We start from the raw sequence: 72089 nt of genomic DNA, 5'->3' as shown, positions 1-72089 counted from the left end.
AGGGCCTGGCCTCTGGCAGAGGGATTCAGGATATGTCTAGAAAGCCTATGCTTTTGGACTAAATGCACAGGCCCACAGTAAGGCACAGGCCCTTGTCAGTGGGAATCGGGGTTTGCTCAGGAAAGAGAGTGCTTGAAGTTCAACTCTACAGGCCCTTTAACACCTGGACCAGAGGGAAGCCTGGCACACTGGGAGTTCTCAGAGAGGAGAAAGTATTGTGCTATCTGGAAAAGGATTCATTTTTACCCAGAGAAAGAGCCAGGTCCCTGCCAGTAGTACACAGGACTTGTGGGCAGAGGGCTGAGCTCCCAGAACAGTCTCACAAGAGCTCCCACACCTGAGCCCACAAAGACAGAGCTGAGTCACTGCTTCCAGAACTCACTGCTTGCCCACTAATAGCCGAATACTCAGAAGCAATTTTCTTCCTTAGCCCACAGGCCCTCAGATCCATAGAAGAGACAAGTGTCAGACATTGACAACAAGACCATGTATAACCACAGATAACAAGATGGCCAAAGGAAAATAAAAGAACTTAAACAATAAAAATGAAGACAACCTGGCAACATCAGAACCCAGTTTTCATACTACAGCAAGTAGTGGATTGTCAAAGACTCCAGAAAAAGAAGACTCAGACTTGAAATCATACTTCACGAGGATGATAGAAATGTTTGAGAAGAGTTTGAATATCTCTGTTAAACAAGTATAGGAGGAAACTCATAAACAAATAGAAGCTTTTAAAGAGGAAACACAAAAATCACTCAAAGAACTATAGGAAAACACAACCAAACAGGTGAAGGAATTGAAAATGGAAATAGAAACAATTAAAAAAAACACACACACACAAAAAGAGACAACCCTGGAGATGGAAAACCTAAAATAGAAATCAGGAATCACAGATGCAAGTATCACCAATAGACTACAAGAGATTGGAAGTGAGAATCTCAGGAGCCAAAGACAACATAGAAAACATAGATAAAACAGTCAGAGAAGATGCAAAAACCAAAAAATTCCTAACCCAAAATGTCTAGGAGATCCAGAACACAATATGAAGAGCAAACCTTAGGCTAATAGGAATAAAAGAGGGCAAAGAATAGCAACTAAAAGGCACAGTAAATATCTTCAACAAAAGCATAAAAGAAAACTTCCCTACCCTTAAAAATGAGATGACTATGAGCAAAAAAAAAAAAAAAAAAACAAAACAAAAAAAAAAAAAACAAAACAAAAAAAAAAAAAAAAACCTACAGAACCCCAAACAGATTAGACCAGAAAAGAAACTCTTCCTAACACATAATAATCAAAACAACAAGGGTTCAAAACAAAGAAAGAAAGCAGTAAGAAGAGAAAGAGGACATGTAACATATAAAGGCAGACCAATCAGAATTATACCTGACTTTTTATGAAAGCTAGAAGATCCTGGACAGAAATCATACAGATACTAAGAGAAAATTAATGTCAGCCCAGGTTACTATATCTAGCAAAACTCTCAATCACCATAGATGAAGAGAGCAAGATATTCTAGGACAAAACTAAATTTACACAACATCTGAACACAAATCCAGCTCTACAAAGAATACCCAAAATAAGGTGGGAAACTACATCCTAAAAAAAAAAAAAAAAAACTAAGCAAGAAAACCACACAGACATAATTCAACTTCTAAAAGCAAAATAAGTAGAAAACAACAATCACTATTTCTGAATATCTGTTAACATAATTGGACTCAATTCCCCAATAAAGAGAAATAGACTGTCAGACTGGTTACAAAAAAAAAAAAAAAAAAAAAAAAAAAACCAGCATTTTGCTGCATACAGGAAACACATCTCAGAGACAAAGACAGACACCATCTCAGAGTAAAAGGCTTGGACAAAACCTTCCAAAAAAACGGCCACAAGAATCAAGCTGGAGTAGCAATTCTAATATCGAATAAAGTAGATTTTCAACCAAAAGTTATCAAAAAAGATAATAAAAGAAAATTTTTACTCATTACAGGAAAATTTATCAGGATAAATTATCAATCCTTAACATATATGGTCCAAATACAAGAGGATCCATATTCATAAAAAAAGACCTACTAAAGGACAAAACATATATTGCACCACACACAATAATAGTGGGAAACTACAACACACCACTCTCATCAATGAACATGTCACGGAAGCAGAAATTGAACAAGGATGCAGTGAAACTAGCAGAGATTATGAACCAATTGGAATTAACAGACAAATACATAACATTACATCCTAAAACAAAAGAATACACCTTCTTCTCAGCACCTCACAGCACCTTTTCCAAAATTTACTATATAGTCGGTCACAAAACAAGCTTCAATAGATATAAGAAGAATGAAATACTTTCATGCATCCTATCAGATCAACATGGATTAAGGCTGGTCTTTAATAACAAAACAGACAACAAAAATCCCACATACACAAGGAAGCTGAACAATGCCATACTAAATGATAGCATTATCAAACAAGAAATAAAGAAATTAAGGATTTTTTAGAATTTAATGAAAATGAAAGCACAACTTGCCCAAACCTATGGCATGCAATGAAAACAGCACTGAGAGGTAAACTAATAGCTCTGAGTGCCTGAAAAATAAACTGGGGAGAGCATACACTAGCAACTTGACAACACAGTTGAAAGCTCTAGAACACATAGAAACAGATACACCCAAGAGGAGTAAACAGCAAGAAATAATCAAACTTAGGGCAGAAATTAACCAAATAGAAAGAAAAGAACCATTCAAAGAATCAACAAAACCAAGAGCTGGTACTTTGAGAAAATTAACAAGATTGATAAACACTTAACCAGACTAACTAGAGGGCAAAGACAGAGTATCGAAATTAACAAAATCAGAAATAAAAGTGGAGACATAACAACTGAAACTGAGGAAATTCAAGAAATCATCAGATCCCACTACAAAAGCCTATACTCAACAAAACTGAAAAATATGGAGAAAATGGATGAATTCCTAGACAGATACAAGATACCAAATTTAAACCAGGACCAGATAAACCATCTAAATAATCCCATAAAACCTAAAGAAAAAGAGGCAGTCATCAAAAGCCTCCCAACTAAAAAATAATAAGCCCAGGACAAGACGAGTTCAGTGCAGAATTTTATCAGACATTTATTGATGACCTAATACAAATACTCTCCAAAATATTCGACAAAATAGAGTCAGATGGCACAATACCCAACTTACTCTTTGAAGCCATAATAACTCTCATTCCTAAACCACACAAAGACCCTACAAAGAAAGAGAACTTTAGATCAATTTCCCCTTTGAACACTGATGCAAAAATATTCAACAAAATTCTTGCAAACCAAATTGAAGAACACATCATAATGATCATTCACCATGATCAAGTAGACTTCATCCCTGGGATGCAGGGATTGTTTACAATATGGAAATCCATCAATGTAATCCTCCATATAAACAATCAAAAGAAAAAAACCACATGGTCCTCTCACTAGATGCTGAGAAATCATCTGACAAAATTCAACATTTCTTCATGTTAAAAGTCTTGGAAAAAACAGGCATCTAAGGCCCATACCTAAACATATTAAAAGGAATATACAACAAACCAATAGCCAACATCAAATTAAATTGTGATAAGCATGAAGCAGTCCCACCAAAATCAAGGACTAGACATGGCTGCCCACTCTCACCTGATCTATTCAACATAGTACTGGAAGTCCTGGCTTGAGCAATTAGACATCAAAGGGAAATCAAAGGAATACAAATTGGAAAGGAAGAAGTCAAAATATCACTATTTCCAGATGACACAATAGTATACTTAATTGACCCAAAAAATTCCACCAGAGAACTTTGACAGCTGATAAACAACTTGAGCAAAGTGGCTGGATATAAAATTAACTCAAACAAATCAGTAGCCTTCCTCTACTCAAAGGACAAACATGAGGAGAAAGAAATTAGGGAAAAGATACCCTTCACAATAATCACAAGCAATATGAAATACCTGGGTGTGACTCTAACTAAGTAAGTGAAGGACCTGTATGACAAGAACTTCAAATCTCTGAAGAAGGAAATTGAAGAGGATCTCAGAAGATGGAAAGATCTCCCGTGCTTATGGATTAGATGAATCAACATTGTAAAAATGCCCATCTTATGAAAAGCAATGTACAGATTCAATACAATCCCCATCAAAATTCCAACTCAATTCTTCATAGAGTTGTAAAGAGCAATTTGAAAATTCATCTGGAATAACAAAAAACCTAGAATATCGAAATCTATCCTCAGCAACAATAAAACATCTGCGGGAATCACCATCCCTGACCTCAAACTATATTACAGGGCAATTGTGTTAAAAACTGCATGGTACTGGTACAGAGATAGGCAAGTAGATCAATGAAACAAATAAAAGATCGAGAAATGAACTCTCACATATATGGTCACTTGATATTTTTATAAAGGAGCTGAAAACATTCATAGAAAAAGGACAGCCTCTTAAACAAATGATGTTGGGTCAACTGGCAGTCAGCATGCAAAAGAATGAAAATAGACCCTTTTTTATCTCATTGTACAAAGTTCAAGTGCGAGTAGATCAACGATCTCCACATTAAACCAGGTACACTGAAACTATTAGAAGAGAATGTGGGGAAAACCTTAGAACACATAGGCACAGGGGAAAATTTTCTGAACAGAACACCAATGGCTTGTGCTCTAAGACCAAGGATTGAGAAATGGGACTTAATGAAATTGCAATGATTCTGTGAGGCTAAGGACACTGTCAAGAAAACAAAACAACAGCCAATAGATTGGGAAAAGATCTTTACCAATCCCACATCTGATAGATATCTAATGTCCAATATATACAAAGAACTCAACAAGTTAGACTCCATAAAATCAAACAATCCTATTTAAAAATGGGGTACAGAGCTAAACAAAGAATTCTCAATCGAGGAATATCAAATGGCTGAGAAGCATCTAAGGAAGTGCTTGACATCCCTCGTCATCAGGGAAATGCAAATCAAAAAACCCTGAGATACTACTTCACACCAGTCAGAATAGCTAAGATCAAAAACTCAGATGACAGCAGATGCTGGTGAGGTTGTAGAGAAAGAGGAACACTCTTCCACTGTTGTTGGGGTTGTAAGCTGGTACAACCACTCTGGAAATCAGTCTGGTGGTTTTTCAGAACATTGGATATAGAACTATCTGAAGACCCAATTATTCCACTTCTTGGCATATACCCCAAAGATGCTCCAACATACAATAAGGGCACATGCTCTACCATGTTTTTAGCAGCCTTATTTATAATAGCCAGAAACTGGAAAGAACCCAGATGCCCCTCAGTAGATGAATGGTACAAAAATTGTGGTATATTTACACAATGGAGTACTCAGTTATTAGAAACAATGACTTTATTAAATTCCTAGGAAAATAGATGTATTTAGTGGGTATCATCCTGAGTGAGGTAACCCAATCACAATAGAACAGACATAATATGCAGTCAGTGATAATTGGATACGAGCCTCAGAAAGCTCTGAGTACCCAAGAAACATGTCACAGATCATATGAAGCTCAAAAATAAAGGCCAAATTAGAAGCCTCAGTCCATAGGGGAAAAAGAATAAGTGTATTTCACCCACTCAGAGTGGGGTGCACCTAGACCTTAAATTATTAATAACTCAAGAGTTAAGAAGATAGCTTTGTGGCAATTTTGGTATTTAAAAATAATTATGTCTAATATATACACACCAAGAAAACTTTGACTATTTCCATTTTACATTTTGTTTTACATGTACTTTATGCTTATGGTAACTAGTGAGATTTCAACGCATACTATTAAACCTTTAAAAAAATCAAGTACTAACAAAAATATATTCATATAGTTTTATGCCTAAATGCTTTTAAAAATTTGTACATGTATCTATCTCTTTTTAAAATAAAGTTGTAAAAAAAAATTAAGGCATTGAACACAGTCACAAGCTAAAGTAACTCATGACCACCATGGTTTACCAGAACCTTCTAGATCTAGCAAAGGAATTTCTAAGAAGAAACTGTAGAATTGTATGTTTGCATTTAATGATAAGAGTAATATAGATTAAATAGTTTAATGATCTACTTCTAAACCATGAAAAATTAAAGTACAATGAGCACATAGGCAGGTGATACTAAATATTAAACAGAAGCTAGTGAGACAAAGGCTGGAAGAACAAGTCAACGGATCAATTAAAGCAGAGGCAGTTCTTTAGTAAAACCTTAGTCAAATTAACCAGAAGAAAAGAGAGGAGACCCAAATCAATCAAGTCAGACATGGAAAGGTGGTATTCCTATAGAGACCATTGAAACAGAGGGCATCATTCTCAAACATCTGAAAACCTAAAATCCATAAAGCTAGAAAACCAGGAAGGTCTGCATAAATCCCGTATGACACACAAAGTTTTGATCAGATGATATAAATCAAGCAAATGGATTTATAGGGAGTAACAAGATTGAAGTAGTCACAAGGATTCTTCCAAAAGAGAAAAGGCTGGGCTGGATGGATTCTACCAGATATAAGTTAATAAGTTATGATACAAATGTTCAGAAAACTAGTCTATTAAGTAGAAAAGTAAGGAGTGTACTTGTACTGGCTGGTTTTGTGTCAACTTAACACAAGCTGGAGTTATCACAGAGAAAGGAGCCTCAGCTGAGGAAATGCCTCCATGAGATCCAGCTATAAGTAATTTTCTCAAATAATGATCAATTGGGGAGAGCCCAGCCCATTAGGATGGTGCCATCCCTGGGCTGGTAGACCTGGGTTCTCTAAGAAAGCAGACTGAGCAGGTGAAGTGAACCAGTAAGTAACATCCCTCCATGTCCTCTTCATCAGCTCCTGCCTCCTGACCTGCTTGGGTTCCAGTCCTCACTTCCTTCCTCTGGTGATGAACAGCAATGTGGAAGTGTAAGCTGAATAAACCCTTTCCTCCCAAACTTGCTCTTTGGTCATGATGTTTGTGCAGGAGTAGAAGCCCTGAATAAGACAGTGTATTCTCATGATTATTCTTGTTCACAAACCAGGTAGCAGCATAATATGAGCAACAACAAAAGAAAACTTATAGACCCATTTCCGTGAATAGAGATGCCACAATCCTCAGTAATATATTTGCAAATCAAATTAGACAACATACTCCAAAGACCATATGCCAAGCTAAGAATGGTGAGGTGTCTGTCATTTCAGCACTTGAAAGGCTGAGGCAGGGGAATTACTGAGAATTCAAGGCCAGCATGGACAACACAGTGAGTTCAATATTAATTGAGATGATATGGAGTAAGACTATCCACAAAAGTTACCATGACCATGCTGCTTTGAGTAAGAAGGGCTTCTGTAAGCTCAGATAGTTAAATGTTCAGTCACCATGGAGTAGCACTATTTGAAAGGATTAGAAGGATTAGAAAATGTAGGCTTTTGGGGTGGAAGGGCATCACTAAGGGAGGGCTTTGCAGTTTCACCATCACATGCCAAGCCCAGACTCCTTTTCTCTCTATGGAGGAATTAGGAGTGTGTCTCTCAGCTACTGTTCCAGCACCTGCCAGCCTCCCACCATCCTCCCTGCTGTGATGATAATAGCCCAAACCTCTAAAGCTGTAAGTCAGCCCTAATTAAATATACAAACAGAAAAGGTGAGAAGTCAAAATATCCCTATTTACAGATAAACTGATCCTGTACTTAGAACCTAAGTTCATGTTCTACATTAAACTAAGCACCTAAAGACTCTACCAGCAAACACTGAGAAATTATAAAATAAAACAAAACAAAACAAAAACTTCAGCAAAGTAGCAGGATACAAAATCAACACAGAAAATCAGTAGCTTTTCTATATACTAACTCAGAAAAAAAAAAAAAAAAAAAAAAAAAAAAAAAAAAGGTCGAAGGAAAAGATAAATCCCATTTATAATAGCCTTACTATGAAAGAAAGAAAAAGAAAGGAAGGAAGCAAGCAAGGAAGGAAGGAAGGGCAGGGCAGGGCAGGGAAGGGAAGGCAAAGGAAAGGAAAGGATACCTTGGAATAAAGTTAACTAACAAGGGGGCAAATGTTAAAACAATGAAGACAGGAATTAAAGGCACCAGAAGATGAAAACCTTCCATGTCCAGGGACAGACAGGATCGATACTGTGAAAAATGCCTGTATTGCCTACAGTAACCTGTACACACAGCAAGTCTTTGGGTATACTGAATTACATGAGACTATATTAGTTGGCCTTAGAAAGGAGGTTATGACATTTGCCACAACATGAATGATCCTGGAAAACATTGTGCTGAGTCATTAAGCCAGCTGAAAAAAAAAATTAGTGCACAATCCACTTACAGACTAAGAATAAATAGATAATGGTTACTAGGTGCAAGGGTGAAGAGAGAAGGAATGGGGAGATGCAGAGCAAAGCAGCAAGTGCACTGTCCTAATTAGAGTTATCATTGCTCTGATGAAACACCATGACCAAAAGCAACTTGGGGAGGAAATGGTTTATTTCACTCAGGGTTATGTCAAAAGCAGCGAGGGCAGGAACTCAAGCAGGACAGGAACCCAAAAGCAGGAGCTGATACAGAGGCCATGAAGGGTGCTGCTTACTGGGTTGCTCCTCGTGGCTTACTCAGCCTGCTTTCTTATAGAACTTAGGACCACCTGCTCAGGGGATGGCTCCGCCCACAATGGGCTGGGCCCCGCCCCACCCCTCACGAAAATGCTTTATAGGCTTGTTTACGGCAAGATCTTACAAAGGCGGTTTTTAAATTGAGGTTTCTATCCTTTCAGATGATTTCAGCCTGTGCTGAATTGGCATAAAACTATCCAGCATGTGCATCGAGTCTGGTACAACATGAGAACACAATGTATTAAGTACAAAACATATTTTGTAAAGTAGATACTAGCTGCTCTTGTCATAACCACATAGCTGTGTGATTATAAATATACTAATTTTCTCCTCAGCATTAATTAATGTACTGTCTTTCAGAATCTCATAATATGTTGTAAATCTCAAATATGCACAGTGAAATGCATTTTAAATAATAATAGGAGGCCAGTAATGTGACTCAGCATGCAAAAGTGCTTATAGCCAAGCCTAGTGACCTGAGTTCAGTCTCAGAGATTGAACTCACAGCGGAAGGAGATAACTGACTTCTGAAAGGTATCCTCTGACTTACAGACACATGCACACACACACACACACACACACACACACACTCACTCACACTCACTCACACACACACTCACTCACACACACTCACACACACTCACACACACTCACTCACACACACTCACACACACTCACACACACCCACACACACACTCACATATACTCACACACACATACTCACACACACTCATACACACACATACACACACTCATACACACTCACACATACTCACACACACACTCACATATACTCACACACACATACTCACACACACTCATACACACACATACACACACTCACACACAGAGGGGGGTGTTGAGGGAGAGGAAGAGAGAGAACACGTTTTCAGGTGTGCTGTCAAGCTACTAGTATATGCTCTCTCTAGTTCCCACTCCCCAGGACTCAGAGTTGAGTTTTCCCCTTAGTACTATTTTCATTGCATCCCATAAGTTTGGGTATGTTGTGCCTTTGTTTTCATTAAATTCTAAAAAAATCCTTAATTACTTTATTTCTTCCTTGACCATGTTATCATTGAGTAGAGCATTGTTCAGCTTCCATGTGTATATGGGCTTTTTGTTGTCTTTGTTGTTATTAAAGACCAGCCTTAGTCCAAGGTGATCTGATAGGATGCATGGGAGTATTTCGATCTTTGTATTTCTATTGAGGCCTGTTTTGTGACTGACTATAGGGTCAGTTATTGAGAAGGTGCCCTGAAGTGCTAAGAAGAAGGTGTATTCTTTTGTTTTATGATGCAGTATCCCACTATTGTTGTGTGTGGTGCAATATATGCTTTGAGCTTAAGTAAAGTTTCTTTTATGAATGTGTGTGCCCTTACATTGGAGCATAAATGCTGAGGATTGAGAGTTCATCTTGATAGATTTTTCCTTTGTTGTGTAAAAAGTTTCCTTCCTTATCTTTTTTGAAAACTTTTGGTTGGAAATCTATTTTATTAGATATTAGAATGGCCACTCCAGCTTGTTTATTGGGACCATTTGCTTGGAAATTTTTTTCCCAGCCTTTTACTCTGAGGTAGTGTCTGTCTTTGTCTCTGAGATGAGTTTCCTGAATGCAGCAAAATCCTGGATCTTGTTTACGTTTTTTTTTTTTTTTTTTTTTTTTTTAAATCAGGCTGTGTACAGTCTATTTGTCCAAGTCTTTTTATTGGGGAAATGAGTCCATTGATGTTAATAGATATTAAGAATAGTGATTGTTGTTTCCTGTTATTTCTGTTGTTGGAGGTAGAATTATGTTTGTGTGTTTTTCTTCTTTTGGTTTTCTTGTAAGAAGATTATTTTCCTGCTTCCCTTAGGGTATAGTTTCCCTCTTTGTGTTTGAGTTTTCCATCTATTATATTTTGTAGGGTTGGATTAATGGTCAGATATTGTGTAAATTTAGTCTTGTTCTGGAATATCTTGGTTTCTCCATCTATATTAACTGAGAGGTTTGCTGGATACAGTAATATAGGTTGGCATTTGTGTTCTCTTAGAGTCTATATTACCTGTGTCCAGGATCTTCTAGCTTTCACAGTCTCCGTTGAAAATTCTGGTGTAATTCTGATCAGTCTTCCATTATATGTTACATGTACTTTTTCTCTTACTGCTTTTAGTATTATTTCTTTGTTTTGAACATTCAGTGTTTTGACAGTTATGTGTCAGGAAAAGTTTGTTTTTGGGTCCAATTTATTTGAACTTCTGTAGGCTTTTTGCATGTTCATAGTCATCTCATTTTTAAGGTTATGGAAGTTTTCTTCTATGATTTTGTTGAAGATATTTACTGGGCCTTTTAGTTGGAAGTCTTTGTTCTCTTCTACACCTATTATCCTTAGGTTTGGTCTTCTCATTTTGTCCTAGATACCTGAATGTTTTGGAGGAGCTTTTTGATTTTTGCATTTTCTCTGACTATTGTGCCAGTGTTTTTTATGTTATTTTCTGTCCCTGAGATCCTTTCTTAAATCTCTTTTAGTCTGTTGGTGATGCTTGCATCTACGACTCCTGATTTCTTTCCTAGGCTTTCTATCTTTAGGATTGTCTTCTTTTTTGATTTCTTTATTGTTTCTCTTTCCATTTTCATTTTTTTCACCTGTTTGGTTGTGTTTTTCTGTAGCTCTTTAAGTTATTTTTGTGTTTCCTCTTTAAGGGCTTTTATTTGTTTACGTGTGTTCTCCTGTAATTCTATAAGGGATTGTATTCATGTGTTTCTTGAGGCCCTCCATCATTGTCATGAAGTATGATTTAAAGTCCATTGGAAAATCTACTTGGTGTGGTGGGAGAGCTGTGTTCTGATGTTGCCAGGTTGTCTTGGTTTCCATTGCTTAGGTTCTTGTGCTTGCCTCTTGCCATCTTGCTATCTGTGATGTTAGGTGATCTTGTTGTCATTGACTGAAGCTTGTCTCTCCTGTGGGTCTGAGAGCCCATAGGCTCAGGAGGGAGATTGCTCCCTTGGTGTTCAGCTCTTTGCAGGCAGGCAGTGAGTTATGATGGAAGCAATTAGGTTCTCTCTCTCTCTCTCTCTCTCTCTCTCTCTCTCTCTCTCTCTCTCTCTCTCTCTCTGGGTTGGAACAGACCTGTTCCTTACAACATGATGTTCTTGACATGAAAAACATGCCATGTTCAAGAGAGCTACCTATTCAAAACGGCCACGATTTTATGAGATGATCTTTAAGGCCAAACTCTAGTTATTGTGTGCTCATTGATTCTGGATAAGTGGGGGTGGGAGGGTAATGTTTGGAGTGCATTTTCCTGCTCTGCATGAGTGCTGATGAAGAAACTTCTTTGAGGGGTAGGAGTTCTGGAGATCAAAACTTAGGCCATGTGCATGCTAAGCCAGCACCTTGCCTAGAAACCACATGCCATAATATTTTTTTTAATTAAGTATTCCTATTGTGTGGATGTTTTATCTTTGTACTTGGAATCAAAAATCACACTTATTCTATCAAATTACTTTGACGTTACAAAATGAAGGCAAACTTCTAAAGACATTTCACGAACAGAAAGGAATAAATAAATAAGCAAGCACTTCTAAGCAGAGAGTGACAAGCTCAACTTCGGAAAGGCTGGGTTCGAGTGCACAGCCCACAAAGGCTGCTACCATGTCAGCTCTCGACAGGAAGCGACCTTACCCTGTGTGCCTTGGCTTGTGCATCTGCAAGTGACATCCGCACAGAGCTTGTCCCAACTGTCAGACATGGTGCCAGGCACAGGGACATGTTTAGGATAAGGCTGGATTCATAAGTTACCTAAGACCCAAAACTGTCTTGAAGTTCTGAGATTAATAAAAATAACTAAAAAGTGAGTTCAAGTCAGATTACTAGGAAATTTTACGTGTCAAGTGCAGAGGGCTGCAGAGTTCTCCCAATGTCACACACCCTTAGCATGTCAGCAGAGCTTTCTCCACAGGGGCCAAGGTCCTCTGGGTTGCATTCTGTTTTCCCAGCACTGCCTGCTGGCTCCCAGGAAGAATGTACCATGGCTGCATGCTGCAGGACATCCACCCAATCCAACCCTGATATGCAGTTGGTGGGAGCTTAAGTCTTCTTCCAGGTTTAGAGAGTATAAAGGGTTAATCACCACTGCCCAATCGCAGCTGCCCTAGCTTGTCAGATCCTAGGACAATGCCTTGGCTATTATTTGGAACTAGGTACTTCTGACCCATTTCTAGTCATTTGTTGTGTGGGGACATCCAGGATTGGATGAGAAGTAAACACCAGATCCTGTGTGGTGCCCAGTGTCCCTAGTGTCTGTGACTTGGCAGATGCCCAATCCTGTTTGCCAGGAGAGTGAAGGACTAAAGAACCAGGCCTGCCCTTGCCCATTTTCTGGTTCTCAAGACAGTTTATTAGTTCTGTTCCAGATTGTGTGTTAACTTAGTGATTTCCTCCCTGGGTTGTATCTGTTTTGACTTTGTAGGGAAAATGATATATTTGTTCTGGTCTAAAAGACGTATCACCAAATAGTGTTGGGCTGACTGGGTTCCTGTGAAATCGTGTCCTGACATAAAGGCTCGTGTCAGAGTCCTTTTCTTCAGGAGGAGTGCACAAGTTGGGGAGTGGGGGGATGGAACCGCAGAAATGCAAAGCAGGGGAGAAGGCAGGGCTAATCAAAGTAGGTGCTGTCCAGTCTGTGGGTGATAGGTGCAGCTTGGGTATTACAAAAAGCAGCAGCCATAATTCTCAGTGAAGTCTTCACCAAAGAACATGAGGCTGATGCCACACGTCCCTCTTGTATTGGTCAGAATAAATACAAAATGGGCATCTGCCAGCATTCTACAAGGGGAGCTGCCAAAGAGGTAGGAAGGGGATACATAGGCGTGCAGTGGCATACACAGCTCACCTCTGAGAGGCAGCTGAGGGCCTCTAAGAAGGAAGGGGCTTTACATGGTCATGTTGTGATAGACAAGATGTACCTCCATTTGGTATGTTCCTGTTTGGTGTATTTCCTCAGGATATGACTTTACACGTGGCATCAGCAGGTCACATCTACTTCCTGAGTTATCACTGCTACGTTGTTGATCAGCTCCTGGGGGGTGGAAGGTATAGACCCTCTCCTGAATCCAATAAAAATGAGGGTGGATGCGGCTTTCAACTTGGAGAGGTTATTCTGCTCTAGCTTACTGTGATCACTGCCCTGCTGGAGCATAACCTCAGCAATTTTGTTATAATTAATAATTCACTCAGAATCTGTGCCTGAGAGTAAAGCTGGGTATGAATGGGTCCCTAAAAAATCCAGACATATCATTTGCCCAATTACGTCTAACTAGGAAGCTAACATGTGTAAGAATCCAATAAACATTTTACCACACAGGGGGATTAATTGAATAATTAAAAGCTTTTCCCACTTAGCATGAATAATTAAGAAATCTAAAGGAAATACAGGCTGAATTTTCAACAAACGTTTCAGAAGCCAACTGCGTTAAAAGCTGTATTTTGTGCATCAGGTTGTGGGAGATTCAGAGCCTAATGGACCTTTCTTTTGGATCTTGTTGTAACAAGTGTTGCCCCTGAAGAATAAACAATAAAAAGATTTTTCAACACTGTCAGGAAAGGTGCCCTCTTAGTATTTATTTCTTGGCCAAGTGGACAACGGGTGTGATCCACAAGTCAGTCAGTGGCATTATCAGTGTGGCGCTCTGCGGGAAGAGGAGTTAGAGTCCTTAGCTTAGCTTCAGAGATTGTCGCCCTGGTTTAAATGCAAATAGGGCGTTTTATGTGCAAGACAGACGGGGACCCATTTATAATGAACATCGTTCCCTATACAGACTCATTTCCCATGGCTTATCATCCAAAATTTGTTCCTACAGGAAGACTTGGCGGCTCTGAAGCTTTCTGCAGCTCTAACCCTCTGCACCCAGCCGATTTTCACTGGGGAGCCCCGCCCCCTCTCTGAAATCTCCCTATCAGAACTGCTGTTAACAGGCTTCTTGTAGACTGAATTATGAGGAGTGACTGGGCTGAATCGCAAATGAAAACCACGGTTTCTCCCCTGATCACGGGTTGGGATAATTAAAATAGGTCCTTGATTAAGGTGCAAAATTTCCTGCCTGTGCGCCTGCCTATAGCTCAAAATCAGAACGCTGTGTCTGAGATTTGACGTGAATATTTAAGGCCTCATTCTCTGAGGAGTCTTGCTGTCACCTCTCTGTCACTGGGGAGAAAAGTGTTCTAAAGCACAGAAGCCTAAGCCAGGGGTTAAGCAGGGCAGGAGTGTGCAGAAGGTGAGATTTCAAAGGACAATGTTGCAGGCAGAAGTGCTCAGCATCAGCCCTGCACGCTTCACCCTGCCTCCACCCACCCCACCCCTCCTCCCTTCCAGAGAGCGCTGTGGTTTCAGGTCCGGTAGACTCTTGCAAGGTTCTGTCAGCCGTTTGCCTCTTCTATGCCGTTCCCCTTTCCATCCTTCCTGGTCACTCTTATTGATCAGCTACGCAGCACTGGCAGAGCTACCAGACGGGTGTCTGGGCAGGATGATGAACATTGAAAGGCCAGAAGAAGTCACAGCTCATCTCTTTCCTGCACCTAGAGCTGCCTGGTTCACCAAACGCTCCACTTACACGACTGACTTGTAACCCTCTTCTCCAGTTGTTTATTAGTCTCTTCCATTCTCCCAAGTGAACTCCGGAGGCTTCAAGGCTTTCTCTGTTTTCGTCAGTTCTAGGCACCTGGTAGTCTCCACAAATATTGCCTGGATAAATCACCGCTCCAGTGAGGACCAATAACGAAACATAGCTTCTCATCCAACAGATGAGTGGCTAAACCGAATAACCGAATAACCACAGGTTGTAACAAGTGGTGAGTGAAGAGAAAACAGGTAATTAGGAGAGAGGATCCCCGGGTGGGAACGAAGTGGGGAGAGCGGAGCCCTGCGGGAAGAGCCTGAAAATCCCTGAGGCTGCTGGGAGAGGGAGGGAGGCAGTGAGCAGGAGACACTGACTTCTGAAAGAACAGAGAGAAATAAGAAAGTGAGAAAGATTTAGAAGGGCTCCTGGACAGCCCTGAAGTTTGCCCTGTAGGTGTAAAACGATAGAAATATCATTGAGGGACTGATTTATAAATATCCTGTAAACCGCAGGCTCTGAGACTTTCCTGCCACGCCTCCAGGGAAATGTGGCCACCTGAGACACCCTGGTCCAAGGTAGAATCGGGCACCCATCTCACTAATCCTCACGTATTACAATTCCCTCTTTCCTCCTTTATGGCTTCAAAAGGAAAAAGGCTTAGCAATACATCCCAGGCTTTCAACCACCCCCGGCTCTTGTATGGCTCTAGGCTCAGTGGTTCCATATTGAACACAGTCCTGGGCACCTCCCTTTCCTCTGACTTGGTGGGGGCAGAGGGAATGTTCCATTATTAAGATCTTCCCCTCTCTCCCTCCTCCCCCCACTCTCTCCCTCCCTCTTGCCTTCTCTGTCTGTCTGTCTGTCTGTCTGTCTGTCTCTCTCTCTCTTTGTCTCTGTCTCTCTCTTTCTGTCTCTGTCTCTCTCTCCCTCTCTCTCTCTCCTCTCTCCCCCTGATCTCCTTCTTTTAAATGACTAATTCCTACCTAGTCTGAAAATCAACACGACTTGCTCTGCACTTTCTGGACTTTCACTGTCCCAGAGGCAGCAGGTCATACTGTAGGACCCCCTTTCGGGGACCCCCACTCGAGTCTCAGGACACTTACCCAATGAAATGCGAGAGACCTTCTTGCTGCAAAAGCACGAGGTAGTTTAATGACGGAGCTCCGGACCGATACACATCTCACGCAGGAGACAGAGGTAACGACCCTGAACTCAATTAGGGGGACATATTTATAGGGAAAACTATATAAGCAGTTAGCAACAAGCACATAATAATTTCATTGGTTTATTCAAATTGGCATTCTCTGTCTGCTTTGGATATGATTCAACTCTAGACCACTCTGTTTTGGGGCACACTGACCTTCATACTAGTTTTTCTCAGGACTACAAGGCCAGCCCAGACCTTATCGAGTCTAGCCGGTCTGGGTTTGGGCCATTTCTTTAAACAAGTTATTTAGTTTTTAGCCTTGAAGCATACTTGTCCTCAAAGCAGGGTTAGTGGGGCCAACTTGAAATTTTAACTCTTTCTATACTTACAAAGACAGTCTGGACACTGAACACCATCTTGTCTCTTCGTAAAGAGAAGGTGCATTTCTGCCTTGTCCTCACTGTTTGGGACAGCCCACAAGCTGGCATTACAGAGACCCTCACCACCATCACCCCCCACACAGTGTTGGCCTCTTCTGTGAAACGGGCATAACTTATGGGCGACTAACTATATTATCCTTGCCTTGAGTTCTCTAAACAGACTCATGCAAGGCCTGGGCTTCATCCTACAGATGAAAGCACCCACGCTTCTTAGCAAGGATGTGCTGGGAAGGGTTCAGCCTCACCTCACCCTCACTGTGGAGCTGCGGTTCATCCTCACGAGTGTATCCTAGTGACAGAAGCTTGAACAGAAACTTCTAAATAGAAGCTGTCTGGCTAAAGACAGAAAGAAGAAGCTTCTGGAAGAAAGCAGGTTTTACGTCAACAAAGAACCAGCCAAGAAAGGGTGGCAAAGTCGTCTACCGTTCTATAAGCTTTTTTGGTCCAGTGCCCTGGAGATGAATGAAGAGTTCCCTCCCCTCCCCAGTGAGGATAACAATTATTATTATTATTATTATTATTATTATTATTATTATTATTATTATTATTATTATTATTATTATTAGGTGTGAGTAGAGGACAAATGAGCCGACTCTGCATGTGAACTCTAAGGCCATTTATATTATAGTGAGACTTCAAAGATTTGGAGGCCAATGGAATGCTGCGAGTCAGATGCCTTGTATGATTCCCGCTTTGGCCTGATGCTCAGCTGCGCCCTCCCCATACTTCTTCAGTCATCATCCGTCCTAGACTCTTGAATTTCTAACCTGTCTGCTTAAATATTAGGATTAAAAGATTATGCCACCAACGCAGCTTTCATTGCCTTAAAAAATTGTATGTGGGGGGGAGGGTCTATGAGGGGGGGAGCATGTCTCTGTGATCCTGTGGGATCCAGAAAAAGACATTTGATCCTGAGGCTGTGAAATTACAGGTGATTGTGATCCGTCTGCTGTAGGTGCTGAAAACAAATTAGGTCATCTGCAAGAGCAATATGCATGCTCTCTTCTGAGCCATCTCATCACCCTCGACCCGACCCCACCCTCACTGCCTCCCACCCCAGTTTGGCTTTTACAGAACACGTTCCACCTTCCAGCCCCAGATGCCTCTATCATACTATACAGCTGGAGCAATGGGAGCCAATCCCTGAGGTTGTTGTGGACTAAGTTGTCTCATGTGCTGCCCTGCAGAAAAAATTTTATTTGAGTCTAGGGGAATCACGTGTCCTGAGAAAGATTCAAAGAACAAGGTGCTGTTACATAGGACAAATGACAACTCTGAGACACGACATCAGTCAAACAGACATCTCTGACTACACTGAAATGTCCAGAGAACCAGTTCAGGAATTGCTAGCAATTTTAATAAGTACCTACTACGTGCCAGGCATGTTTAACTCAGAAGAGAAACATCTTCTCAGTCTTCACATATTTAGGTCACTGTCGACTCAACCTAAAAGTCTCCTTTATTAAAAAGAAGATAAGAAGACAAAGAATGAACATTTAGAGCCTTAACTTCCTTCCTTGTATCAAGCAACCAAATGGATGTCCCTGGTGCTGAAAGGGTTACTTGCCCAGGACCCTGAGGGAACACTCCAAGCTGAATGCCCACATTTTGGAACTATGAGGTCCTATGTGCTTAATGTTTGTGTAGGAGAAATTCCGCAGCAGAATAACCATGGGCTGTTGCCCTTCATCTCCCCGGAGGAATCAATAGAATGCCCTTAGTCTGAAGCCAACTTGCCCTCAGTAGACAGCCTTGGTACTAACTACCAAGTCCCTTGGGATAACTTCCCCTCTGATATCAATGTACACATCTTTAAAATGGGGATGGAAGGGATCACTTCTACTCTTTATAGAAATTAAGTCAATTGAATCAACTGAAGAAAAAAAATGTCACTTACACTTAGTAAGCACTCAAATACACACTCAGTGAGTGTTACTTGTGTTAGGGAGAAGCCAGCAATAAAGTAATTTCTGAAGACCAGCAATAAAGTAATTGATGGACTATGATAGACAGAAGCCATACATTTTAGACTCATCATGTCTTGAATTTGTTCTTGCCTTTGTTTATTCCTGAGATTGTAATTTAATTACATTTCCCTTGTAGGAAGAATGAGTCAGCAAACCCTGACCTGGCAGCTCACAATGGCCTACGCATGTGCAACAGTTGCTTCCATGCCTGCTAACCTCTAAAGCTTGCCTGACACCCGGACACAAATGACCACAAAACAACCAATCGGATGATGCCAGCTACATGGAGTGAGTAGTCATTGGCCAATGGGGCCCTGGTGGAGGGTATAAAGGCCTGCCCAGTTCCTGCTTTTGTCATTTGGCTGACTCTTGGAGTCTGTCTGTGCCATTGACTCTTACCCCAAGCATTCTTTTCCCTTGTCCCCAAGGGTCTTGGTTGGGGTCTCAAGCAACATTCTCCCTTCTCTTCCCATCCTTCAAACCTTTCCTCTCCACTCTCCTTCAAAATCATGGCTACTTGTTTCATTAATTGTTATTTCGTGTACATCTGTATTTGTATATGCATGTATATCTCTAATACAACCTGTTGAGTTTGTATGATGTTACATGTATGCATATTTTGGGGACTGACAGTTTAGCCCCCCAAAAAGGATAAGAATGCTCTGCGCTGGGAGGATCACCCCTCTTTCTCCCAGCATTAGTTGCCTACAGTTCTTTGGGTAGATTTTGGACCTGACGGGCTTTTCCCATCCAGTTGATGTTCATCGGTGCCATCCTTCTTCAGGCTCACATTTGGAAAGTCATGTTGCTGAGACTTCTGGCACTCCTAGGAGACACAACCTCATGGCAAATTCCCTGATCCTCTGCCTCATGCAATCTTTCCATCTTCTAATCCTCAACATTCCTCGGCATTCAGTTTTGTTTTGTGTCTTAAAATAACATCTAGCCTACTTTTTTCTGTACTTCCAGCTTTATATCTATAAAATGCAGATGATACCTTCTCTATCTGTATCACACACAGGTTTATTTTAATCTAAGAAACAAGATGAGAAAACTACAAAGTGCTACACAACTGTTATTCACAAGGATTTGATTTTGCTACCAAAAAGAGCTGTCTGCCCTATAGCAATTTAAATATAAAAGTTATCTTTCTTAGGTTAAAAAAAAAAATCTCCACATGAGCAGCTCAAAGGTATTTGGAAGGTAGGAATCTGAACATGCAGTACCTGGAGGCCAGAGGTTGAGTCCTGGGCCCTTACCTTCCTATGTGGGAAATATCACAGTGCCTTTATGCCATTCACAATGCGTGACTGGGCAATGCTGCTGTGGCAATGTGCCCAGCTAGAAATGGAGGCTCATTCACGATGAGAGGACGAGGAAGCGCCGTGAGAAGCCATCACAGCCCCCGTGGAGTTTGTACTGAGGGAAGGTTTTCAGACTCACTGTGATGTCCGTGCTCCTGCCCCGCTCCACCTCCCATCCTCTCTTAAAAGAAAAAACTAATTACATTACAGATGTAAGTTAGTTGGTTAATGTTTGGCTTATAACCAAATCTGCAATCTGTAATTGCAGCTGGACTCAAAATACTAAAAGAAATAGTTGCTTAATAGGTATGTGTTTAGAATGTAGTTCCGTAGTTGGCAGCCCTGACAGGAACCGGAGACACGGGGTCATGGAGTGAACTCTTTACTCTGAACACTTTTGAGAATTCACAAGAGCATATTTATTGGAGGTTTTGTTTTGTGATGTTTAAGCTAATTTTTTAATGAATTCTAGTGACCTTAGTATAACGTAACACAAGTATTTATAATGAGCTTTCTATCAAAATTTCATTGGAAAGTCTAAGAGATGGAGACAGTTTCAAACTGGATCATGCTCTTTGCCAGGTACACAATGAATGGATATTCAGCTTATTTCACAAACAGTTCTGCAGAAACTAGTTAATACTGATGCCTTGACAGGGCATGGCCTCCTTGGTGTGTGTGTGTGTGTGTGTGTGTGTGTGTGTGTGTGTGTGTGTGTGTGTACATACATACTTCAGTGTCAGATATAAAACCACCTTTGAAAAAATTAAACAATCAGTGACATAGAAAAATATCTTAGAAGGACATGAAAGAACTCTATGAGAATAGTTTAAAATTTGAGAGGTGATAGTAAACAGGACAATCAGTTTAAGCTCTGACTTTGATATATTTGGCAATATATTCAGGTCTCCTTGGAATGTCTTAGACATCTGATGCATTCCAGACACAGTCATACCAAATTTATTTTTTCTTTTGGTAATTATTTAAAATGATTCCAAAACAGACAACTAACAGCATACTCCTAAGAGAAGGAACAAGACATGAGTAAACAGGGTAGTGTGTGCACATAGACACCACTGAATGGAATAAAACACACCCAGAACCTGTGAGCAGGTGAGTTATGGCAGGGCTGACTTCGAAAGCCACTGTAAAAATAATGGCTTCCACAATGCATGGAGCAATGTCAAGTGATTACCCATATGGAAACAATGCGAATTGAATCATATTTCAATCAGACAAAAAAAAAAAAAGACCCTAATAAATTTAATCTTTAGTGTGAAAGGAAAAACCATAAATTCGTTGGAGGTAAAAGAACAGTTCTTCATGACCCCTAGGGAGGAAGAGTTCTTAAAACATAAGTGTATCAAAACAAATATATAAAAAATAACCAGAAAGAATAATACATTAAAATTAAAAACAATTTTTATAAGCCATCAAAAGAAAGTAAATTTAAAAACTGAAGTAGAAAATATATGTTACCTGTGTAGTCAACAAAGGGCCGTATAGTGGTTACATAAACAATCTACAATTACAGGCATGTGCCACTGTACCAAGTACAGACAGACATAAAATACTTGAAGTCAGGCTGGAGAGATGGCCAGCCATTAAAGGCTAGGCTCACAACCAAAACCCTTCAAATCTGCTACCACTCAAGCACTGGTCAGGAAATGATAATACTGAGCCCTTTGCCAACAGAGGCGAACATTGTTTCCTATGGTGAGCACCTGCACGCCTTTAGTCCAGCCCATCTCTAGTTCCCCAGATCGATGCCCATGCCTTTGTCAAGGGATGTGCTAGCGTTTCATTGCTGCGAATAGACACTGTGACCAGGCAACTCTCATAAAGGACAATGTTATTTGGATCTAACTTACAGGTTCAGAGGTTTGGTTTGTTATCATCATAGCAGGAAGCATGGCAGTGTCTAGACAGCCATGGTGCTGGAGGAGACAAACGTTCTACATCTTTATCCAACAAGGCCACAGCTCCTAATAGTGTCACTCCCTAGGCCAAGCATGTTCCAACCACCAGACAGATTTAGAAGTGGTTGAACAAAGACAGTAATGTAGTGTATACATTGATAGTGGCCCTAATCACTCAATGGGTCATCCCTGAACAGTGGATATGAACAGCTACAGCTATACAAACAGAATCCATACAAACCCAGACTTAATTTTCTCTGCAAAGTATAGAATTGTCAAAAGCTCTGCAACATCCCTGGGATGTAACACACATGGAGGACATTTAGAGGATGGCAATGGCGTCTAGTGACATGACCTTGTGGGGGTTTTTCTTTCAGTTTGTTTATATGGTGGATTATGTTTATGGGTTTTTATATATTGAACCACATCTGCATCCTTAGGATAAAGCCTGCTTGACCATGGTGAATGATATCTTCTTGGATTCAGTTTGTTAGTATTTTACTGAATATTTTTGCATCAACGTTCATAAGGGAAAAGTTTGAAATTCTCTTTCTTTGTTGACTCTTTGTGCAGTTTAGGTACCAGGATGACTGTGGCCTCATAGAATGAATTTGGCAGTGCTCCTTCTGATTTTTGTGGAATAGTTTGAGGAGTGTTGGCATTAGCTCTTCTTTGAAAATCTGGTAGAAATCTTCACTAAAACCATCTAGCCCAAGAAAGCATTTTGACAAAACCCATTACCCTTTCATGTTAAAAGTCTTGGAGAGAGCAGGGATACTAGAGGCATTTCTAAACACAATAAAGGCAATATACACCAAACCAATAGACAATGTCAAATTAAATAGAAAAAAAAAGTTAAAGCATTTCCACTAAAATCAGGGACAGGACAAGGCTATCCATTGTCCCCATCTCTGTTCAATATAGTACATGAAGCTTTTTTTTCTAGCTAGAGCAATAAGACAACTAAAGGAAATAAAGGTGATACGAGTTGGAAAGGAAGAAGTCAGAGTATTGCTATTCACAGACGATAAAACTCTACAGCTGATAAACATTTTCAGCAAAGTGGCTGGATACAAAATTAACTCACAGAAATCAGTAGCCCTCCTTTATTCAAGAGATAAACAGGCTGAGAAAGAAATTAGGAAAACAACACCTTTCACAGTAGCCACAAATAACATGAAATTTTTTGATATAACTCTAACTAAATAAGCAAAATACTTGTATGATAAGAACTTTAACTCTCTGATGAAAGAAATTTTGGAAGATAAAAGAAAGTGGAAAGATCTTCCTTGCTCATGTATCTGTAAAATTAACCGAATGAAAATGACCATCTTACCAAGAGCAATCTACAGATTTTATGCAATTCCCATAAAAATTCCAACATGATTATTTACAGATCTTGAAAGAACAATTTTCAGCTTTATATGGAAAAACAAAATGCCCCAAGTAGCTTAAATGATTCTGAGCAATAAAAGACCTTCTGGAGGTATCACTACCTCTGATTCCAGATGTACTACAGAGAAATAGTAATAACAACTGCATGATATTAGTATAAAACAGTCAGTTGGTCAATGGAATTGAATTGAGACCCAGAATAAAACCACACACCTTCAGACACTTGAGTTTTGACAAAGAAGCCAAAACCATAAATAGAAAAGGGAGAGCATCTTCAACAAATGGTGTTGGTCTTGCTGAATGTCTGCATGCAGAAGAATGCAAATAGATCCACAATTACCACTCTGTGTAAAACTGAAGTCCAAATGGAGCAAAGATCTCAACATAAAATCAGATATACTAAGGCTAATAGAAGAGAAAGTGAGGGATAGCCTTGAACTCATTAAGAAGGAGACAGCTTCCTGAACAGAATTCCAATGGCTTGGCCACTAAGGTCAAGAATTAATAAATGGGGACTCATTAGACCACTATCAACATATATATCAACCATCATCAGGACAAAATAATGCTTACAGAGTGGAAAAAATCTTCATTAATCCTACTCTTCACAGAGGGCTAATATCCCAAATATATAAAGAACTCAAGAAGCTAGACACCAACAAACTAAATAACCCAATTGAAAAATGGAATACGGAGATAAACAGAGAATTCTCAACAGAGGAATTGAATGACCAAGACACATCTAAAGAAATATTCAGTGTTCTTAGTCATCAGGGAAAGGCAAATCAGAATGACTCTGAGATTCCATCTTACGCCAATCAGAATAGCTAAAAACTCATGCTGGCAAGGATGTGGAGCCAGAGGAGCACTCCTCCATTGCTGGTGAAAGGACAAACTTGTACAACCACTCTGGAAATCAATTAGGCAGAAGATTGGAAATAGTTTCACCTCAAGGCCCAGTTATACCACTCCTGGGCATATATACCCAAAAGATGCTCTACCATCCCACAAGGACACTTGCTCGACTATTCATATCAGCTTTATTTGTAATAGACAGAAACAAGAAACATCCTAGATGTTTCTCAACTAAAGAGTGGATAAAAATGTGGTATATCTGCACACAGGAATATTTCTCAGCCATTAAAAACAAGAACCTCATGGATTTTGCTGGCAAATGGACAGAACTAAAAAATATCATCCTGAGTGAGGTAGCCAGACCTAAAAGAACATGAATAGTATGTACTCACTTCTAAATGGATATTAGCCATAAAGTTCGTGATAAGCATGCTATAATCAACTAACCTGAAGAAGCCAAATAACAAGGAAGGAACAAAGGAGGATGTTTGCATGCTTCTAAGAAAGAGAAACAAAATAGATACCAGGGGAGAGAGAAGGGAGATCAGCTGGGAGGGGCAACCTCTAGGAGTTGCCAAAGATCTGGGATAGGGAGAGGCCCCAGATGATCTAAGGAGAAACTCTGAGATTCCTCGAAGTGGGGATCTAGATCTGGAGTGGCCACTACTTGTAGTCAGAACTTCCAGTGGAAGAATAAGGACAGTGACCCACCCACAAAGCCTCAACCAAAAATGTGTCCTGTCTACAAGATGTGCAGAGACTGAGGGAATGGCCAACCAATGACTGTCCCAAATTGAGACCCATCCCATGGACAAGAACCCGTCCTTGACACTTGTAGACAGAAACAGAGAGGCTTTCCCCAGCAAGCAAAGAGATGCAGAGACTCACACCCAAACATTACACTAGATTAATCTGTTTCTACTTGTTAGTTCAGTGAGACGTAAAGGCCTGTTAAAAGCCAAGTTGAGAGGAACACACATAGCGTAAGAACACCCTTTTTATTCACGCCAGCACACACAGGCATCAGCCCATACCCGTGAGGATAAGGTATCCCAGGTGAAGCTTTGAAAGGTTGCTTAGTCACTGAGTATGCTTGTAAGGGGAGGGGGGCATGATGGCAGGTGTACTTGTATAGAGGTGCTGCGGTAAACTATAACACACTGGATGGATTACATAGAAGCCACTGCTCAGCATTCTGGCTTCTGTAAGAGGAGCACCAGAGCACTGCCTCTGCTGAGGGCCTTCGGTTTCCATTGGCCCATGGAAGCAGAGAGGAGATGGGAGAGGGTGGAACTGAACTAGAAATATCAAACTCCGTTAAAACTGGTGTTAATCCAACCATCTAGTAGGTCCCATTGTTGAAGGCTGTTCAACTGGGGAGTCAAAAAAAAAAAAAAAAAAAAAAAGGAAGCATGTTTGGGGACAGCAAGTTTAAACCATAGCTATAGGACTCAAGAAAAAAGATGAATGTGGCTTTATTTTTTAATTTTCTACAGTGCTTATCTATTTGCAAGTGGGTTGTATAGTTGGAGTTTTATAAACTCGAAAAGAGATTTGGAGATGAATTGCTGCTTGCAGGACAGTCTCACTCAGCAGCCAACAGGCCTGGACCCTTCAGTGTAGATCAGGGATTGGGTTTACCTTGAAGTCACAGAGATGTGTTTGCCTCTGTCTCCTGAATGCTGAGGATAAAGTTGGGCACCACTGTGTCTCTTCCAATCTGTAGAGAAACTGAAGAGAAGAGAAGGAAGTGGAGTAGGGAAATGAGAAGGAGAGAGGGAAGGAAACAGGAAGGGAGGAAGAGAGGGAGGGAGGAAGAGAGGGAGGGAGGGGGGAAGGAGGGAGGGAGGGAGGGAGGTAAGTATGGACGGAGGGGCGGACAAACCAAACCTTTCGTGTCTGTAGGATGGCCTGGGGAGACAGCCAGGCTTGGTAGATGCCCCTGCTCCTGGCCCTCACAGATCAGCACTTGTGAAATGCAGCCCCATCTCCTGTAAGCTCTGTCAGGCTTACCTGCAGGGAGGTAGCTTCTGGCTGCTCTCTGCAGGGCTGACCTTCTCTGCTTTGAGGGGGTGTAGGACTGAGTGACTCACAGCTTCTCTGAATCCCAGGAAAGGAAAGAACCTGCCTGTGAGTTCTCAGAGGACACTCCGAAGTTTGGCTTCCAGGGAGTTTCTTCAGAAAGTATGCTAATCAGCTGCCCTGGTTAGAAGGGACTTGGATGCTGCGCCTCCTCTTATTAATTATTCATAGCATAATTTTTTCAGAACACCAAGTCCTTAGACATGGATTCTGTTTCTTCTAAAACAGGTTTAAAATTCTAATATTTTCCTACGACAAGACTCATCCTCTCTTTTCTGATTTGTGTCCACTGGTAAATGTCCCCTTCCCCGGGGATAGTAATCAAATTTGCAAATAAAATCATTTTAAATATTCTTCATTTAAATATATAATACAATAAGCTAGTGTCTCATTGCTGTCCTCTAAGCAGTGCTTAGGGTACAAGGCAGGGGGGTACTAATCAGAGGGGTACTGACGTGATCAGTGGCGGAAACAGCTTGGACAGGGTAGGGGATGCACTGACCTTTTCCAAGTGGTTTGTAAATTTGGTATTATTTATGGCATGCAGATTTGGAACTGTGAGAATTTCTAACCTTGAAGACTATATATTCTGGAGCTGTGTTCCATTTGGGTGACTTTAAGACACTCTGCCGAAGGGAAGGGCGGGGGACAGTTCCCTTCATCTCACTGTCCAGAGTAGTCCATCACATCTGCTAGGGCATTGTGGCCATTAGTACATTACTGCATAGCGTGTTTGTAATTTTAATAAATCATACATCTTAAGGCTTTTATAATCAAAGTGATACGTTATAGGCATTTTCAGAATGGAATGCAAAGACAGAGAGAAAGAGATCAGAAAAAGATGAACTATAAAGGACAAATATTTTAAAATGCACATCCTGGTTAATTTAAATCCAGTCTACATGTGTGAAATTGGGTTTTTTCCCTTTGGTTTATTTTTTATTCTTTATTTTCTTCTTCCTCCTCCTCTTCTTCCTCCTCCTCCTTCTCCTCTTCCTCCTCCTCCTCTTCTTTTTGCCAACTCATTACTGCAAAGCACCACACACAGACATCCTAACATTTCTCCGCAGCCTGGAATTCTCTTGAAAGTAAAACTAAGTGGGGACTACTGCTGAGAAATTCTGTGTCACCTGTCCCTCATCAGCATTGCAGCTTCTTTTTGTTAACACGTTCATTCACTCATTCATTCGTTCGTTCATTCGCTCGTTTGCTCACTAAATATTAAGTGAGCAATTGTGATGTGTTCCTTGTACAGGGTCCTAGACGTGTTGCTGAGGGTCAGGCTATTCACGGGAAGTTGCTGCTGTGGAGAATGCTGTCCTCCCCTAGTGTCACGTCTTCTCCGTGTGAAGACCTTGCACTTGGCACCTCTTCACATACACTTACTTCTTACTCCTGTTTACAATTAACCCACCCCTGGTCTCTTTACCTCTGAAACTCTATTATTTTGAAATGGCTCCACATTATAGTTCATATGATTCCAAGTCCCAATGTGATTCGAATGTTTATGCCATTGCTATTTGGATACTATTTTAAGGCCATAAATACAGGCACATAAGGCGATGTACAAGTAATAAATTCATGACCAACCCTAACCTTGGGTTAGAAGAAGGTCTCCCCTATAGGACTGCCTTTTGTGCCCTTGGAAGTGAGAAGAGAAGGATCACCAGTGGAGAAACCTGTGTGGTGGGGACCCACAAAGCCACATAGTGAGAAACACAGCTATGACTCAGTTAAATGTGACCCAAGTTAAGAGACATATGACAACCAAAACAGACAAGGGAACCAAGGCAGCTGCCAGGTCTCGGGGCTTTATGCTATTGTTTAGTAGCTGTGACTAAAATTCCTCAGAGAATGACTTAAAGGAAAGTTCATTAAACTTACAGCTTCAGAGTTTTGATGCATAGTCCTTGACTGATGATTCTGGGTCCCGGTGAGGCAGAGCATTGTTGTCCAAGAAGCTTGTGGCAGTGTGAAGCAAAGCATCATGGTACAAGAAGTTTATGTCAGTGTGAGATGGAGCATCTTGGTACAGGAAGCTGTGGCAGAGAGTGATTACCCTGTGAGCTGGATGCCTGCAGGCTCTTCAAAGGCACATGAACAGGCCCTTCCTCCTGCTAGGCTCCTCCTCATGTTCCCACCATATTCTAAGCAGTGCCCACCAGGTGGTGACTACATCTTCAGCAGCAGTGCAGGAGCCAGTGAGGACATTTCACATTCCAGTCCTAACAGTTTGTACCACACTTAGTCACAGTGGTCAAAGTGGGGCACCAGAATAGCCTTTATTGTTCACTGTGCCTAAGGGCGTGGGTGCTCATTAGAGAGCCTGCCTAGATTTACTCATTCCAAGCAGCTCCTCCTCTCTTCTCATAAAGTCCCAAACTGAAAGGACTTTTCTGACCATTACACAGCAGAACTCAGTCACACCTTTTACCTAGTAGGATCAGAGTTCAGAGGCTGAGACTAAAACAATGCCAGGCAACCATCCCTGTGGTGGCATCACCGTGCTGATGCTAACTTTCCTGTTTGGTACATTGATATGACAGTAAGGATGCCCAGAGCCCACAGCTAACATGGATGCCTAATGTTTTGAGTGATTACACACATTAACCCCTTTTATCTGGATGGCAATCTTACAAGCTGGGAGCTATGATGGTCCCCGTTTTTCAGATATGGAAGCTGAGGCATGGCAAGATTGCATAGAGGATCTGTTTTGATAGTTACTACACTGAATTTTATTTTGCTCATTGACAAGAAGCCCTGTGACATGGTTGTCATCTTACTCTTTTTCTTTCTTTTTCGTGTATTTGAGACTTGCAGTGTTTGCTGCCATGTTTATCTAATGACAGCCCTATAATGGCCTCAATATGAAACATGCTTCTAATGCTATTTGTTGACTGGTTCTAATGTGTCAGTGATTTTTGCTCATTATAATTAATAACAAAACTGCTTCTGTTTCCATACACTCCAGGTACATCCATGTCAGGGGAGATCCACATTTTAGGAAATGCCAGAGCCTTGTCTCTGGGATCATTTTCTCTCCTTCTCCTTGGGGACTGAGGTTGCAGAGTCACTGTGTTAAAATGGTCTCTCTCCTTCCTGACTAGACAGGAGGAGCCTGCTCTCATCAGGAGCCATCTCAGGATGACTGTAGTTCACAGTGGCCTGCTCCATATTTGATGAGGAGCTAGAGAAGAACTCAAAGTCTCCCAACACAAAGAAATGCTAATTAGCTGTTTGATTGGCACACGTTGATGTCACACGCCCCTTAAATAGGAACAATTATTAATTGTTAATGAAAAAGATGGAGCAGGAAAGTCAAAAGGAAACCATCCCTTTCTGTTGCCTGTGAATGTCATCCCCAGGTGGACTCTCGGGATACTGTGACGGTGACACTCAGTTCAGGCACCTCAGGAATTTAAGGATGTCACAGAGTTAGCTATCACAAAATAATTGGTGTGTGTGCATGTTTGTGCTTGTGTATGTGTGCGAGTATGAGTCTGCTTGTGTACACGTATGTGTGTGTATATGTGCTTGTGTATGTGTGTGGGTACATTCGTCTCTGCCATGGTGATTTCTCTGTTTAATGCAATTTTTAATGGATAAGACATTTTGTCGAGTATATTTAGCCAATTTCATAAAGATTAGAGATTTCTTTGTGTTGCAGCTACATAAAGCTATTTTTTAATGCTTTCCCCTGTACCTAGGATAAAATGCAGAAACATATCAGCAGTCTCTTTATGCAGCTGGGTTATGATTCTACAGTTCAAAATGTCCTTATTTTGAAATAGCCTGAGGGAAGTCTGGCTAAAATCAAGACTTTGGGGAGACATGTAACTTGACACTAAACAAATTCTGAGGCTCACTGCTTACCTTTTTCCATATTGGCTCCCAGATGTGTATGATTTTCTAGGCTGTCTGGAACCAAGCTGATGATTTCTTTTCTTTCCTTCCCGGATCCTCTGTGAGGACGGCGATTGGTGACAAGAGCCATCAGAGCAAGGGGCAGGCTAACAGGAGTGAGGGCAAGGTGGAGCCACCCCAAAGGGGCTCATTAGCTCTGAGCTCTTTACCATGGCTACAGGCCTTGATCTTTACCAGAAGATTCTATTCGGTCTCAAGTACTGAGCAAAATCAATGAGGTTCCATCTCTAAGAAGTAAATTATGAAGACAATGTCTTAATAAAAAGATAACTTTAACTAGTCACCTTTATTATTATTTTCCAAGCATAAGCAGATGGAGTGGGCAAGAAAGGTTTACAATGGTTTCAAGCAGTCATTTTTGCATAGATACTATTTGTGACCCACATACGTACCAGAAAGATTTTCTAGACCGGAAAGCAGGACATGTGATGGTAGGGTAGACATGTTAAAACTGACGTTGATCCTCTCAGAAGTGGAGACTGGGATGAAGATTTGAGTATAAATCCTTTATTTATAAGACACACAGGTAGAGAGGTCTGTCTGGCCTTCCCACAGCTGGGCTCGTACTCTGCAGCCTCCAGCTGTCTGTATTCCCAGAAGCTGACAGATGGGTAGATGGCGTTTGCATGAACCATCTTCCCTTAAGTCTCTTTCTGTGCTGAGAACGAACCCTAGGGAAACAAGGAGCGAGGTGGTGAGGGCAGTGTGGAGAGAGAGAGCTCCTCGCTCTAATTTGTAGAAGTACCTACATACATCATGATCCTGGCTTCAGTGTTTCCCTCAATCTTACAACTTCCTCAGCCTCCTCCCATAGAACACGTGCGGTTGTCTCTCAGACACTCATTACTGAAAGTCTTCCTTTTCCTTGTGCCAAAACTGAAAACATAATGATCTTTGTTTCACTGTTGTTGGGAAACAGACCTCACTCCCATCTTGTTCTCTACCTACTGAACAGGTGGCTTTCAATCAAAAGCCTTCACTTGAGGATTTTAATATCTGTTACTTTACCAGCTACAAAACTGGGGTTACAGGCAGCAGACGGGAAGGGGCAGTGACTCCAGGCCAAGCTTGTTTCACTTCAGCCTGAATTTTTAGCACTGGGGGTGTGAAGAGACGTGAATGGTGAATATACAAGGTAAAGGATATGGATAAGCACATGTCATAGCCTTACCTAAGAGAATACGTCATACGCCTTACCTAAAACTAGCTTATTGCCAGGCTGTGATCACCGCACTTGCTTTTGTAATAAGGAAGAGTTTGCTCCACCCTGGACACTTTACATCCAGGAAAAGTTCATGCCATACTTTGCTTAAGCATCCTTTCCTTCTAAAGAGTACAGAGTCCTGAGTGTGGGCCTAGCGGGTCTCCAGACGCCGTGAGTGCCATGCACAACTTGGGGAAAGTAACCCTAGTGGCACACACTGGAGTCTAAGCAAATTGCCAAGAAATTGACTGCCTTTAGCACAAACCTCCACGAGAACGTACTGCTTGGCAGCACTGTTTGCCCACTGTCTCTAACAACCACAGGAGAAAGTCTCCCCATCAACCAGAAGAAATAAAGGTAACTATTTCATATATTGGTCCAAGGCAGTATCTTCATTGGCTTCCTGTGGTGGTTTAAGTGAGAATGGCACCCATAGGTTCATAGATTTGAATACTTGGTCATGGGGAATGGGTTGACATGATTTACAAGTATTAGGAGGTGTGGCCTTATAGCAGGAAGTATGTCACTGGGGAAGGGATGGACTTTGAGGTTTCAAATCCCTATTCTAAGCCCAGAGTATCTCTCTATTTACTTCCTCAGATCTGGATGTGGAAGTCTCAGCTCCTTCTCCAGCACCATGTCAGCTACACACTGCTGTACAGCGGAATAAACCCCTGAAACTGTAAGGCAGCCTCAGTTAAACGCTTTCCTTTCTAAGAGTTTCTTTGGTCATGGTGTCTCTTTGCAGCAGTAGAATGCTGACTCAGACACTTTTGCTGTTAGCAGCAGCCCAGTTTACAAAGATGGTGACTGTGGACAAAAGTGACAACTTCTGTAGGCAGCCACCATCCATTGTTAAAAAGCTGGGGATGGGGGATTGTTCCAGACACATTCATCCCACCATTTCTCCCTCCATTATACACAAACCCCAGCATCATACTCTCCGCCCCTAGGGATTTGGCCACTCTACCTTTCAGTCCAAGGGTGAAACCATCCATGGTTTGCTCTGGGTCTGACTTAGGTATCTTAGCAGAGGGTCCTGAGGGTTCGCTCGTGCTGTGCCAGCTGACCTGTGAGTTGTCTGCCACGTGGCTAGAGTGAAAAATCCATACATGAAATTGGGAGGGCCAGCACTTCTTTAAGAAACTTCAGACTCTGAATACAGATGCAGAAATGAGACTCTAACACCACGTGACATTTGTCTTTAGTTTGGGGGAGATGTCATATGGTATTCCATTGCAGTCACTTGTACAATAGTACCACAAACATGGTGATGCCCATTTCTCCACATCAATAACACATTTTAAAGCTTTGTTTCATTTTTAATAATATATACGTGGAGTTGGTTCCTACATCTGAATGCAGGTGCCAGAGGCACCAGGTATCGCTCATTGAGTTATAGGTGATTGTGAGACTTCTGAAGTCGGGTGCTAGGAACCAAATCCAGGTCCTCTACTAGGCCATTACATGTTTCCTAATTGCTCATCAACACCTTTTTAAATGGTAGGCATTCTAGTGAAAGGGAAATGGCTTCTCATTTTGGTTTTGAATCCAACATGCCAGGAAGGACACCATTCAGTCACAGTCTCACAGTATACAACCCTGGCCAATTCTCTTTCTTCAATATCCATCCAAGATATTGATCCACCATTTTTCTTGCTTTGGTGATACTGCTGGCAGGGAAGGACTGGTTTCAGAGTGAGTTTAAAAGCATTCTTCCTCTTCAGTGTTTTTAAAACACATTTGAAACCAGTATTAATTCTTTGGTGTTTAGTGGAACCCCCAAGTGAAGCCGTCTGGTCCCGGGCTTAGCTTTGCTGGAGAGTTTTTCATTCTCTGATGGTTGTTGACCTATTCAGATTCTGTGTTTGTGTCCCATTCTAGGCAGGTGTAGCATTTCTAGGAGTGCATTCAAGTCTCTGAATTGTCTGATGCATCAGTGCTCCACAGTGGAGTAAAGATCAAGCCAGGGAACTATTAGAAAGGAGCAGTTCTTTGGTTTCCATATCCAGCCCTGCTCTCCTTTTCCTCAGCACTGGACCATATCTCCCAAGTGAAAGCTGACATGGACCATTGACTCCCATAAGTTCATTTCGGTCAACATTTTCTTTACAGCAACGGAAATCAGACTGGGCAGGTGGTAAATAGTTGCAGCCTATGGTTTCATCCATTCAGTGACAGTGCACCTCTGATTGGGAAATAGATCGACTTACATGAAACAGTTACCAGTGGGGCTGGAGAGGCAGCTCAGGAGTTAAGTGTGCTGATTGCCTTTGCAGAGGGCCCAGCATCTACCCCAGCCCTACAGGGTGGCTCACAACCATCGCTAACTCCAGTTCCAGGTGGGACGCCCTCTTCAGGCCTCTGAGGGTACCAAACATGCCCTTGGTTCAGGCTAACGACTCATACCTATGAAATAAACGAGCCTTCAAAAATTAAATTAACAGTCATGGATGGGGGGGTTTGTTGGTCTGTTTATGTGTCACACTTTTGCCTCCCTTCCCTCTCCTAGAACTTTTGTCTGTGGTTCATTATTTTCCAGTATGGGGATTTTGGCTGACAGGGCCTGGTTAGGATTTCATTTCCCTTTGTGTGTTATGTGTAAATAGTTTTTTTGTGTGACATCAAAGTAACACAAAAAGGTTATAGCATTCTGTTAAATATTGATACAGCTACACATAGAACTTAAAAACAGCAATAACCAAATTTCAACCAAATACAAGTTCTCTTCTCCTTTTGCACCTCACGTCTTTGATGTCTATAGGTAGGATATTTCCATTAAAGGATTTATAGCTAACTTTTGTCACACTTATGTTCTATAGATTCAAGTTAAAATACAGACTGCCGTGTTTGCCCACATGAGTATTTTCTATGACTTGGGGCTTCTCCCTGAATCCTGCTGTTCCAACCTGAAGGACTCCTTTTCCTACTTAATGGAGGCAGGGAATTTTCATGTTTCCTTAACCATCGAACTCCTGTGAACATTGGCTCCCGGCTTTCTCAGTCAGAGTTTCTGTCACTGTGGTCAATACCATAACTGAAAGCAACTTGGTGAGTATCACTTCTTTATCCACTTCCACATATGGTTTATTAGAGGAGAAAGTCCAGGGCCGGACCTGACACACAGGCCATAAGCAGCCTGGTCAGCTCAATCCGTTTTCTTACTGTTTCCATGTTACATTCTGTTCTACATGTACTTTGTTTGTGCTATGGTAACTAGTCGGATTTCAATGCATGCTATCAAACCTCTAAAAGAATTTCCAAAATGCTTTTAAAAATCTGTACGTATATCTCTCTTCTTTAAATAAAGTTGTAAGAAAAAATATACAGCACCTAAAATAAAAAACATAAAACCCCAACCTTTGATACGTGGAGGAGCCCTGCCTGTAGATGCCGGCCCTTCTTCATTCCTCTTCTCTTTCCACACCCCCAAACTTGATGTCCTCAAACAAAAAATCCTAATTTATTAATCCCCCTTTTTATCATCATCATCGTCACTGTCGTCATCAACGTCATCATCATCGTCATTATCATCATCATCATCATCATCATCATCGTCATCATCATCATCATCATTGTCATCATCATCATCATCGTCATCATCATCACTGTCGTCGTCGTCGCCATCATCATCGTCGTCGTCGCTGTCATCATCATCGTCATCATCATCGTCGCTGTTGTCATCGTTGTAGTCATTGTCGTCATCATCATCGTCATCATCATCATCATCGTCATCATCATCGTCGCTGTTGTCATCATTGTCGTCATTGTCGTCATCATCATCGTCATCATCGTCATCGTCATCATCATCGTCGTCATCATCATTGTCGCTGTTGTCATCGTTGTCGTCATTGTCGTCATCATCATCACTGTACATTCATCGTCTCTATGATCGAGTCTTTTACTAAGAATTTTCAGGTCAGTTATTTTACTTTTCTAGAATTTGATTCATGTCTGTAATTTCATTGTTATTTGTATTCTCATTTTTATCTGTGACCAGTGTGTTTTCATGATTGTGTTCGGTTGTCTGTGTTCTCTTTCTAAAACTCATCAAGCGTCTTTATGACTGTGAGTTTAAAGTCTATCAAGGGCTCATAGGTCAATTTCTGAACCTTTGTTGTGCTTCATTAGGCTGTGTCTCTTGTCCCTTGCTGGCCTTGCAGTCGTTTATTGCGACTTTGACATTCGGGGAATTCTTACTTGTAAGACCTTCAATAACAGGGGCACCATGCTGCGACCTTCACACCCTGTGATCTTCACAGCCAGAAATAAAGGTTTCAGAGCCTACCAACCTGCTTCTGGGCTCTTGCTCCCCCTGGTGCCCACCTGGGGAATTGCACCCCTGAAATGCTGTTCCTCTCGGTTTTCAGGGGTCCCTAAAGTCACGCCAGTGGATCAGTGCCCCGGGGTGAGGAAGCCAAACGATCTAGAATGTTGATGGTGTGGCCCATCCTGGTGTCAGTCCCACGAAGGATTTCCTGTGGCTTTTGCTGTACAACACTGGGGAAAAGGAAAAAGCCAGGTATGCAAAAATTGTTGGTTTTACATTGGCCAGGGCACTGTAGTCTCTTGGCTCATCTCCAGGCCCCCCACAGAGGTGGAGTCTCAGGAGGTCACTAACGTGCTTGTTCAGGACAGAGGTGGACAGGGGACTTTCTAGCTTCGCTTAGGAGTTTTTCTTTGTCTTCCTTCCTTCTTTCCTTTCTTTCTGTCTTTCTTTCTTTCCCATTTCTTCCTTCCCAGATGGAAGAAACAATACCTGAAGAATACAGCACCTGGCTCCACTTACCCTGTCTTAGGCTGCCTATGTGAGCAAGCCTCTTTCTGCCTTCAGCCAGTCACACTACCAAAAAGAAAGGAAGGAAGGAAGGAAGGAAGGAAGGAAGGAAGGAAGGAAGGAAGGAAGGAAGACAAACAAAACCTCATATTGTTTCCATACATGTGGCAAACGGAGAGAAGAGTTTTGTCATATCAGCAGCTAACAGAAGCATTTATTCATGTGTGTACATATAAATTGTATGAATTAGAATGTGTTATTTATAAATCCTGTTGTTCTAGACAAAACACAGAGCCCCCTTTTCTTTTGTTTTTTTCAAAGAAAGACAACACAACCCTGTCTTTCTTCCATGATCTGAGTCATTTTATACTTTCTGTGAGTCTCAAGTCTGGGGTCCACTGCAGAGCTTTGCTTTGGAAGATGAGACCCCAGAAACAGAGGAATGTCGATCTGCTGGAGAGGGGATGAACTTCTGGGAAGAGTTCTAAGCAAGGCTGTTGGACCAGGACCTAGAAGAGGCTGTCTGTGGCATCAGGGGTGTTGGTAATCTGTGCCTAACCACAGTCACCTGGCAAGATGCTGCCTGTCACTAACCACAGGGCAGGAAATGGGACTGTCCTTGGGGGGACTTGGATATGGCTGGCTGTGGGCTTACGAATCCATGGCAGCCAAGGAGGATTTCTTTAGTGTTGAGCAGTATCCATGAATAATTGACATTTTACTGCACCCTTGAGTGCCCTGTCCTGGCATTTCATCAGTGGGAAGGGTGTAGATGGCATACGTTAAACGTTCCCTTCACCTTGGCAGGCACAGCTAACCATGATTTGATACACGAAAACTCATTAAGTCCTATTTATTGCCTCTCAAGAATCATGAAGCAATAGATACACATTAGGGTTTTTTTTCAAAATGGATCTATAAATTTCCTTTTCAGTGGATGCTCTACTAGAATTATCACCCTGTGACATTAAATAGTCTTCTGCAACACTTTTCTTGCGTGTATCTTGTTTTATTGATGACCACGAGTTTTGGAGGAGGATGCTGATTGTCATTTAAGAGGTGGCGTAGGGACTAGAACGATGGCTCAGGGGCTCAGGGCTTGCTGCTCAGCCATAAGGACTGGAGTTCAGATCCCAGCTCGCAGGGGTGCTCTGCAAAGGACAGAGTTCCATCTCTGAAGAACCTGACACTCTCTTGTGGCCTCCGAGGATGCACAGACATTCACACTCCCACACATATATCCGTACACACATGCATGCACGCACACATGGATATGCACACACACATGCACACACATGAATAAATACATAATTTTTACATGAAGAAGTAGAAGAAAGAGTGGTATGTAGTGACATACTTGAGCCCAAGTTTCTCAGACCCCACAGTTGAAACTGTCTTTAATATACAAGCCACAGTTACATTTTAGATCAATTTCCAGACATGATTAGTACAACCATTCATCCACTTGTGCATTCAAATTCAGAAATATTTGTTAAAGCTTTCCAAGTGCTAAACTCTATCTTAGGTACAAAACAAAACAAAAGATAGAAATTCCTGTTGTCGTAGGATCTATTGTCTTATGAGCCAAGATCTACAGAGGCACACAATGAAAGTAAAACCATAGAAAGCCAGACTTAAATGTGCAAGGCGGGTCTACCAAGAGCTTAGGAAATAAGAAATGTGATTACAGTACTGGAGCGACAGCTCACAGGCTAAAGTCACCACCACTCTTGCAGAGCACCTGGATACCTTTCCCAGCACACACATTCTTGCTTTTAACTATATGTAACCCCAGTTTCAGGGGATCTGATGCCCTCTTCCAACTTCCATGGGTTCCCGAACTACACATATGTAGTATACATACACACACTCAGGCACACACATTACATAAGTAAATAAATAGAATTACTACTAAGCAGTATTTATGAGAGCTCATAGCTGTAGGCTACACTCAGGCTCTTGTCCCCAATAGAGCAAACCAGACCATGGTAGACTCCCAAGTTCTGAGTGGCCCATCTGAAAGATTTGAAAGAGTGGATTGGAAGGAATGCACCTGCCCTGGTCAGCACGCCAATGAGGAAAGAGCTCTGGGTTTCTCTTACACAGAAAGTGACTTTGGCATCACTACCAATTTCTTATCCTCATCACCGCCTTCCTCAGCATCTTTCAGTCTAGGCAGCCAGCTTCCCCTACTCAGCTCACCAGACTGCTTTGTACTGTGTAGAAGGAACTGTTCTCCATCTCTACAGCAACCAAAAGGCAAATTTCCATACTTACTGATGGAACAGTTCAGTAAGTAAATCCTGATGACACTGGAAGTTACGTGTCAGGAGCAAGCCGTGTGATCCATCCTGGTGCCTTCTCTCTATTTCAGATCCACTCTGTCCATCCCATTGGCTGTGCCGTTGAATTGAACTCACAGTCTAAGGTTTGAAGCAAGTGCCGGAATCCACCTTGCCAGCTGATTCAAGCTCCTTCCAACTTAAACCTGCTTCTGTGCAGCACAGCGTTTTGTTCGGAGCAGAACAGTTTACAGACATTTGGACAACGAACTCAAGAATATTGTGTTTTACACACTGACTGTGCTCAAGCTTCTTGGGTCCTCTCAAACAGCACTTGTGAGTGGTGGCAGTGCTAATACCATGAGTCCAAAGCCAGCCAAGGGACCATCTAAAGAGACAGTGGAAAAATAGAACCAATGAGATGCTCATTCTCCCAGTGATGCCTTTGTCCATGAGCTACACGCTTGCTCTCACCCTCCTAATTTGAGTCTTTGGTATTTCAACACACTAAATTGACATTTTTAAATGATTGGGTGGTTGATATCGTCTTGATTTCCTGTGTGCAGAATATTAATTTCTTCATGATAAAATAATGAAAAATTACATACATGTAAGGAGGTGACATAAGAGATATGTTAATTATTAATATAAAGTACTAACATTTAACCTGTATTCTAATCATTTACATAAAACCCCAACTAGCATGCCTCATGATTAAAACTGCATACAATTATTGAGGAAAATCATTTAATTGTGCTAGCAAAGAACCAAACACAGGAGAAATGAGAGCATCCTTTGCAAGTTACGTAGATCTAAGGTCAGAAGTAATGCTCTCGGCTTGGGGTTTTCTTCCTTCTTACTCCCTTTGGAGTCTATTTAAAGGCAAGAATATTTACCCAGCTGAAGTGGGCTGTGGTGTGAATGTGTAATCACAATTACCATGAACTTTACAGAAGAAGGTGTCTTTAGAATGATAATGTCACTCAGCAACCTTTGTGCTTGGCCCTGAATCATCTAATAAGATTGGCTGGTGATAACACAGGCCCCAGCGAATTCTTATCTTAGAAAGGAGGCCAAACATTCTCATTTAAATAGAGTTTAATTTGGAAACGCAGTGCTGTTATACCTGAGTTTACAGGGCTATTCTGAACCGTAGTATCATCATCTTAGGTCTGTTGCTCTGAGTGACAGGCATGAAGATTTGCTTGCTCCACAACAGAAATGAGGCATGTGAGTAAGCACCCAAAACTTCTGTTTCCTGTAAGATTACAAAGATGCTTAGGGCCCATGGCATGTGAAAATAGTTCTTCACCCACATGGGCTGATGCCACCAGCAGGTAAAGCTAAAGTCCGTTTTCCAGAGAATGATGTATCAGCCTCCCCTGGAGCAGAACTGATGAGTTTATCACATGACTGGAGGCGGTATCCATCCTTTGGAAATGGGCCGTTGTATCGTGAATGGGAGTGGGGCATGTATGGGGACATGTAGCTGTGTGGTTTTGTAAGTGAGACTGTTTTAGTGAATCCCAAGTATGGAGTTCTCAAACAACACCACAGTTCCAGAAGCCAGACATCCAACCTTATAAGATTGTCGGCATGGACTTGCTCTCTCTGAGGTGAACACTGTCTGCCTCATCCATCTCAGATTGGGTTCCCTGTGACTTGGGGCTTTGTGGCTCCTTCTCTGCTTCACTACCATTTTCCTTCCATCGTCTGGGTGCCTACTTCCTTTTTATCTCTAAAAGGAAATACATCATCCTATGTCGTCCCTGCCTGAATGGTCAGACTCTTAAGTTGAGTAAACAAAAAGCCTAATCTCCAAAAAATGTCACTCACAGGTGGCAGGGATCAGAGCGTGTGCATGACTCTTGGGTCCACACAGGTGGCAGGGATCAGAGCATGCGCATGACTCTTGGGTCCATCTTGCTTACAATGGGTAAAGGTCTCAGCTAAGAAGCAAGCAAGGAGGCCTCTTTCCTTCTTTTCTCCCTTCGCTTCGGACTTCACGGTTCTCTCATGCTTTCTGAACTTGAGCACCACATCTTTGTCCACAAAAGGAGGAACAAAAAGCCCAGTTTGGGCAAACAGGCTCCATTTATTTCATAAGTGCTCTCTAGAGGGTCTTGCCCGGGCATCCCAACGTGGAACCCAGCCATGTGGTCCACACTTGTGACTGGGGGGTCCTTGATACCGAGGATTCTGTCGTCCCACATCTGTGATAGAGGAAAACAAGGAAGGGAAAAGCTGAGTGACTTCTTATGGCCAGTCCTTAGCATCCGCTGAACTGATCACAGGGGACATAACGTTGGCTTCGGAAGACCCAGTAGGGTTAGCTTAAATGCTCCACTGCCTGCCAATGCTACTTGGTTTGGTTGATGTTATGTAGCTGCAGAACCCTTTATGGATGTTGATAACATCTGGCTTAAATATCTAAATTAAGGGAGATCAATAGGATTGCCAGATTACCAAGTAAAATACAGCACTCGGTTAAATTTTAATTCTGGATGCATACACATAAATTTGTAGAATAAGAATGTCCCAAAGGGCTGAGCAAATGGCTCAGTGCTTAAAGCACAAGCAAGAACCCTAAGTACATGTGAGTGTCAGATTCGAATACATAACAATAGATACGCAGAGCAAGCCAGCAAGACACCAGTTGTATGGCAAACTCTGGGTCCGACTGGGAGATCCTGCCACCAGGACTACAATGGGAGTGGGGCCAAGGAAGAATACCAACACTGTTCTTGGTAATCCACATTTCTGTACATATGTACATATCACACAAACATATGAATATACATGCACATACACACACACACACATACACACAAGTATAAGAAAACGGCCATCATAGATCTTCCACGTCAGTAAACAATTGTGGTTTACTTTTCTGAAATGAAAAATTAGTTAGGAATCTCACTGTTAAGCAGGAGTGTGCCCTGGGCCAGAGCGCTCAGCCAATGAGCTACGTTCTCAGCAGCAGGAATACTAAATATTCCTTTTGTTATCAAATGCAGCTTTTATAGTTGTTAATGTTGACCGTGATAAGCATAGAGTTGTGTTTGTTAAAGAAGAGAAAACAACTCTTGAACACAGAGATATCCTTTAAAGCATTAGCCTTGTCTGGACAAATGATTTTAATCCCACTTTTTTAAAAAGAATGTATTCTCTGATAAGCAATATGTCCACCTATGACTATCCAAACGCCCTCCTTTCTGTGCCTCTGGACTGGTTGCCTGGTGCGTGGTGCTAAGGGCTCTGAGAGCAGAACACAGCAGTCACTGGGTTCTCATTCTGCAGCGGCTCTAGAAACCTTGTACCGAGAGTGAGTCCCAGCCCTCAGGATTAACCGTCACAGAACAAGCAAGAGCTGACTCCCTTAGTCTGGTTTTCTCTAAAACACATTATTGTCACTTGTGACACTTTCCTATTAAGGTAGCACTTGAACTCTGGCAGAATTATTCGGATAAAGTATTCACTAAACCCAGCTGCTGTGAAGTTCATTCAGTAAATGAACTGCCCCTCTCCTCTCCCGTGGGACATGGCACAGCCAAGTAAGGAAAAACTGGGGCAATCAATATCACCGGCAGAACAATACAGAAACTCAAACCAGACTATTGTCTCAGTCATTTGTGGGATACACTGGAAAAGGAGAGTGATAATTGCTCCTTGGTCTTAAAAGCAGCCACAGTTAATGTTCTCATTGGCTAGACTCCAGAGGACAAGCTACTTGCCTTAAAGTTGAACCTAAAGCTAGCAAGCAGTCACATGTCCACAGGCTAGCGAGAAGGCACCGTGCAATATAAAGCAAGCGGAGACCTAGTGTGCACTTGTGAAAGATTGGAGAGATGGCTCAGCAGGTGAGAGTTCACACTGCTTTTGCAGAACTGCCCAGTTCAAATCCTACATCTACACAAAGGTGGCTCACACCCACCCATAACTCCAGCTCTGGGAAACCTGACACACTCATCCAGCCTCCTGAGTTACTAGCACAAAGGAGCCTGTACCCCACCCTACACCACTTATATATAAAAAGCAAAACTAAATATAACCTTAAAACAAGTACTGCTTGCACAGAACTAACCATGGCTAGAGAAGGCCCTTTATTCTTTGCTTTTGCGGTTGTCCCAGCAAACAACAAAGGTTACCATGCCTGCTAGGCAAGCTCTCTGCACTAAGCCATATCCCTAGCCTAGGATTGGTACAGTGGTTTGAATAAAAATGGCTCCCATAGACTCAAAGGGAGTGGCAGTGTTAGGCAAAGTGGCCTTGTGGGAGAAAGTGTGTCACTGGGGGTGTGGCTTTGAGATTTCAGATGCTCAAGCCAGGCCTACTGCCACTCTCTCTTCCTGCTGCCTGCTGATCCAGATGTAGAACCCAGTGCCACGTCTGCCATGATAATAATGGGCTAAATCAAGTGAATGTTTTCCTTTGTAAGAGTTGCCGTGGTCGTGGTGTTTCCTCACAGCAACGGAAGCACTAAGACAGTAAGCAACCCTGCTTCAGTCCATATAGAAGACATGGCTTCACATTGCTGCTTTCTAACTTTATTCATATTAAGTCGTATTCTACCAAGATAAGACTCTCCAAATCTCTTTCTGAATGTTTTCCCAATAAAAATGTGCTTGAAGAAGCTTTCAACCAAATGTCAGTGTGGAATAGTCCATCTGCCATTGCTGGTCAGAGCTCTCGGGTCTCCATATGGCCACCAGAGTCATAAATGAAATAAAAAGAAATCCTCTACAGCAACCATTGAAAGTGTCACAACTGCACAAACTTCAGGCTTTTATACCACAATAAGAAATAAATAAAAAGCTTCAACTGTAGCTCCCTTAAGATAGACTTTTCAGTTGTCAAATACAATCCAAAAAGGAGCATCATCTCTTTTCATCTTAAAATGTGGTTAGAAATTTAACTTTATTCCATGAAGGTACCATTTCATCCGCTTCCTAAGGATGCAGCTATGTTACCGAGGTATTTTCTTCTTCTTCTTCTTCTTTTTTTTTTTTTTTTTTTTTTTTTTTTTTTTTTTGGTGTCAGCCGCTGCCGATGTCTTAGAAAAGGCAACAGTTGAAAAACTTGCCAGTTAGAAGCTTGGTTAAAGTCAGGAAAGCTCACAGTATAAACAAACTCAGAGCATAAGAGCAGAACCAATGAAGGCCATGAGTTAATGTGTGGCCTATTGCTTTGAGAGAGGCCCTGCTTACCCCAGAGCTCAGTTAGCCCACGAAGTTGATTTAGACAGACATGCTTCCCAGCCCGTCTGCTTCTGGGCATGGCGTAAAGAAGATGGAAGAGGCTAGGAAGGAGACCAGAGGAGACTGAGGTAAATAATTGCTGTAAAACAGTTTCAGCCGTGGTAAAGCATTACCTCCAGGGAGCTGGGGGGTGTTGAGGGGTGTGGCTCATGAGGCTCTGGAGGTAAACAAAACATCATAAGAAGGATTCTGGAAGGTTCCTTCCCAGCTCTATAGAGGAGTCAAACCTGCTGAGGAGGAAAGTGACCAGCTGAGCTGCAGAGAGAAGACCTGACTGTGAAGAAGCCTGGGAGCGGTGCAGGGAGCCCCCGGCCTGCAGCTTTCCTGGTTGTCCTGGTGACAGGGTGTGGCTTATTGTGGTACAGGTGCTTTCTGTGAGTGAGTTTCCCCTTCTTCTATAAGTAAACCCTCACCCATAATGTTAGTGACCACAATAAAGTTGTTGGTTCATCAGAGGTGGGGGAGGGGATGGTCTCTCATAGACTGTAATGAACTCATGTACATTACAGTGCATACTCAGGGCTTGTCATTTCAGCACCAGCAGTATCGACGGAGGCCCACATTCATTGACAGTCCACTAAAAGCCAGGTTTCATGGGAAAATGGAGAGTCTGAAAGGTACATTAACATGCCTGGAGTCACACACTCATTCTAATCCTGGTCTTTGTGCTTACAGCCCTTTGTCAAGGACAGGGATAGGATGCTTTTTAGTTTAAAGTGCATTTTTCGTGAGTTCTTCAGTGTGTCTTCTTCAGTATTCTCTCCGAAGGAAATGCTTCCTAGGGTATTCCCCCTAAGTGTGTAGTAATGCTGGAAGTTCCTTTGTGGTGTGTAGTGTGATTTTCCATCACATAGACTGTATGTATTCGGGAAGGCTATTGAAATGAGATGTTATTTGTACTTTGTAGACCTCAGTTTGAGCTGGGAATTGTTTTTTTTTTTTTAAACTTGATTCAACAAGTATTGCCAAGTACCAAAAGCTAATGTGTTATAAGGCTAATAAAGAGTTGTTTCTCATGGTTCCTCACTTGCACAAGCCCCCTGAAAAGGCTTTATTCACATATCCACTTGGTCAGATCCTTCTGTAAATTTGGAATGAGGTCTTCAGACTTCCCCTGCTCTTCTCTGTGATGAAGGGGCACAGGCACTTCTAAGCTCTTGCTGATGGGAAGTTCATGTGTCAGACATGATAGGCTAGGAGAATGGGAAGGGTTGCAGCAAAGGTCCTCCTGCGCTGCACTGATCTATCAAATCTGTTAACTTGCCATTACAGAATGAGGTCCTACTGTGACCTCAACTGAATCTTTCACCCAATGCTTGGTGCCACAGGCTACAGAAAGCTGAGGAGAAACCAGTTTTCTGGTGGAATTCTCTCCTAATCATCAATCAAATAAAACAGGAAGGCATTTCAGTTTACACTGACTTCCAATCAATTAAGTATTTTTCTAGTTGTTAACATACTAAAGTGTGACAGATACAACCATAACTGCATAAAAGAATGGGATTTTCATGGTAATTATATGAAACATATTTTAAATACCCCTCCCTGTGTGTGTGTGTGTGTGTGTGTGCGCGCGCGTGCGTGCATGCGTGTGTGAGACAAAGCCATAAGCAGTCACAAGCCACTTAAAAACAGATAAGCTCTATGTTTCAATAGGTGACCTTTGTTTGAGCATCATATCATACTGGCCCACACTGCAATAGCCTAACCGAGGAAGACAGTCAGGTCACGCGGTGTAGACAACTCTTCTCGGCTGCAGACCTGCCCAGTTGTTACTGCACTGAATTTTGTGGGCAACCATGACATGGCATTTTGTGTATCTGGATATATTTTAACATAGAGACATGTAGTAAAAATATGACACGAAGCACACGTGTGTTGAGTACTTATTGTGAATGAGTTACAGAACTTCAAGCTGCACTGGGAGTCAAGGAGAGAGACAAACAAGGGTGGACACACAACAGACTTTAGGTGCTTGTGTATGCTAAATTTACAATCTTTTCTTCTCATCAATAACATTAAATCATCACAAATTTCTGTGTCAGACATGTTGAGGAGTGAGATAAGGTCTTGCTATGTAGTCCAGGCTAATCCCACTTATAACTCCATAGCCCTGGGAATATCCTGTGAGGAAGAGAAGCAGTGGACAGGAAAGATGGCTCAGTGGGTAAAGGCTCTTGCCACATAAGCTTGCATACAAAGCTGGACTCCCATCTAAATGTTGAAGGAGAGAACTTTCTACATAATGTCTCCCGAAATTTCTACAGGTCCAGTGTGGCCCATCTGCCTGTGCACACAACACACGTCATGCGCATGGATACACAATTTTTAAAACTTTAGAGTAGGCAATGGGTAAGAGGAAACGTGCACAGGGTGAGAATGGCTGAGCCTGCTCCCGTTCAGAGTCCAAAGCAAACGGAGCCAAACATGGCAGGACCCACAGTGCTGTCATCAGTGATGAGCAGGCTAGCTTTCCTGAGTGGGAGAGGGAATTCTTGGACGGTTTGGGACCTTTGATATGACCTTATGTTGATTTGTAACTTATGTAACTGCTTCTGGGAAACCTCACACAGCACAGCAAGTGAGGAGGCTGGGGAGCTGTAGGAGGCCGGTGTGGTGAACCCACCCGTATGGCACCTGCAGAGTTGGTAGGAAGTGAATGGATTCCAGCAAGATCTTGCTAGTCAAGGTGGTACTGGCTGATGTATTAGAGGTGGGGAGGAGGGGCGGAGCATGAATTGATTGCAAGTCTCAATGACTGCAGAACTGGAAAAAGTCCCTATTGGTTAGGAAGAAGAAGGAGGTAGCAGTGGAAGGTTGCTACTGGATTCAGTGGAACACATCCACAATCTTAGTAGTTGGGAGGCTGAGGTAGGAAGACTGCAGGTTTGAAACCAGTCTGAGCCCTTGTCTCTGAATAAGTAACAGGTATCTAACTGTAGTGTGGCTGTTATTATTAAATAATTGTAGAGGATTTTCCTAGTGAAAGCCAGGCCTGGGAGCCTTCCCCAACACTGACATCAACTGGTCATTAGAATATTAACAGGGCTGGAGAGATGGCTCAGCGGTTAAGAGCACTGACTGCTCTTCCAGAGGTCCTGAGTTCAATTCCCGGCAACCACATGGTGGCTCACAACCATCTGTAATGGGATCCGACACCTTCTTCTGCTGTGTCTGAAGATAGCTACAGTGTGCTCATATAAATATAATAAATTTTAAAAAATATTAACACGCATATGTAATACACATGGTCTAATGAATCCAGACCTGCAGGTTGATTAAATAAATGAGCACAATCTCACACTGACTTCAATCTAACCCAAAAATAGTAGGAAGAATTCTCTGTTCCAGTGACATAGGTCAGCTGTGATGACAAGGGGCTGCTGACTGTGTGAACTAGGGAAAGAGGTGGGCTGCGGGTGGGATCTCTTATGTGTGAGAAACTGTGCAGGTGCACTGGCTGGTTTTCTGTTAACTTGACACAAGATGGAGTTATCACCGAGACAGGAGCCTCAGTTGAGGAAATGCCTCCATGAGTGTCACAACCGTCTCCAACCAGAAGAAAAGGAGCGACGACAGCGTTCTTCTCAAAGTGGTTTATTCGGGAACCTTATAGCATGCAAGTGAAAAATCTTTCTGTCTCTTTTCTGTCTCTCTTTCTGTTTCTCTTTCTCCCCCTCCGCCCCCAAGCGCAGTCCCTTTTATCCTCTCTCAACTCCACCTCCCCAGTCCATGTTGCGTGGCTGCAGTTCATAGGTCCGTGTCATCTGGCCTGATCTTGTGTCATGGGTGTGTCTGTGCAGCTCACACGGTGGGAGTGGCTAATCTCCAGGGCAGGAGGAAGTCAGGTGCTAGTCACAACACTAGGCTGGAGTCCCAAGCGCCATCTTTTGACTGCCGCCACACCCACTCTCCACACATGAGATCCAGCTGTAAGGCAATTTCTCAATTAGTGATCATGGGAGGAGGGCCCAGCCCATTGTGGGAGATGCCTTTTCTGAGCTGATAGTCCTGGGTTCTATAAGAAAGCAGGCTGCGCAAGCCAGGGGAAGCAAGCTAGTAAGTGACATCCCTCCATGGCCTCTGCATCAGCTCCTGCCTCCAGGTCCCTGCCCTGTGTGAGCTCCTGTCCTGACTTCCTTTGGTGATGAACAGCAATGTGGAAGTGTAAGCTGAAGAAACCCTTTCCTCCCCAACTTGCTTCTTCTTGGTTATGATGTTTGTGCAGAAACAGAAATCCTGATGAAGACAGCGGGGATCTCCTATGTGGGTTGAGAAGCTGTGCACTGTAGCTTTTGTCTCAAAGGTTGGAGAAGATGGACAAGGAGAAAGAAGCTAAAGAGAACACTAAGGTTTAGTTTCTCCTGTTTTTCTAGCAATCACCACAGTCCTGAACATTTCACGATTGAACTCTACCAACGTGCTCTCTACACAATTGCCCCACTGTTTGTGGACTTTCCTGAGTTTCCACTAAGCCACTGAGACTTAGTCTGCCTCACAGGTTGCTGACTTCAACCGTTTAAATGATTTTCAAATACTTATGGTGACTAGAACTCCAAAGAAACCCAAATATAAAACTGGGGTTTTATTCATTGAATTTTCTTTCTTTTATTCCTTTCCCTCTATACAGCAAGTATTGAGAGTTTTGTTATATTTTTTCTTTCAAAGTGGGTGAGTGTCATTATACACTATTTTATTGAAAGCTTACACTGAATCCCTAGTAGGCTTGTCACCCAGATCTTCAGTACTCTAGCCATTTTGGAGAGCTCGGTGTTAAGTTGGTTGCTGCTTTACTCCCAAAGAAATCCATGCCAAGAAATTGATGGCACTGGAGGTTTCCCGAAAAAATAAGAAACATTTTTTCCTCTGTGTCTTTCAAGGACCCTTGTCCAGACAGCTGGCCTCAGAATCAACCCAGGTACCTCTGTCATTCCGGTGTGCCATGCGGTGCTTCCTTTAGAAACTTCTTTTTTCCATGATGATACTGGGAACCTTCCATCCCAGACAGCTGCTCTGTCACTGGGTTACCTGGTGAAGTGGCTCGTCAAGCGTCATATTTTTAAGGGAGCAGATGATGTTGAAAGATGTCTTAGGCTATGTGAAAATCATTATGGTTATTTTATTGTTTTACTTTTCCCGAACAGGGGTGAATCCACACTGGCCTTGCAGAGTGGGAGTGTACGGCAGAAGGGCATCTGAATTAGGTTCAGAGGTCAAGGGTATAGTGGGCCTTCACTGAGTACAGAAGTATGGCCTGCTTCTGAAGGCTGTGGTGAATTGCTTGCTTTCCCTCTCCAGGCTTCTGAGCAGTAGGCCTCCGCCCCCTGCCTCTGTCTTCCTTATGGGAATCATCAAGGTTATGGGCTAGCTATCTCTGAGGAATCACACACCATCATCATCAATAGACATGACACACTCAGGTGCAGAAATCAAGAAGCACATGGCCACTGGCATTCTCGTGGGAGGAAACCAGCAAACAAGGTTCCAGCTCATCTGGCAACTAAAGCAAGACCCCACCAGGATTAAGACCAGAGAGGCCTGAGTACAGCCTATAAGGGAGAGAAGGCAGAGCAGGAGAGGATATGGCTGTCAAGATGTGGGAAGGATTGCCCGCTTTCAAAAAGTCCTTGGCCAATGAAAGCTATCGAGCATCTGCGGGATGTTAATTGGGATCCATCTCCAAATACATTCTCTCAATGACTCAAATTCAATTCTGTATCTCAGCCACCACGATACACTTGTCAACGTCTTTTCTCCAAGTTCCAAGTAAATTTGCCTGCTGAGTCTGTGTTTCTTTGTTTGTTTGTTTGTTTGTATGTTTTTAAACTACTTCAGGCCTTCCGGGAATCCAAGGACTATTCAACTAAAATATATAAAATAAATATCATGCCTAAAACCCCATCCTTTAATGAGAAGCATTATGATTTCTTTCCCCCAGTTTCGGATTTATAAATTACGCCATTACTGTCAAGGATTCCAAAGATGAATGAGATGTCTCTAGCCTGGAGAGGAATGCATCTAAATGAGGACACGAATGGCTTTTTAATTTCATAAAGAGGATGTATATTGCACGCAGCAATTTGCATTGCAAATATAATCAGAACAAAAACCGTCCCTGTCCATTGCTGAAGAAAGGCTGGGGAAGCCTGTGCAAAGAAGTTTTTCTTTCCCTAAACAATTTGCTTGATCTTCACAGCAGTGTAGCCGGAGGATGTGGAAGGTCTGACCTAAGCCATTGATCTCGCTGGACCTGAAGAATGGGGGAGAAAAGGCAACAAGAGTATCTTCCTGTATGCATATTTACTTAAGTAAGGGGTTTTCTTTTGTTTTTTAATGAAATGGTCTTTCTACTTAAATTCAAATTCTCTATCCTATTAGAAACTGGGTTATGTCCTCCTAATGTTTCATGCAAAACATACATTAACTTAGCCACTAGATGGCAGTGAACTGGCAGAAAAATACAGATCCAGCAAGATGGTAAGGTCCAGACTGGAGGAGAGGAGCAGAGTCTTCCTGGACACTCTATCCCTGTCCTGGCCTTGGAGGCTCACCTTCCGGGCCGGGGTTCTCTGGGAATGCTGAAGGCCACACGAGCAGAGAGCAGCAGGCAAGCCTCACAGTAAGCCACCCTGTGTTCTGGAATCCCACAAGCCTGATTGTGACACTAAGTTGTATTTCTGATTAGTTACAGGATCTCAGGGAACTTTGCTTGGTTTCCGTACCATCTCCGTCAAAAGCACCGAGAGCTCTTCCTCCTTTCTAGGGCACGGTGACCACAGAATGGCTCTCTGAAGAGCCTCTGGTAGGGAGAAGGGACTTAATAAATGACTTGTGGAGAAGTTTCCCAAGTTTTCAGGATCTCTTCAAATTTTTAAGGATAAAGCATGAGTTATTTATTTGTGCTCAAGGACGGGATCATAGTAAAGTAAAATTAGCAATATATGGGAAAAGATCTGATCAAGGTTTTCCTCCCAATGAATAAAATGTTTTGTTCTTTACCATTTCCATGTCTGCAATTGGACCGGCAATGCTGGAAGCCACCCTTAGGGTGAGGTCCCCACTGGGATGTCTGTGGCATCCTGGTCTTGACCCCCATGATGCTGGGCCAGGTGGCATCCATTATTTGCCGTGTTCTTTGCCCTACTCCAGCCCTCCTTGGAGTACTCCCGGGCCTTTGAAGGGGCCACAGACAGGGCTGCTGTGACAGCTGCTGTGACAGACGATGCCTGAGTTCCAGGACTCACAGAAGTTTGGGGGTTAATCTTCGGAGGGCTGGGAGCTGCGGCATCTCCAGACCGTCTGCTGGCAACTCATATTGGCTGAACTGCTGCGCGGCTGGTGGTACAGCCTCCTCGGCCTTTGCAGGGCAACCTTACTCTTGTCATCAGAGCCCAGCAGCCGGTCGTAAACGAGGCAGACTGCTCCCCCAGCCACACTGCCCTTGAGGAGGAACATCATTATCCAACACACTCAGGCCACCATGGTCAGTCCCTTACTTCTCCCGCCACTCAAGGACCAAGAATGGTTCTTGATGTTCATAGTTCGGGGAAGATTACAATTGTGGATGTGACATCATGGGTCTCGCTCAACTGTAGGTTCTACACAATCCTATGCTGTGCTTGTTAGTGTGGATGCACAGCTAGGGGTGATGGGAGGAGGCAGCCAATTGCTCTGCTTTCGTTTTATGCCATGGCTTCCACTCTCCAATCTTGCTTTCAGTGCTCACACCTGGCAAAACAGCGTCACAAAAGCAGGAGGAAGATAAGCAATTCCTGCACTTGAGCACAGGAACTCTCGAGGAGGAAAGATTTCTGTTAGAGCAGGCACCAGGTGCTCAGAATTAGGAGATGATGTTTAACATTTTCCTTCCTGGTGAAAGTTATCTTCAAAGCATGAAGGCATAATGGCGCCTTCCAGGAAAGATGACTACCACGGTGACATGAAGTGCTATTAGTAGGAGGCCGTCCTGCTGATGTCACCTTCAGGTTTATGCTGATGTCACCTTCAGGTCTCTGCTTGGCAGCCTCCTATCATTTCCCTGTGACTGTGCAGCCTCTCCGGGGCTGTCACCCTCCAGGTCAGAAGCCACACTTTCTCGTGTTTTGTTTTGCTCTCCTTCATTATAACCCAGGAAGCGTCTAGCTGTACAGTACTCCCTTTGAAGATATTGGATAAATGTGAGGCTTTCAGCTTTATGTTGGAAAACTTCTGGCCTACGAGTTAAGATATTTTCAGAGTTAGACACATCTGGGAGCTACGTGGACTCTTTCAGCAAACACTTTATTATGTATGACTCAGAAAAGGAAATCGAGCCTACGCATTTGAAGGGGCTGGAGGCAGAGCTCACACAATGAGTGAGACTGAGTGTAATTGGGAGGTGGCTTTCTCCTGCGCTTTTGCACACACGAGTTCATAAAAAGCCATCTACACATAGTAGGTTAAGTTAAAAGCAACTCCAGCTGTGATGTTTCAGAATTCATAACATATGGGCTCTTCGCCCTCAATGCCATGGAAAAAATGTTGATACGCAATCAATTCTATTGGTAAGCACATGATGAGCAACTTATGAGACCAGAGGATCAGTCAATGAGTGTCAACCAATCAGATGTCAGCCAAGAGATGGAACTACAAGAGACCCTTAGTGAAGTCCCAATGCCCCCCACCCCATCATGTGGGTAAGCCCAGTTCCTCAACAGAACAATCCCGGCTTTGGGCTGTCTCTTCTCTGTTAGTTTCTTTGGCCAAGTTTCACATCCAAGTCAACTTGGGCTCTCAGTTGACTTACTCTCACACTTCATATCCCAGTGTAAGGTCCTCATCCCCAGGGTCCAGAAGGCAGGGCTCCCACCCTGTGAAGTCATCTCCACTGTCACAGCACATCTTCTGGAAGAATATTTTGATAATTGTATTTTGTGTCTGTTCCTTCAAGAACCCTGGTGGGTTTGAGGGGATGGAGACTTCTGAGTTGATCCTACTTCCTGGTCATGAAAAGTGTGTAGACATTTTGTGTCACCTGGGAGCCATCAAGGTCTGGCAGAATATAGTAAAGTCTGTGGTGAGCACATAAAGAGAAGTAGCAAGGAATTCACTTTGTCACCTGGCCTGTTCACACCTGGAGTCCTACAGCTGTGGAGTCCCACATTTGGGATGGGGAACCTGCCTAAGCTCACATGCTAGTGACTGTATTATCAAGCATCTGGTGAGATTTCTGTAGTGTGACCTCCAGAAAGTATGAGGGCTACTGCCATTTCATCTGATGTGTACCCATTGTTCATGGTGCCACTTAGTGGGTTTCCAAATAACTATGCGTATAAAGCTAAGTTCTTTTTCTTGTAACTGGTAAATCAATAACCCCTCCTAAGGCATTATTTGGCCATATGGAAGAATGATTAAGGGAGGGCTGGTTTGCTAAACCTCGAGGATCTGGGAGGACTATTTTGAGGCTTTTGCTTTGTAAGCTTCATGGAATCCTAAGGGTCATTTGACAAGAGGTCTACAGGCTGAGGAAGGACAGCTGAATCAATACATTCCTTGTGTCTTCAGAAATACAACAGCTTCCACTGACTCCAAGAATCCATTGGTGCCAGGGGTTCATATGTAAGTTCTTTTGTGTTTTCCCCATTAATTTCAAAGGAAACTGTATGAATGAATGTTTTTAAATGTCTGACTGCAAAAATATAACACAAGCTGTCACATCTGTTACCCATGTGAGTGACTAGGTTAATTTTCCAGCATGAGTTTGACCACAGTGGAGATTATATATCACATACAGGCATGTATAACTTGGTAAAAGTCCAGTTTCATAATTTGTCATAATTTTTGGCATAGTCAACTCTCCAGTTACTTGGAGAGAATTTTTCTAAATGACTTTTTCGAAAGCTCAGCCAACAGACTCATAGCTAACACAAACAAAAGTCCCTTTGTCTTCATTGCATGAGTTTTGTTCACCATATGGCCTATCACTTTGAAAACCTCTCTCCTGAAAAGACAATAGAGTTTCCTATGGCAGGGTTATCTTTTGGTTGACTGTTAGTGATTGCTTCCTTGGGGGTGCTTTGCTTACATGTGTTTATTGTGATATACAGTTTTTATTATGGAAAATTCTGTGTATGATGAATAGTAGAGAAGGTAAAATGTGTTCATCCCCTGGCTTTAATCTTCACCAGTTCAGAAGCAATATTCTTTTTTCTGTATGGTCCCACAGTCCTTCCCCACTCTCTGAATTACTTTTAAGCAATTTAAGATGTTATAGTGACTCTGAATGTTAGATAACTATCAATGTATTATATGCACATCCATGTCTTTTTTTAAAGAAATAAGGATTTTACACATTCAGTGTTGCTTCCCTGTCAATAAGCATGTGCCTTTCTTCCATGTAATTCTGCAGTTTTTAGGTATGTAGCCTTCCTTGAAGTCATTAAACATGATGAGATACAAACTGTATTGATATTCTTGAGCAGGTTTGTTATTATTATTTCTAGTGTTGATACTGTCCTGTATTTAGCCCATGGGAGCTTATGCAACACATATCAAATTTGTTTAGTGGAATCTACGGAATTCTTGGTACTGACTCTCTTTCACCCGGTTTGAGAAGATGTTCTGATCCTCTAGTGAGACAGCACAAGGAGAACTCAGCCTGGGTTGTGTGCTGGCTGCTGTTCCATCAGCCTTTGTTGCTAGACCGTCCATTATGCAGAACTGGGAAGTACATATTGCTTTGTAAAGATAAAGGATGCCAGGGATTCAGGCTGCCGTTCTCCTTTGAGTACAACAAGGAACAACTCTCTTTTCCCTTTTCTCCCACACTCAAAACATGAGTGCTGGAGGGAATTCTGCACTTATCTCACGTTGTATCAACAACATACTGATAATAATAATACCATCACTCCCAACAGCAACACAACTGTTTAAAGGCATGTCGTGGTTGCTGTCATTAGTTGTCCCCCTTTTATTTGTGACCTAGCATCCTAGACCTGCCTCAGTTAATTACATGGAGCTCTCTTGATGCTACGCCAGCATCCATATTTGTAGCTAAACCCATCTGCCTATGTGTATTGATAGATTTTATGACTCCTGTGTTTGTTTTTATTAAGTTAAGGGCTGTGAAATACTATATTTTCCTTCCTTAGTTTCAAGGCATAGTTAGAGAAATTAGCTTTTACCATGAGCCCCTCCACCATGTCTCTTCTATTTAACAACTTCAATAATTTTCATTTGCACATTAATCTTTCTATTTGTTTCAAATATAAACAAAACACTTATATACTTATATTTCAAAGAAAAGTGTGTGTGTGTTTGTGTGTGTATATGTGTGTTTGTGTGTTTGTATGTTGTGTGTGTGTGTTTGTGCTTGTTTGTGTGTATATATGTGTGTGTTTGCATGTATGTGTTTGTGTGTGTGTGTTTGTGTGTGTATATGTGTGTTTGTGTGTTTGTATGTTGTGTGTGTGTGTTTGTGCTTGTTTGTGTGTATATATGTGTGTGTTTGCATGTATGTGTTTGTGTATGTGTGTATGTGTTTATGTGTTTGTGTGTATGTGTTTGTGTGTGTATGCTTTCCAGACACAATGCATTATCCTCCTAAGACTGGCTAAGTGTCTACCTCTAGGCAGGCCTTCTTATCATCCTGATGACATACATGTTTGCTCAGCAAACAGGATAGGAGCCACCTGCTGCTTAGACTCTGTACTGCTGAGGACTAAGGGAAAGCTAAACATTAAGGAAAGATAACCTGGATCAGAAGAAAAGCTTATTCAATTATTTTATCTAACAGAATATTTTATCTGACAGATCACAGAATAGTCACTGGCATGTTTTCCTATTTATTGACTGGAAAAATAAGACGTTATTTTTAGGACTCTGGAGTGCTACTTTCTTCTCTAAAACTCTATCTACCATCTTAGTCACTGTTATAGTGCTGTGAAGAGACACCATGACCAAGCCAACTTTTATAAAAGAAAGCATCTAGTTGGGGTCTTGCTTACAGTCCAGAGGGTCAGCTTGCTATCATGAGAGTGGCAATCGTGGCAGCAGGCATGTCCCCTGGTGACCAAGCATTCAAACATGAGCCTGGGGTGGGGAGTAGGGCATGCACTTTCAAACCACCATATCTCCATAACTTTTACTTTGATAATTTGCAAACCGTGTGTGTGTGTGTGTGTGTGTGTGTGTGTGTGTGTGCCTCTTTTCAGTTCATGCCCATGTGCACGAGTTGCATATCCATTGCTAGATGACCGACTATTGTCTAGCTAGACTGAGCACTGAGCATAATGCGTTCTGACTCCAAGTTTTCTTTTTTAATTTGTCCTCACAACATATTGTTTTTATCGATTGCAGATTGCTGTCTATATACAGGTGAGGGCAGGCACAATATAAGTCTAGAGTCTGTGATTGGGCACTGGATAAAGAAGGCGGGCTGAGAGAGTTCAAGAGACAGGGGAGATAGGGAGACAGAGGAAGAAAGATTGAGAAAGAGAAAGATGATCCAGATTCCACGTGGCTTTAAATAGATAACTATGAATATCGTATAGGAGATGAACAATTACAGGACAATTTGTCTTATCTAGGTGGGCAGTTTACATCAATATCAATTGGCTCTGAGTTCATTGTGTGGATGTTTTGTGGGTTGAGAATTCACTGATATAAATCTGACTGATAAATTACAAGCCACTAGAGTTTTGATTAAACATGTTATGGAGATTTGTGACAGCTCACCACAGGTGGTGGATGGCTGGGAACATGAGCAAGATGACATTTTGGGCAGTCGCCACATGGAGGCCCTGGTGGCAGGGAAACCACATTAACTAGAACAAAGCTGGCTCTAATGTGGGTGCCTGCTTGTTTATATATTTTATGCAACAATTGATTATTTGGGAATTTCACATAATGCACCCTGGTCACACTCACGCCCCAGTGCCTCCCAGGTCTTTACACTTGTGACTCCCTTCTCACCCCCACCCCCAAAAGGAAGAGAAAACAAAGATCAAGTCCAGTTTGTTTTGCCCATATACTCACTAAAACATGGTCAAACTCCCATTTTTTTAAATTAATAAAGTGAGCAACATGGAGTCAAAGATTTTCAATAAATTAAAGGTCTGTAGGCCAGAGAAAGCACTGGAGAGTAGTGCTGGGGTGAAGTCCGTTGGCTGGCGGGTCTGTTTGCAGCACCATTGTCTGCTCTTCTGTCTCTGTGAGAAAATGTTTGAGACAGGTTGACATTATAAAGAAGAGATGTATTTTTAACTCCTAGGTTTGAAAACAGAAAGTTCTGGATGGCATAGGTGGCTGTACTCTGGCAAGTTCCTAAATGAGTATAACATCAAATTGAACAAGAGACCACAGAAATGGAAGCCAGAGATAGAGGCAAGGGTCAGGCTCCTGCTTTTATAATAATTTAGTCTTGCACAAACTGACTCCATCCTCCAAAGAACTGCCTAAATCCTCCCCACGGGAACGAATCAGTGGTGGCAGAGATCTCCCACTGGAGTCTGCCTCCTAATGGCACCCCACTGTGTGAGCACAAAAACGCTGGCGAGGCGAGATACCTCTGAACCATTTTATTTTGTCTTATTGAAGTTTTCTTTCATATGCACATTTTTGAATAGCAATAAAAATATTACAAAAATCCATAGAGTGTTACAGATATTCCTAATACTTCTAACAAGCATTGCTCTATTTTATCTTAGCATCTGCCAACTGAGACTGGTTTCTCATCCTATGTGACAGGTGTGGCTATGGAGTCCCAGTGGGAATACGACAGTGCCAGGGACTCTAAGTTCCTATTTCCCTAGCCTGGTAAAGAGGAATTGTGTTTGATATTTCAAAAGTTCTCATCTTTCTTATGTAGGAGATTCATTTTGCTTTGTCTTTACTAGTCAGCACTGAACCTATGGACCTGACTGAAGAGCTCTTTGTCATTGTGGTACCTTTTGTGGAGCTCCTAGGAGGTCTTTTGGAAAACTGAAGGAGGCCATTTCTACTTGTTATAATTAAAGGGCTCAGTTAGGGTTTGTAGGCTATTACAGTGAATGTTAGTATGTACAAGTGGTTACTGTGTGTATCTGATGTTTTAACATGTTCCTGGACTTTCATGTGTAAATGGAACACCAGAATTTTTTGTTTGTTTGTTTTTATTTTAAATCTGGAATTATGTTTATGCATGGTCACTAAATATTCTTCTTGTCATTTTACTCTACAATTAAAATGTCTAGTATGCAAGGGAAAATGGTTTTGTTTAGAATTTACTGGCCTACTGCTTCAAAGCAGGTAGGAGAAATGTCATTTACATAGTTAAGTCAGTGGTGTTAAATCCGAAGTGTAAATGTGTGTGTGTATCCTGTTGAAGAAGAAGGTGAGTAAGAAATTAAGCTTTTTATTTTTTTCAAATTAATGCTTACACATTTGAGAAATAGTTTGGGAAAAAGACATAGTTTTAAAGTATATTTCATGGAAACAAGGAATTATTCATTAAGTCACTGCAACATATATTGGTTTTGAAGGCTGTGGGCTAGCAAAGAATTTTCTGGATGATTCTCTCTCTCTCTCTCTCTCTCTCTCTCTCTCTCTCTCTCTCTCTCTCTCTCTCTCTCTTCTTCTCCCCACTCTCCCTCTCTCTCTCTCTCTCTCTTCTTCTCCCCACTCTCCCTCTCCCCTTCCACTCCTTCCCCTTGCCCCCTTGCACTCCCTCCCCCCCTCCCTCCCTCCCTCCCTCTCTCTCTCTCTCTCTCTCTCTCTCTCTCTCTCTCTCTCCCCCCCCCCCGTGTGTTTGTGTGCTCATGTGTCTGCATTTATGTGCGTGTGTCTCTCTGGGGGGCATTCACACATGTCCACGCTCAAACATTTTCTGATCATGTTTAGAAGCAAAGGCTAGCTTGGGGCAGGGACTCGGGTACAGTTGTTTCAGGACATATAGAACTGGAGGAAAGGGGCCCAAAGCTGAGCAATAACCATTGCTGTGGTCCCGTGTCTTGCTCCTGACTCTACCCTGGCATGGTTGTTCTAACCTTTGATGCAGGACCTTCCACATGTTCCATCAGCTGAAGCCATCCTTTCCGAATGAGTGCTTTGCAGTTGCAGGGCTTTTGCTTTGATCAGAGTGGGGCTGCCTTGACTTTCCCGCCTATACAAAGGAGTTTGGATAATTCAGAGTCCCTCACGGCATCCTTCAGAGCTGAGGGGAACCACCCCATGAAAAGGATCCCAGTATAGGTGGGCTGGTTTCCTCCTCCTCTTCTGCTGGAGACCTGTGGGTGTGCAGTGGGACACCATTCAACTCCACGCTTCTGATCTGCCAGCTTTAGGGTGAGCCAGGCTACTCTTCAGAACTGGTTGAAAGAGGCTAATTGTAAACAGTCCTAAGTCCTCTGGCAGCTGGTGCTCTTGAGGGCCAGGCCAAAAAGCCTGGTTCTGTCTCCCACATCATATGGGACCAGGATTAGTTTATGCTTGGTTCCTAAGGCCCAGGAATGTCTCTCTTCAGCATAACTGGAGGAAAGATTTTGTTGACTTTTCTCCCTTCGGCTGCTGTCTCTGTTACTTTCTCTGAATTAAGAGGCCTGGATAGTTTTTATATTTCCTCTATTTGGCTATGTCCTGCTGACAAACACAGCTTCAGATAGATGCCTTTTGCTGATGCTGTGTCTCTGTGACCAGTGTGCTGGACCCACTTCAGCACTTTGCCTCCACAACCTTGCTGCTAGCAGGGTATTCGATGCTCAGAGCAAAGAGAAAAAGTCTGTTGACCCCCTTCGCTTGCATCCAGTGAACCTCTCTGCAGGATTCAGAACACGGGTCTGAACAAAGGTGCCTCTGAATGCTGAGCCTGGTCAGAAAGCTCTTTGCAGCAGCAGGAGGAGACTTCCCAGGACAGCTTCACAGAACCTGGGGCTCAGGAAGTCTTCAGGTTTCTCTAATTTTCCTTTCAAGTGAAAGTTCCAGAATAACAACAGACTCATGGGGCTAAAGACCAGGTTGTGTTCACTGAGTAGACACGTGGCACACCTTCTCCTCTGGGCTCCATCACGTAGCAAGTCTACTATAGCTCTGTGGGTCATTTCCAACTATTCCTAGCAGCAGTTCCCCCCTTATTCATGGATAACCTTTCTGGGACTTCAGTTGCCTGTGACCAACTGTAGTCTAACAATAAAATGAACATCCTAGAAATAAATCATTCATAAGCTTTAAATTGCACGTTCTTCTTTGTAGCATTTTGAGGTGCTGTCCCGTGCAGGATGTGTACCTGTGTGTTCGCGCTGCATGTTACTCCACTGTTACTCTGCATGTGTTACTCCGCTGTTACTCTGCATGTGTTACTCCGCTGTTACTCTGCATGTGTTACTCCGCTGTTCCTTGTGAGTCCTCGTAAGCCCTGCTTTACTTACAACAGCGCCAATGGAGGTAACAGTCGCAGTTCAGCTATGCAAAAAGATGAAGTGAGATGTTTCTGGTTTCTTTGGAAACTCAGTTGTGTCCCATGATGATGTTCTGGAAGCTGTCTTGTGAGAGGACGGTCTGCTGCCGCAGACAGGTGAGAGACATGTGATGCTTTGCTGGAGCAGATGCTTGAGAAGGAGCATGACTTTTAGGAAGAATATAAACTAGAAGCCGACCGAGAGGGACTCTCCTTCATCACCACGCCTTGCAAAGCTTGCTGGTCTCACTTCTTCACTGCTCTTCACTTCACAGAAAGAAATACACCAGAGACCTTGTGGCATCCCGGCTGATTTCTGCCACTTCCCTTGTGAAGCAGTGCTATGTTAGTTGCCTCAAAACTCTCTGGCAGGTGCACACACAGCCCTTGCTACCTGGCTAAGTGTTTTTGGATTCAAGAGTGAATGACACACACGTAGCCTTATTTCCAAACCTCCCCTCAGCTAACATACTCGATCCTCCAATATTCCTGGATTATTACTTACTAAAACCTACTTTTCATACAGACCGGGGCCTGTAGACCTGTGTGCCATGATCCCTGACTCTTACATCTTGGTAGTGTCTCTGGTTTACTCTCTCTGTCTCTCTGTGTCTCTGTATCTCTCTGTCCATTTGCCCCCCTTTTCTCTCTCTTTCTGTCTCTGTCTCTCTCTCTGTCTCTGTCTCTCTCTCTCTGTCTGTCTCTCTCTCTCTCTCTCTCTCTCTCTCTCTCTCTCTCTCTCTCTCTTTGCCCTACACTTCTTAGGCCAGGACCTTCTGCTCTCCCACAGTGATGATTCTCCTCCTCCTGGCTTCCTTGCCTGGGAACCTCAAGGTCCCTTCTGCCTCTCAGCCCAGCAACTTTATTAACCAATTAGAGCCAGCCTTGGGGGTGGGGGTTAGGGACTGTTCACATCTCACACACAGGCCTGTGAGTTCCCCTGTAATTTGGGAATCCAATTAACATAAGCAATAAGCCAAATCTACAACACTGGTACCAATTCAGTGGAGCCTTGCAGTTTCTGCTGGATGAAGCCACTCCTGATTTGTGTTTGGTGATTGGTGTTTGCTAGTGGTCTGGGCTGCTAATATCCAAACAACAAAGACTGGAATTGCTCTCAAAGAACTACTTCCTATTAAAATTTCTCCGATGGCTCTGGTCAGTGTGCTAGATGGGAGGTTGAAGCATTTAAGAGCCCTAGCTAAAGTAGGTTATAAAAAATCTAAGCCCACAAAGAGATGTAGTTTCCTTTAAGTAACAACATTAAGCTTAATTAAGCTTCTTAATTAAGAAAAGAAAATCATCTAGTAACGTTGCTAAGATCAGCAATATACAATATTTAAAGAGGAAGAGACCACATTCACATGACTTTTCTTACATCATGTTGGAATAATTGATCCACTTTATAATTGTCAGTCTCGCTCTGGGTCTAAGTGATAAATCAAGCCTTATTATAAGCATGTATTTACAAAGATAACAACACGTGCATACTTTTAACTCTGCTCACTGTTTTAGGGATCTTGGATTATATCCCCCACAGGATAAGGGGGATACCACTGATCAGATCTCATACACTGCACCGCCTAAGTTCTCAAATCATTCAAAGATGAAGGGGTGGTTCAAGCACTCAGCTCTGTGAAAAAGTCTTCTGGTCCACTTCTTTCCTCAGCGTGCACTCCAGTGTTTTTCTCCCACACGTCTCTCCTTCAGGAAGTGTGGGAGAGCCTGCCTGGGGAAGTGTCCACCAATAGTGATGACAGCTGGAAAAGTCTGGAAGGGGTAGAGTCTGATTAAGACCGTTACACTAATGGGTATCAGCTCTCCCACTAAGCATCTCGTTTTTCTAAATGCTTTGTCATCTGCGTTAAAACAAAGAAAAATGTAACATTTTATCTAACTTTTTCTTCCCGAAAAAAATAATCACTGCCCTCCACGTTGGCCTGCAACAGTCATGTGCCCCACGTGTGGCAGCAGCCAGGATTCTGTGGAAAAACAACTGAGCCACTTTTGTGTGTGCCTGGGTGCTGACGTCAAAGGTGGGAGCACTCAGGTGTGTGTGTCTCGGGAAGAGGGGGAGATGGCTTACGCTGACAACACAGTCCATGTGGAAATTGTTGCAGCTGTTTCTAGAGCACAGCTTCTTCATTCACGGTTCCCAGGCCCGACTTCATTTCATATTTTCATTTGACACTAAAGGACTTACTTATCATTACAATTATTAAAGGTTGTTAGTTAGGAAGATTAGCTATCTGCATTAAACAGCTAAATAAAATGATAAGGTATGTGCCTACGACTCTTTCAAGAGTAGATTTGCTTCCTTTTAAACCCTGGATTGCCTTGAATAACTCAGTTCATCTGTTCAGAACAAATGAGGGAAGAGGGGAGACAGAGAAGCCTACCCTGAATGTGTGGAGCTTTCAAATGAGAAACCATGGCAGGGAAAACTTGAGCAGAGCTGCTGCTAGTCTCCTGCGATTGCACAGGATGCTCTGTGGGCAGTTTTCTAAGGGAATGTTTTCTTGCTATCACAGGGAAACAGAACAGGGCTGGGTGGGTTCTGATTTCTGAGGCTAAAATCTTTATCTCCTATTACCACAAGCAGAAAGCACAAATGGAGTTCCGTCTCCACCAGGCTGGAAATGTAATTAAAAAAATTTGTGCATAAAAACAAATATGAGGGCACACACACAAATACACATACACACATTACTTACACACATATTGGACACACATACACACATATACACGCACATACACACATTACATACACATACATACACACACATTACATGTGCACATACACACATATATACACACCACTGTGCACACATTTACACACATAAATACACATATTACATACACATATCACATGTACACACATTACATACAAATACATGCTTGTGTACATGCACACTAGCAAGACTGAAGAAATCTGAATATTAATAAGTTATATTCATGTCCACTTCCTGGTTGTAATCATACCATAAAATAGTCATAAAATACTAACAATGGAGGGGCAAAAGTAAAAATATGTCAAAGGTTTCTTTTCTTTCCTATCATGGCATCTTAACTTGTATTTATCTCAAAGTAAAACTGTTTATTCATTTTTAAAAATTATAAAAGTAAAGAGACAAAGGTATGTGCTGATTATATGATGTTTTGTATTTCTAAATTATTGGCATGTTATCACAGCAAATAAAAAATGAAAGCAAACAGGTTTAGTTGCGTCCTTGTCACTGTAACAAACCACTGAAGGAGCAAAGGCAGGAAAGGACTGTGCCTTGTTCTACACCTCCAAGGGCAGCGTTGTCACAGGAAGCCAGAGCAGGACCCTGTGACAGGCCATGCTGCCGAGGCCACAGAGGAACGCTGCCCGACAGCTTGCTTTCTTCTTCAAGCCAGGCATATTCACAGAGGGCTGGTCGATCTCACACTAACCACTCATTTTTAAAAACTATACCCCGGCATGCCCACAGGTCAGTCTGATGGAAGTAATCCTCAGGTGAGGCTCCCACATCCCAGGTGACTCTAGGTTGTAACAAACTGACAAAAACTGAGCAGCCCAGAGTACAGCATGCTTTACTTTGGAAGGCCAGAGGCTGTGCTGTGTACACCAAGCCAGTTACCTGAATTACTGTGAGCTATGATGTATAACCAGCTCTTTAGTTATTTTGTATAAATCAGATTGAAGAAGCACTTTATCCTCATTGGGAGAATCTAGATAACACTAAAGCTTTTATCACTATGCTTGGAAAAAATTTAATGAAATTAGATAAATCAATTCTTTGTGGTTATCATGAAGACACTGACAGAAAGAATACAAGCATGTCTGGGGTTCAGGGATATAAAACGGGGATCTACAAATAACTGTTAATGTTTTAAAAAATGTGAGATAACAGTATTGGATATGAAGTGCATGAAGAGAAGCTCTGTTGTCTGTCTATCTGTCTGTCAGTCTCTCTGTCCACCATCTATGGCCTTATCATCTATGCCATATGTTATCTATGGCATTATGCAGAGGATAAATCTTGAACTCTTTGAGATAATTGGATCAGGGTTGGACAGCTCAGCTGTTAAGAGCACTGACTGCTCTTCCAGAGGTCTTGAGTTCAAATCCCAGCAACCACATGGTGGCTCACAACCATCTGTAGAGGGATCCAAAGCCCTCTTCTGGTGTGACTGAGGACAGTGACAATGTACCCACATACATGAAATAAAAAAGAAAAGAAAGATGCAGTGGAAATCCTCCCTCCATGGCAGCTCTGGTTTTTATTTACATAAGATGCCCTGCTATGTCATTTGAAATTCTAGTGCCCATAATGAAATTCAGTATGTCCACAATCTGCTTGTTGGAGCACTGACCATCTTGGCCCCACACCTTTGAGAATGTTTGTATGATAGACAGTCCTGGAAAATGAAACCCACTGACTCTGGATCATGACCGGTCGCTAGTGAAGATCTGGGTCCTCTTTTTTAAGCTTCCTCTGCTTGTTTCTGAGCCTGTTGAACTTTCGGGACCCATCTCTGCATTGTCCTGTGGGAACTGTGATGCCCACATCAACACTGGTATGCTGGCCACTGCGTTGTGAAGAATAAACGATCATACTTGTCACTAATCCGGGGTACTTGTGTCTGTCAGCACGTGTGAAGCTGCAATGGATGAATGTAGCTTCATACTTCTGTGCTGTCAGAATAGAAACGAGTGTGTCACAGAAAGTAGATGGCAGCTGATGTCTCTAGATAGTGTGGTGGCTCCAAAATGTGTTGAAATTCTCAGAGGAAATGGTTCTCACTAGACCCTTTCATGAGGCCCAGTAGACCACACTGAAATCAACTTGGAATCACTCATGGGAGCAGTCCACAGTGCTGAACCAAAAAATAAGTGGTTAGTGTCTGACTTTCCAAGGAACCCAGGGGAAGAAAGAAAGTGGCCAAATTTCCGAAGCATAGCAGTTTCAGCCACCATGGTAATGAGGCACCCTCTGGAGAGTGACCTGCATGATCTGGACTTCCCAGTCAGGTGCCTCTCTATGGCTCTGTCTCCCATGCCTGCCTCAGGAGTAAAGTACCTTTCAAGTGACAAATGTGTCCTTTATTATTATTATTATTGATTGCTGTGTGTTTGTGTGCTTACTTGCTTATTTGGGATTTTTTTGGGGGGGAGTCTGTTTTATTTTCAATCTGTCTATGAAAAAATTAACTTCTTCCACTAAGTTAGTAACAAACAGTGCATTTCATGGAACAAAGCATTCCTTGCAGCTAGAATCACAAATAAAACCAAGTAAGAGCTTTAAGGTACTTTTGTTTAGTCTTGCTTTAGCCTTTTGACACAGGGTAAAGAGGGATGGCTTTGGAGCAGATCAAGGAGCATCCCCGGCTCATTGTACAAACCAGTCTCCTGCCTACTGCTCTATGAAGACCGTGGACCACTCGCTCACCCAGCTCCTACCTTCATGAACAAGATACGCATTTCTTAGCTGATGAAAGGCTTGGAACTGAGGATGTCCACCAGAGTCCCTCTCCTGAACTGTCTGAGGCACAGTGACAGGGGGCATGGCCCTATTTCTGGGTCAGCGTTGAGAGTTTGGTAGTGAGGGGATGGAACGGGTGTCAGGACAACACAGACGCAGTGCATACTGTTCCCCTGCCCTTCATGTTAAGACAGCCCTGGACCAGGCTTCAGAGCTTCTAAGAAACAGACTCAAGTGTTACACCTTAAGCACAGTTCCTTCCTCTTGTGCAGCGTCCAGCCCAAGGGTCCACAATGTACTTCTAACACATCATATCTGTACATATGCTTAGAGAATGTTTCCTGAGAAACTGAGCTATGACAGCTCTCTCATAAACTCTGATGTAAAACAAAAGTTCATCCAGAAAGTATGCCTCCAACTCCTACAGAGCTCTAAACCCAAATGTTTTGTTATCTGTAGGTTTAACAACTCATTCAAAAATCTCAACAGAATGATATGGCTGATCCAGACACTGATAATTACATTACAGAAAGTATGTTAATATTTGCACCTTTAGTTTTGAGGCCAAAGCAGAAAGGAATAAAGGGGAAGCCAATATTTTGATCTGTGACTTCCAAGGTCATCTGGGATGAAAAATCAATGGAATTCTTACAAACTCCATGGGGAACCAACCACAAACCCACACATCCGCCTCAAAGGAACCTCAAAGGCCAAAATCACATAAGATAATTGTGATGCACACCTCTTAAGTTGAATTATCTAACTTCAAAACATCTTACTAACATTAGACCCACCTTTAGTATATGCCTCACCAAAATTGTAACGACCACAAAACTCCATCCAAGACATTTTCTTCACCTGCAATGGCTATTCCTGGTTGTCAACTTGACTATATTTGGAATGAACTACAATTACCTGTGATCCAGATCTTGAGGCTGGAAGACACAAGTTTCTGACCTGGATATTGTCATGAAGATCTTGAGACATAGTGGTCATAAAAAGCTTAGACCTAAGCAAGGTAGTACATGCCTTAATCCCAGGATATTGAGGCAAGGAGATCTCTAAGTTCAAAGTCAGCCTGGGATAAAACAAGTCCCAGATCCAGGTGTGGTGGTACACATCTTTAATCTGGGCCACACCTTCTGCTAGACACCTACATAAGGACATTCAGACAAGAAAGATTCACTGTTCACCTGCTTGCACTTACTTGCCAGCACATCTGTTGGAATCTACTTCTCCAGAAGAGCAGCTGAAACAATTATCCTTGTGAGACTGAGAAACTACTAGATTCTTGGACTTCCCATTCACATCTGACCATTGTTGGGGAGTGTGATTACAGACTATAAGTCATCATAATACATTCCCTCAATATAGAAGGACATTCTGTGACTCTAAAGAACCCTGACTAATACATCTCCTGTCAAAACTAAGTCATCTGCCTTAGAATAAATACAATTTGAAGCTTCCTGTGCTATTACTGGAAAAAAATACTTATACTGCTGTATTTGACTCAGGTCTTCTTTTACTCCTCTTAGGAGTCTGAGACCTCAAAAAATATCCCCTCTTGAACCCCTTCCCTGGAGGGCATCACGTGGTAGCTGATGAACATGACTTAACCATCTCTAAATTTATTTCTTTATTCTATCCTGCCTCGTGGGACTTCCAGGAAAATAACCAGTAAAACATAACTCTCTGCCCTACCTTAGGTAGGGTTACTATTGCTGTGACAAAATGCCAGGACCAAAACAACTTAGGGGAAGAAAGTGTTTGACTTACCAGTCCACATCACTGCTCACCACTGAAAGAAGTCAGTACAGGAACTCCAGCAGGGCACGGACCTGGAGACAGAGGTTCATGCAGAGGCCATGGAGGGCCTTATTGCCTTGCTCCTCGTGGCTTGCTCAGCTTACTTTCTTATAGAAATAGGATCACCAACCCAGCAATGGCCCTACCTACAATGGATAGGGCCCTCCCCCATCAATCACTAATTTAAAATGCTCTACAGGCTTGCCTACAGCTCAATCTTAGTTTGGCATTTCTTAAAGGAGACGCTCTACTCTCAGATGGCTTCAGCTGTATCAAGGTGAATAAAACTACCTGGCACATGTTCCTATCCCTGTCACATCATAACACACTCTTGCCTTCCTGCTTTCTTTCCTAATGAGTAAAATGTTTTCTTCTTCATGCCAGATCTACTGCTCTGTCAAGTTTTCTAATTGCTACTTAAACGAGTGTCACCACGGTAGCCTTTTATCCCTCTAGGATTTTTCATGTTGTTTGAGTTTTCAGTGTCTGCTTGCTTCGATGGCTGCTTATGTTCATTTCTTTCAGAACTCAATAGATTAGGCTTCAAAAGGTTGTAGAAAAGTATTGGTCAATCTCTCCTGACCAAATTATGAAACAGCATATTATGCACTGGATCAAGTGTGACATCTTCTCTGTGGAACATTTCAGCCAATAATATTCTCCTTTATATCAACAGACTTCCAAACACATACCCCATCAAGACAGATGATAAGAATGTTGGACCTGTTGATTCCAGTAACTCCAGTTATAGATAAGGCCCTGACAGGTCCTAACCCACCCCTCCCGAGCCACACCTTATACCCTAAAAATGAATCAGCCCATACTTACCTCAAGTCCATCTGAGTGGCTTCCATGAATCCTGGTCATATTAACAATATAAGGCCTGAAAATTGCCCAATTGGGCTTAAAGAAACAATGAGAGATTTTCATTCAAGTATTTATATTGGTGATGAGTCAGAATGAAATGTGGATGCCATATTAGAATTCTTAGCTATTTCTTACTTAGGGCAAATCTATCATTGATGCTAGGCATGACTGTTGCTGACTGCAGTAGACTCAACTGCACTTGTGCCAGGGTACTGTGATGTTGAGCATTGATTGATTATCTGTGTGCCTCTCTCCCCAGCTCTATAGAAGCAATGCTTTAAAATACCTTTGCAGACTTGCTCTCTATTATCTTCCAGTACAGGTACACTGCAATATATTTAATCCACTCTCTTAACTTTTTGAGAGTTGGTGAGTTCTTTGTGTGTGTGTGTGTGTGTGTGTGTGTATGTGCATATATATGATCCTTTAGGCACACATAGTATATTCAAATGTGCATGCACATGTGTGTATGTGCAGGTACAGGTTAGGGATCAACATTAGGTGTCCTATCTCTAGAGGTATACCCATTGTTTGTGTCCCTTTTGGTTTTTCTATTTGTTCGTTTGCTTGTTTGTTTCTGGCAGGACATCTCACTGACCTAGAGCTTGCCAGTTAAGTTAGACTGGCTGCCAACAAGCAGTAGGAATTACCTGTATCTAACCCCTGCCCTGGCCCTGAAATCACAGGCTCAGTTCATCATACCGAGCTTTAATCTAACTCAAGTCCCTGTTTACACTAAGTCTTCTCCCTGCTCTGGTCTGAGTGAGTTCCTTTGCTATCAGTATGACCACTGACTTTGGAAAGGCAGTGTGCTCATGGAACTACTTTCTAAAAGACAATGAAAAATTGTCTTTGTAAATTGTAAATGCAAAAACAACAGAAAAATTATTAGCTTATCTTAAATGCCCCATTGGAAGTTTTACTGTAACTGTGTTTCAGTTTTCCCTTGAGATATAAATATGGTGACTGTTTTTGTTGGTTATGAAAATGAACAACAAAATTGTGAGTCACACTAACTTATCAAGGAAAACTATATTAATCTTCTGTTTTATAAAGAGGGGCAGAAAGCACAAGCTATGTTGCCATGGAAACAGTTGTGTGTTGTGGGACCGATAGAGAATAGCTGTGAGGGAGACATGGTGATAATGAACATGGTAGATTCACTTCAACCATAGTCTGATGACAGAACACAGAAAATTCTAAAAACAGCACTTTACTTTTTTGACTAGCACACTGTTCTGAAGTATAATGAGATGTCTTATCATCCACCTCTGTTCAGCCCAGGTTAATGCATGTCCTTTGTCATTGTACCAACCTACACATGCTGCCTGGTCACTAGCCTCTTAGTATGAGTTCGGATGGCCAGATCAGGTGACAAGGCATCACCGTGTTGAGCTCAAGTAACTCTGACAGTAGCATTAAAGCAAAAGAAGAATGTGATGGTTAATCTGAATGGTGAAGTTGCCTAGACTAAAGAACACCTAGAACATTAATGACGGGTGCACACTGTGTGCTTTGAGTGTGTTTCCAGAGGCACTTAACTGAAGAGGAAAGGTAAGTTCTCAATGTGAATAGGACCATCCAATAGGTTAGGAGCCTGGACTGAATAATTAAAGACAAAGGAAAAGGGCAGCGAAGCATTAGCCCTTCCCTTTCTCTGCTTCCTGCTTGGTGCTGCGGCCCAAGCCACTCCCACCACCACACTTTCTCCACCAAGGAGGACTGTATGTCTTTAAACTGTCATCCAAAATAAGCCCTTCCTTACTTAAGTAGCATTTGTCAGATGACAGCCACAACAAAGGTGACAAATACAAGGGTGATGCCAATAACTCAGACGAGCCAAAGTAAAACCATAATAAGCCAAATATAAGGATAAAGGCAAGAATTCTTGGCTTGATAAAAAAAAATAAATATAATCCTGAACTGAGGCTGCTTTGACCAATACGAAGAACCAGAAAGCAAACTTGGTAGAAGTTGAGAGAGCTCAGCAATGATCCTCTGGGAGTCGTGAGACACCTCTTTCACATAAGGCAAAGAGGATGGTATATACTCCAGTGACTCCCAGATTGAGGGCAATAAGTAAGTGAGAACCAGGATAGTACAGTGAGCCAATAGGCCAGGCCAGCGAGCACATAGGGAGTATAGGTTGACGCTTTACCATAAATAGTAGGGAGTCGAAGCCATCTTTTCTAATGATGTTACCAGCTTTATGCTATCAGCTCAAGTGAGTCTAAAAACCATCAGTCTCCTGACTTCCCTGATGGCATCTGATGTTTGTTCTTTCTAATCTCAACACATGGTGGCAAAATAGAATAGTGCTCTGTGCTTAATGATTTAGAGCATTTGACAATGAAATCATGGGTATTTAATCATGCTGAGAAGATTACATTTTTATACTGTATTGTAGGAAGAAAATATTCTTTATTATAAAAATTAAAAGAAATATTGTTGTATTATTTTAAAGATTTAGCCATATTGTTTTACATAAAAAAATCCATCTTTTTCAGGAATGTCTGCCTTGACTCTAAAAGTTTCACTACAATTGAGTAAACTTTGAAAATTTCTACAGCTCTATCCCAAGTCTCATTAAACTAAATCCATTCCAGACAGTCAGACAATCGGGCTGTGCCTCTATTTATATGAACATGGGGTTGAGACCTTGTGATCTTTTCTTTTTCTGATTACTCTATCATTCTCTCTCTCTCTCTCTCTCTCTCTCTCTCTCTCTCTCTCTCTCTCTCTCTCTCTCACACACACACACACACACACACACACACACACACACACACACACACACACTTTGCCTGTGAGTTAAGTGTTGATCTCAAGATAAGTGATCTTTGTTTCACCATTCAAATATCAAATGCTTTAACTTTTGCTTCCTGTTTTGCCTGGTGAACCAGTGGAACCAGCCGCTGTCAATCAAGACTCTTTCACAAGGTCTAACATCCATTGCCTCATGTGATCAAAGGCAAATTGGATGTTTTGGGGTCTACTGAACATTTAGCATGGCTACAGTGTGTCTCCCACAGAAAGGACAAATCCTTAGGTTGGAAGAGAAGCCTCAGAGATAATGTGGACCGATAGCACAAACACAGAGTAGTGTTTGTTTAAAAACTGCACGGTTTCTCACTGTTGTGTGCCTAAAACAGAATAAAATTGTTTTTTAAACAATCCATGCTTTGCTTCACTTTCTGGCTATCTTACTAATCTCCCCGCTGAGTCTCAAAGTGGTGAGTTCCAGAGTGTTGAAATATAGAAAGAACATTTATCTTGAGATCAGCAATTAAATCACAGGCAAAGTCAAGTACTCAACCTCTCTCTGTGTCTCTCTTTTTCTCTCTGTCTCTCTCTATCTCTCTGTCTCTCTCTGTTTGTGTATGTGTGTGTGTGTATGTGTGTGTGTGCAAATGATAGAGGTACCAGAATAAGAAAAGATCTCAAGATCTCAATCCATGCTGATATAGCTAGAGAAGAGCCTGTCTAAGTGTTTGGATGAACTTGATTTAATGAGACTTGCAATGCAGCTACAAAATGTTCCAAGAAGCCAAGTGCAAGCACCCTGTAGTGCTTGCTACTCCTTGAGGGTTGCTTGAGCCCAGGAGTGTAGGGCTAAGTTGGGCAACATAAAGTAGTGCTTATCTCTTGATTTAAAAAAAAGGAAAAGAAAGAGGGAAGAATAGGAGAAAAAAGGGGGAAAAACAATAATCTAGTCAAAGTTTTTTGATGTACAACAATCATGCCAAACAGCACAGGGAACGTCCCATGAGTCCTCAAACCTACACA

General features: G+C 42.2%; 1 protein-coding gene across 1 annotated transcript; it reads right to left on the bottom strand.

Moving 5' to 3' along the window:
• Positions 1 to 50794: 50794 nt before the first annotated feature.
• On the bottom strand, positions 50795 to 51209 carry MICOS13 (mitochondrial contact site and cristae organizing system subunit 13; the record flags this gene model as incomplete). The annotated part of the gene is given in 5 exon segments (XM_080936342.1): positions 50795 to 50956; positions 50958 to 51007; positions 51010 to 51024; positions 51027 to 51113; positions 51116 to 51209. Coding segments are annotated over 5 exon segments (408 nt in total).
• Positions 51210 to 72089: the final 20880 nt, after the last annotated feature.

The sequence above is a fragment of the Micromys minutus genome (genome assembly GCF_963924665.1).
Source record: "Micromys minutus genome assembly, chromosome: 23".
NCBI classification, from domain to species: Eukaryota; Metazoa; Chordata; class Mammalia; order Rodentia; family Muridae; genus Micromys; species Micromys minutus.
This window is presented reverse-complemented; position numbering and strand designations above follow the sequence as displayed.